This window comes from Blennius ocellaris (assembly GCF_963422515.1).
Source record: "Blennius ocellaris genome assembly, chromosome: 8".
Taxonomy (NCBI): Eukaryota; Metazoa; Chordata; class Actinopteri; order Blenniiformes; family Blenniidae; genus Blennius; species Blennius ocellaris.
The window spans coordinates 1,023,439-1,095,527 of NC_137657.1; the positions used below are offsets into that span (position 1 = coordinate 1,023,439).

General features: G+C 46.8%; 1 protein-coding gene across 1 annotated transcript; it reads right to left on the bottom strand.

The window, feature by feature from the left end:
• Positions 1-7,433: 7,433 nt before the first annotated feature.
• Positions 7,434-59,457, bottom strand: slc6a20 (solute carrier family 6 member 20; the record flags this gene model as incomplete). Its single annotated transcript, XM_080501268.1, has 11 exons — positions 7,434-7,604; positions 11,264-11,429; positions 11,523-11,682; positions 15,538-15,739; positions 31,823-31,985; positions 33,713-33,954; positions 34,052-34,162; positions 36,265-36,492; positions 36,577-36,668; positions 46,047-46,187; positions 59,334-59,457. 11 exons carry the CDS (start codon positions 59,455-59,457, stop codon positions 7,434-7,436), a joined length of 1,800 nt encoding a protein of 599 aa, XP_080357394.1.
• Between the last annotated feature and the right edge of the window lie 12,632 nt (positions 59,458-72,089).

Consider the following 72,089-nt stretch of genomic DNA (forward strand, 5'->3'; position numbering starts at 1 on the left):
AAGCTCCTTACCATGCATGGTGGGTTCCATCCCAAATCCAGCACCTTGAGACTGTATGCTAGCCGTAAGGAAGGAGGCCGAGGACTAGTGAGCGTGAGAGCCACTATCCAGGATGAAACATCCAAGCTCCATACGTACATCAAGGACAGGGCTCCAACGGATGACATACTCAACGAAAGTCTCAGACAATGGCGAGATGAAGAGGTGCTGGAAGAGGGACCATCATGGGAGGACAAGCCCCTACATGGGATGTACCACCGGAACTTAACTGAAGTGGCTGATCTCAAGAAGTCCTACCAATGGCTAGAGAGGGCTGGCCTACAGGACAGCACAGAGGCCCTCATCCTGGCTGCACAGGAGCAGGCTCTGAGCACCAGAGCCATAGAAGCCCAGATCTACCACACCAGACAAGACCCAAGGTGTAGACTGTGCAAAGAGGCACCTGAGACAATCCAGCACAGAACTGCAGGGTGCAAGATGCTGGCTGGGAAAGCATACGTGGAACTCCATAACCAAGTGGCTGGCATAGTGTACCGACACATCTGTGTGGAGTATGGCCTGGTAACCCCAAGGTCACAGTGGGAGACCCCCCCAAAGGTGGTGGAGAATGACCGATGAAGATCCTGTGGGACTTCCAGATACAGACAGACAGGATGGTAATGGAGAACCAAGCAGACATTGTGGTGGTTGATAAAGGGCAGAGGAACGCCGTGGTGGTGGATGTAGCAATACCAAGTGATGGAACATCAGAAAGAAGGAGTACCAGGGGCTCAGAGAGGAGCTGGAGAGGCTTGGAAGGTGAAGGTGACAGTAGTGCCCTCGGGGCAGGAACCCCCAAACTGGAGGAGTGGCTACAGCAGATCCCTGGAACAACCTCGGACATCTCAGTCCAGAAAAGTGCAGTACTTGGAACAGCAAAGATACTGCGCAGGACCCTCAAGCTCCCAGGCCTCTGGTAGAGGACCAGGACCCTCAAGCTCCCAGGCCTCTGGTAGAGGACCAGGACCCTCAAGCTCCCAGGCCTCTGGTAGAGGACCAGGACCCTCAAGCTCCCAGGCCTCTGGTAGAGGACCAGGACCCTCAAGCTCCAAGGCCTCTGGTAGAGGACCCGAGCTTGGAATAGAAAAACAGGTGACCGCCCGTGGAGGGCGAGAGGGGAATTTTTTTTTTATATATATATATAGATAGATAGATAGATAGATAGATAGATAGATAGATAGATAGATAGATAGATAGATAGATAGATAGATAGATAGATAGATAGATAGATAGATAGATAGATAGATAGATAGATAGATAGATATACTGATGGGTCAATTCTGTGAAGAAATTTCTCTCAGGGGATTTCTTCCTCAATGTATTAAAATATGAATAAGATGATGGTTTCGGTTTAGTCAGTTATTGTGAACTTGTGTATTTGTTCCACAGGCTTAACATTTATACAATCTTGCCATAATCCCTCCTCAGCCAAGCAGCAGTCACAAGTGAAGCCATGAATAACCTTCTGATCAAAGTAGCAGCTGTCAGTCCTTATTGAAGTAAAGGTTTGCTTAAAACATCTGCTGAAGGTGGTTTATTTTACATATCATCTTTAATTAAAATCGCTTTCTGTGTCCATACCTATCACTTTTCTTAATTATATTAAATTGTCTGACACTGGCCAATACGCCGTGACACACCTGGTAGCATGTCCCTTTTTTTAACGGGAGCACCTGCCCCGGCAAAGGTCTCTGCACGTCACTGCTTACCTCTGCCATGTGGAAACAACACATCATAGCGGGTCAGATCATAGACACACACTCGGCTCTTTGTTTAGGAGACAGGAAGTACAAAACCATGACATCCTGCTGCAGCTCCTGCAGAAACTGCTCAAACACAACAGAATGAAACTCAAAGCGGCCCGCAATGGAACTTTTCTTATCACACGACCTTACAATTGAGAGGAAAAAGTAGAAGAGCTGTGCGGGTTTGAACTACAGCTATATCTTTATGACCGTGACAGATGTTTTTGATAATTTTACATACAATATAAAGATACCAAAACTCATAAACGTATTAGATCTGTTGAGGAAGCCGTGCAAGACAAGACAGACAGAGGAGTCAAGTGGACTTTTTTATTGCTTCCTACAGAAGTTCACCTTTGAACATTTCACCCCTTCACCTCCTCATTCATTCTCCTATGGAAAAAAATGTACATCAATTGTAGAAATACATCTTTGTGTTTTATATATATTGTGCTTATAAGTCTCATGGTGTGATCTACTCTTGACAGTGGCCACTTTGGCATTCTTTTCATACAACACAGTTAAAAGATTTAAGTATGAAACAAGTAAGAACAGAGTATGTGGTTCAAGGAAAGTGCTGGCATGTTACATTTTCATACATGTTTCATATCAGCTTTGTTGTTTTGAACTATATGTCTATTTTAAAGACATATCCTTTTCATACATGAATATAAGACCATCATATATAGGTTTTCCACGTTGAAAGGGTAAATTAATTAACCTTTACTTAACCAGGAAAAAAGGAGCCATTGAGGTCTATTTTACTCAATGACCTGGCCAAGAGATCAGCAGCACACATCAACTTGCAGGGACATTATATTTTTTTTATCATCCATCCATCCTTTACTGGGCAGGATTCACATGGACAGGCTGGTAGTCTTTTACAGACTGATAGCACACACAGGGAGAACATGCAAACTCCACACACAAATCCCCCGGGGTAATATTTGAACCCACAACCTTCTCAATGTCAGGTGAGAGCACCACCCACTGCGCCATCATACTCTTAAGATGTGATGTCACTGAAGTATACCATGACATACAGATTTTATGTATGCCTATGCACTATATGAATGAATGTGTATGAATGTTTATCAATGCAACTTAATAGAAACATAGCAAGACACAGATAAGCTAATTAGCACCCACAACAACTAATTTATACTTTTATAGTGCCATTCTTGTTAGATAAATGAGTCTTTCACTATCAGTAATACTGGAGACAACATGGCAGTTAGACAGACATTGTATTCAACAGACTTTATAAATACATAGTTAAAGAGTGTTTATATTCAGTAAATCAAATCCCGTTATATCCTGAACTAAACCACCAAGTTTGGGAGTTCCAAACATGTCTTGAGAACATTCATATGTGCAAAACTATGGAGATCTCCCACTTGTTATGATTTCTCCCTATTGGATCAAGGAACTCACATCCAGCTGGATAATGTTGATGGTGTTGCATCAGCACGCCGGTATTTTCTGTGTTTTCATCACTCAATGTGTCACCCAAAGTGAGATGGCAAACCAGATCCCACAAAAGATCCTAGACCCCTGTGTGTCTGGTTCTGCAGATGAAATCTATGAAACGAAATAGTTTGGTTACTTATCAACAGAAAAACACAACACAACTTCAGCATTATCAGCTACTTAATCACTGTTATAACTAATATGTAGTGTTGAACAATGAATTGCAATGAGATGTCCCCTCAGTTATCACTGACCTCCTCTATAACCTCACTGGCCTCCTTTATAACCTCACTGACCTCTACAACCTCACTGACCTCCTCTATCCACTTTAAATGTCGGTCTGCTGTATTTCTGACTCTTTTAAAGTTTTTTTTAATGTGTGTTAACTGTATTTTCTACTGTGACCTCTGGTATCCTGGCAGATCCATGGAAGCTGTCGATAAACATAATGCATTGCTATGATGAGCATGTGTGCTTAATGTATGGAAGTTAAAGATACAAATATACAAACAAGAGGTCTATCTGCTCCACCCTCCTGAAATGAATGAAACACGTTGATTCTCACACTGTGGTAAGAGTTCCACTAATGGGATCAGTTCCTGTGGTAACGGTTCCAGTAGTACAAGGGCAGTAAAGTGGGACGTGGATGTGGCTGCATTTCCCAGTTCTTCATGTTCATGAGATGGACAAGCGCTGCAGCTCCTCTGAACTGTTCATGTTCCTACACCAGACTGGACCTTCAGGCTTCCCTTCAATATGGTCAACATACAGCATGGGTGCTCTTCAACATGAGAACATCAGGTGATTGGAGGGCATTGTTCAATGTCTTGATGGAGAACATCAGGTGAGTGGAGGGCATTGTTCAATGTCTTGATGGAGAACATCAGGTGAGTGGAGCGCATTGTTCAACATCTTGATGGAGAACATCAGAGGAGTGGAGGGCATTGTTCAATGTCTTGATGGAGAACATCAGGTGAGTGGAGGGCATTGTTCAACGTCTTGATGGAGAACATCAGAGGAGTGGAGGGCATTGTTCAATGTCTTGATGGAGAACATCAGAGGAGTGGAGAGCATTGTTCAACGTCTTGATGGAGAACATCAGAGGAGTGGAGGGCATTGTTCAATATCTTGATGGAGAACATCAGAGGAGTGGAGAGCATTGTTCAATGTCTTGATGGAGAACATCAGAGGAGTGGAGAGCATTGTTCAACGTCTTGATGGAGAACATCAGAGGAGTGGAGGGCATTGTTCAATATCTTGATGGAGAACATCAGAGGAGTGGAGAGCATTGTTCAACGTCTTGATGGAGAACATCAGGTGAGTGGAGAGCATTGTTCAACGTCTTGATGGAGAACATCAGGTGAGTGGAGAGCATTGTTCAACATCTTGATGGAGAACATCAGAGGAGTGGAGGGCATTGTTCAACGTCTTGATGGAGAACATCAGAGGAGTGGAACATGTTGTTCGACGTCATGATGGAGAACATCAGAGGAGTGGAGGGCATTGTTCAATGTCTTGATGGAGAACATCAGGTGAGTGGAGAGCATTGTTCAATGTCTTGATGGAGAACATCAGGTGAGTGGAGGGCATTGTTCAATGTCTTGATGGAGAACATCAGAGGAGTGGAGGGCATTGTTCAATGTCTTGATGGAGAACATCAGAGGAGTGGAACATGTTGTTCGACGTCATGATGGAAATCAAATACTCAGATAAACAACCATGAAGGTTCAAATTCTCTTCAATCACTGTTCTTGATCCTCCTCATCCTCAGTTTTACCTTCATCACGTCTCCATGTTCTTCATCCTCCTCATCTTCAGTTTGACCGTCATTGTGTTCTTCATTCTCATCCTTAGTTTGACCTTCCTCACGTCGCCATGTTCTTCATCCTCCGCATCCTCAGATTGACCTACATCATGTCTCCATCAGAAGCAGGGACAGGGATGAGCAATGATCATGTCATTGTGTGGGTCAGGATTAATGTTGGCTTTCTTAACGTCATCATGTCAGTTTGGTCAAAGATAATGAAGAAGCATGCAGGTTTTATTAATAGAAACATCAGACAATGTTTTTGATCAAATAATAAAGTGAGCCCATACAGATGAAAGTGGTTAGAAGTTACTGAAAAACATCATCAAACAACAGTTTTAGTTTTATAGAGAAACACCAACTAGAGATTGTTCACATCAGGAAGCAGACGCCGCCACTTCCTACTTCACAATTAAACAAAAGATACAAAACTTCTTATCAAAAATACATTTCTTGTAGGAAAAACAGAATTTATACACCTTCTTACAAAGATCACACAGAAATCTCCTCCTAGATAACAGCTGGGACACACACACGCACGCACATGCACACACACACACACACACACACACACACACACACACACACACACACACACACACACACACACACACACACACACACACACACACACACACACACACACACACACACACACACACACACACATATGTCTAACACTGTCTGACCACAGGAAGGGTCTCTAAACATTCCAATAACTAGTCACTGGTACCAACCAGGAGAAAGCAGCCGCGCGCGCATGTGTGTGTGTGTGTGCGCGTGTGTGTGTGTGTGTGTGTGTGCGCGTGTGCATGTGCGTGCGTGTGTGTGTGTCTGTGTGTGTGTGTGTGTTTGGGGGGGCTGGCATCCTGTAATCCTCGTGCTGGACGGTAATCCGACTGTGGGACTTTGGTTTCCACACAGGAAATTCAAACTTTGCTCAGAGAAGGAATGTTTGTGTCTATCAACAGGAGTCCAACAGGTTTGTAGTTTCTACAACACAAAAATCCTGACAGAAAACACCTGTGACTATGATTAATATCTACACAGATCAATCACTTCATCAAACCACCATTAAGTCGACTCAAGTGTTACTGTTGATAAATCAAACCCTGTGTCACAATATCACACATAACTGTCTGAGCATGTCTTAAGCTGTGATCTGATCCATGTATTTTGCAGATTGAAAGAAATAACAGATTTTAATGTTTAGTTTATAATGATATGGTTCAGTTGAGATTGACGCGAAAAACTATTAAAGTTGTTTTCATGAAAGGCTGCAACACAACTGAACATCAAGAAGAAAAGACGGCTGATGACAGGAAACAATCTGCACCTTGAATTTCGGTTCCCTCGTCTAAGAGTAAAACACTGAAATGCTCCGTCACTGGTCGCCATGATGAAACACATCAAGTGGTTCAACCAAGGCTACATTCACAGTGCAAGTGTTGATGCTCAATTCCAATTTTTTGCTGAGATACAATTTTTTTTGTGTTATCATTCACATTCAATTTTAAATGTGACCTCTTTCAGACTGCTGTATGAACATGATTGGACCCAGAGCGCAGAAGATGCTGTTGACAGAAGTAAATATATATGGCACACCGATCAGCACCAGGGTAGCCAGATGTGACTCCTTGTTTCCAGCCCAAACAACATAAAACCCACACACCTCAATTAAAACCAGCCCAAATCTAAGCCTGTGTAGGAATCATGTTAAAATCGTAAAACTATTTCATGTGCAATAATGAACATGCCATAAACACACAAATGCAGGAAATAAACAAAGTTAAAAGGTAAGAAAATTTGGGTCCCCAGTTGGGGGATACCCACTATATCTTGCAACGAAGGTCAGTGCATAGATCCATTTGTGGCTGTTAAACACGAGTCAACAAAATCTAAACAAAATGAGGGAAAGAAGGAGAATGAGGAAAAAAAGAGCACAGCTTTTAACAGATTTTTACCTTCCTGAGGAGCCACTTCCTCTGGCGCTGGTCTGTGACGTCAGTCACACATTAATGACAAAGCAGTCGCATGTACAAAAATATACAAAATGGATACCATACATGATTGAGGCCTGGGTCCGGTGTGAAAAATACTAATAACAAGCTTTCTCACAGCCACAAACAGGTTGGATATGGTTCACTTGTGAGCAAAAAAAAATGAATTGAGTCATATTTCCCTGCAGTGTGAACGAGGCCTTAAACAATGGTTGCCATGATGAATGACATCAGGTAATTCTAACATCATTCATGTAAAAGTGATGACAATTGATGAGGAATTGAAGAAAGGCTGATGTATGTGAAGTGTGTAGAGGTGAAGGGGTGAAGAGATGAAGGGGTGAGGGAGCGCGGCTGAGTCTTTCCAACAGTCTATGTAGACACTGTGCTAACAGTACGCTGGCGCTCCACAAGGTTTCCAGCCTTTCTGTTCTTGCAGTAGACATAGAGAGCCACCAGGGGAATGCAGGATATCGAGGATGCCAGCAGCAGACCGATGGCGACTTGACCAAAGAGAGGATAAGGGGTCACCTCGGCCTTCCCCTAATGAAAGAAAAGGGACACTTAGCTCAATGTCCACACTGCTCATTTCAACAAAACACCAAACGTTACATCAGGAGCTGACAGTTTCTCTTTTAACACAAACTACTGCAGAGTTTACTGAGATGATAACCAAAGAAACTGCAACCTGAACAAATACGAGAACTGATATTAACCAGCATTCATCGTTGGTGGGCTTTAACACTCACGTCACCATGGTGACATCTAACGTTTGAGTCTTTCTGAGTAGATTGTCTCAGGGTAGTCAACAGTGGCAATGATGGCTGAATGACTGGGTGACTGTGATGATCTGACTAACATCTCCTCTGTCCTGTGAATAACTGGGTGACTCTGTGATGCACTGCAGGCCTTCCTGACAACCTGAGTAATGCCTCCCCTTGGCCCACAGTCAGCTGGATTGTCCAGAAGTAGGACGGGTCTTTCCTGCAACGGGAGTAGAGACTGCACAGTGTCCATGTCTCGGTTTATAGCTCGGTTCATGTTATGACCGACGTTAAGTCTAACAGCTTCAGTATTTAGTTTCTGCTTTCTGATTTGGTCTATCAATGGACTTATTTTCTGCTCCTGTCTTCCTCTCTTTGTCCAGTTTCATTTAGTTCACTGATCATATTTCTGGAAAATTCACCTGTGACTCTTTTCCCTTTACCTGGATTACCCCTGATTGTTTCAGCTGTGTCTGATGGTAAATGGATTTCACTCATTTAGTGCTTATATAGTTCTGCCTGAGTAGTCCCAAAGCACTTTACATTGTTAGTCATGTTCACCCATTTGTACGCTCATTCACACACCAATGGAGGCGGCCACCATGCAGAGCTCAGTCCGTCCACTGGGAGCAGCTTGTTTGTCCAGACTAACTTCTTCTCAGCCTTAATTCGTCACTTCCGCCATTGATCTGATTAGATTTTGGCTTTGTTTCTCTACCTTTTCTCTACCTATATTTATAAGTATTTCTTGGTGCTTCAGGTTTGAACAGAACAGTCGCTTTTGTCTTGATTTCTGTTGGGATTTCTTCCCTCATAGTGATCACTCTGTACCATGTATGTTGTGCGGTCCACCCACGGTGTACCATCTTTGTTGCATTTGGCAGTTTGGCTATCAAATTCAGCAAATATTAATCTGATCTGTATCAGAACCTCGGAGCTCCACTGTCTAAACAGGAAATGATAGCCAGTTCAGTTCTATCAGTCTCATAAGATATACTAAACAGTTAATCAGGAATTTGAATTACTAGTTAAATTAATTACAATTATCAGAATTAACAGTGAAGCTTGAAGGATTTTAGAGTTCTTGACACAGAAGAGTTGACATTTCATTCACCTTTGTGCTCATTAATAAAACAGCAAGCATGATTCCAAAAATTATATTTATTTACAATGAAAACAAATAAAACACCGATTCTAACTACCTATATACAGCTTGGTGTGTGTAGGTGTATGTGTGTGTGTGTGTGTGTGTGGAGAGAGAGAAAGAGAGAGAGAGAGAGCGAGAGCGAGAGAGAGAGTGAGAGAGAGAGAGAGAGAGAGAGAGGTGGAGGGAGTGTGTGTGAGACGTGTAATGGAACTACAAAACAAGATGGCGGATCACAAGAAACTACATTCAAATGGAGGTTATCAGAGAGCAGGAAGTCTGTCCTGGGTCTCCACCATGTGCTGGAGAACAATGGAACATGGAAGCTAGTCTTTAGCATCTGCTTCCTGTGTGTCTCTGCTAAAGGACCATTTCTAGAATGACTTGATGTGAATGAGACTTGTTTTGTAAAACGTCAGGAGTCGTCAGATGGTGTTCAGTTACTGTGTGATGTTGTCTTTGATGTGATATGTGTAGGATTGTGAGTTAACTAGTTAGTAAAGCAAAGATTAGCATGCAGACCCTGTGTCTGTGGCAGAGCTAACGTTGGTTTACAGGTTGATAACTGCTCCTAATATCATTATCTATAGAACTCAATCACTGTAACAGAATCAACACATCTTCATAAAGTTAAACAGTTCTATCATAGCATCAGGTTTAACTAATCTCAGGTAAAGCCCAGTTGTTGTTCCCACTTCCTTGAAGGAGTTCAGTTGTTGTCCTGCTGGAGGGAAGCTGGTGTCTTCTCCTGTAGTTAGCACCTCCTGCTAACTGTGGTTGCTGGTTCTGCAGGCTGAGGAGAAGAAGATGAAGTTGATGTTTCAGGAGTCCTTCTTTGCAGCTCCTGGTTGTTCCTTTTGTCCAGACTGAGGAGCTGGTCGCTCAGGTCTGTGATGGTTTTCCTGCTGGTTCAGGAAAACACAAAGAAGTTCTGTGAGGCGTCGTTTCCCTGGTCCGTCCTGGAGGAACTGGTTGGTTTTCCTGGTTGATGGGAGATCAGACTCTGGGTGCTGGTCTCTGGATCAGGGGAAGGTCTGACCCTCGTGGTGGGTCAGCAGAGGAGTTGAGGCTTTTTGTGTGTTTGAGAGAATCTCTCCAAATCTTTTGATGAAAGTTGGGGGATTCGAAGGTGTGAAATCTTGAGAGCCCGACCCAATCGGTGACTGGATGAATGCATGGGGGAAGTGTCTTTTGAAAGTGTGTGAGGATTTGCATACGTCTGCAATGACAACAGGTCCCCCCTGCTGTAAGTGATGCTCATTCACATTACTGGGTCAGAATTCACATCATGATTGTGTATCATGACAAATGAAAATTGTCTTTCGTTGGAAATCAACAATTCTTGTGATATCCGAACACTTCCATCTCGATTTGGATCCTCCTCAGTCAACCTTCAAGCAGCTGAAGCAAGGAGCACAACACACCCTAATCCTGGTGCTAGTCTTGGCTGACAAGATTTCACCTGGAGACAGTCAGTGGATTTTCCCAAGTCAGCACTGGTCCTGGCGTTCAGTCTGAATGTTCATCTCGTGGCTCCACTGAGAGCAGGCTGCTTCTGTGTCTGGACTTTTGAATGATAATGACCTGTGTCTGGCCACACCCATTCCAGGTCTGTTTCCTGGTCGTGAAGAGAAAACATGCCTGCTCATAATCTTGGAGGCAGAGTTAATCTCTCTGTGGGGGAGTCATAAAATCCCCACCAGTGGGTGGGTGGGGGGGGGGGGGGGGGATCTTTCCTCTCATCTACCTGTTGTGAGGTCAAAGTGAGTATCACTGCTAGATGTTTTATTTTCCTTCTCATGATGTCATGAAGGGAAAATCTCTGAATCGTCTGTATGAGCACACATTCATCAAGTGATGGATGACAGACTTCATTCTGGAGCTTCATACTGGCTGTGGGGACTTTGATTACTGTTAGAAAACAGTTGACTGTAAGAAAACCATTAGAATGTGAATTTTGGATGACATGGAACCTATATCCCTATGGGATAGCAGATAAACCTGTGACGGTTGGCTGTCCTGAATGTGTGCGAGGAGAAGCGCCATGATGTTGGATTAGAGCTGCATGAGATCAGGTGAACATCATGTTGAGGATTTTGATAATGACTGGTGATAAATACAAAAAGTTACAGAGATGATGGTAAGGCCTTTATTATAAGGAAGATCAGTGGCCTTTTGAAAGCCCATGAGTAACTCCATTTGGTTCATTCACAGCAGCTCTGATTGGGCATTGCTCTGTTTCATTCACACTTTGCGTCCTCACACACACATCCGGAGGTGAAAACCAAACTTACCAATTCCTTGTTCCAGGCCTGGTAGGTAGGCACCCCTCCCATGATGTAGTTGATGATGTAGAAGATGAAGAGGGCAACCAGGAGCACAGGACTAACAAAGGTCCACATGATCTTCCAGTACCAGTTGGGACGATGGCCAATCATATCTTCTATGTCTTTTTCAAACCTGTCAGGAGGAGAGAACAGACTCTGTTCAAGTATCGCTCTATTTCATTTATTTCATGATCCTGATGAAATAACATCACAGCAGAACACAAACCTCTTGATTCCATAAATGTAACTGACAGTTATGACTTCGATGAGTACGATGCAGAGCAGAGAGAAAGTTGCTCCATAGTCGTTGAATATAGTGACCCAGTAATTTCCAGGGGGGGTTGTTAAGGCCAGACCCAGCAGTCCACAGAACAGACACACCAGACCTGCAGGGATAAGCAAAGCTTCAGGACAAGGTTAAAAGAAAGCTCCTCCACACCAAACCGTCACCATATTCACATACCACCCCACCAAACCTGCAGGGAAAAGCAACCCCTGACAAAATGTCACATTGTTCACAGACAGGTGGTCCAGTGCTTCTGCCCATCCACAGTCACTCAGGACTCTGAGCACTGCAGACTTGAGAACCATCCACACGTCTACACCCCTCCCCCCCTGCTCCCTCCTTGAGCGTTGCATTTTTCACCCTCTAATTGGGAATGTGAGCTGGGATTAGACTGTCATGAGAGGTTAATTTTACCCCGATGATGTGTTGTTTCAATAATAATTCTGTGAGACATGGTGGAGGCAGCATCATGCTGTGGGGATGTGTTTCAGCAGGAAGGACTGGATAAATGGTCCGAGTCCAAGGAAAGATATTTGGTGCTGAATAAAGTTTTTTTTTTTTTTTTTTTTTGTTAGAAAATCCTGTACCAGTCTGTAAGTGACTGATATTAGTTTCAACTTCCAGGACAATGACCTGAAGCATCCTGCTAAAACAAAACAAAACAGGGGTTTGAGGGGAAACAAAAACATGTGTTGGAATGGCCGAGACCAGGGGTCGGCAACCCGCGGCTCCGGAGCCGGATGCGGCTCTTTCGCCCCTCCACTGCGGCTCCTTGAGCCTCTGTGCCACTGCAGTTCATCCTGGAGCGGGATGTAAGGAGGCAAAGCCACCCAGAGAGGGACGTAAGGAGGCAAAGCCACCCAGAGAGGGACGTAAGGAGGCAAAGCCACCCAGAGAGGGACGTAAGGAGGCAAAGCCACCCAGAGAGGGACGTAAGGAGGCAAAGCCACCCAGAGAGGGATGTAAGGAGGCAAAGCCACCCAGAGAGGGACGTAAGGAGGCAAAGCCACCCAGAGAGGGACGTAAGGAGGCAAAGCCACCCAGAGAGGGACGTAAGGAGGCAAAGCCACCCAGAGAGGGATGTAAGGAGGCAAAGCCACCCAGAGAGGGACGTAAGGAGGCAAAGCCACCCAGAGCGCAGTCCCACTACAAAGAGTGGAGTAAAATGTAGGGTCGTGAACGACGCAGAGATGTAACGTCATTACGCAACAATAATGGCATGAAGAACGTAGAATTGCGGCTGCAGGTCATGACAGCGGCTCAACTGGTGTCTGAAGCTGGGAGCTTCCTGCACCTTTCACAGTAAAACTGCTGTGCTGCGGAGCGCCGACAGTTCCAAGAGGATCATTACAGACTTGTTGAGAGTGACGGAACATTGTAGTGAATTACGCAACAACTAAAGGACATTGAAAGCCACACCTCTCACACTCATGGTTCGAACAATCCCAGATCTTCCACATTTATCTTCCATTTTAATAATGTGTAGCAATAAAGGAGCTGAGAGCTGCAATGCATTATGGGAGCTTCTGTTTGTCGTGTTTTAAATGTGATTATTGGGGATTATATTAGGTTTCTAAGTGTAATAATTGTGTTGTGTTGTGTTTTTGTTGCTTAGTTCATGTAGTTAAGTTTATTAGTTGTAAGTCGTCAACCAGCAGTGAAGAAGGTTTTGTGTGTAGTGTCGTCCTGGCATGGTCTGCCGGTGGGACTGTCAAAATAAAGTGAGTGTTGTGTTCAGTGGGAAACGGGACCAAATGGCTCTTTGAGCATTAAAGGTTACCGACCCCTGGCCTAGTCAAAGCCCAGACCTCAATCCAAGGGACATCATGACATCATGATCTGTGGTCAGAGTTCCAGATTGGTGTTCATGTGAACTGGAGTGGTGACACAGCCATCAGGGAAACCTGGATGGAGGCCTCACTGCACTCTGGCTGGACCTCACTAATGCAGCTGGCTCCATACGTCACAAAGCTTGTTGAGCTCACCCTTCAACGACATGTCAAAGTCATAGGCCTTTTATGGATTACGACAATAATTTCAGGCTAAGAGTCACTGGTGTGTCGAGCACATTGGACGGACACCCACTGATAGGGAACATGAGCTGGGATTAGACCGATTTACTTTACTGATGATGTGTTGCTGATCTCCCTCTCCCATTGAAAGGGGGTTCAGCAGCTACATGCAAGGATGGCTTGACCTACCTGAGCAGTGCTGCCCGCTATGGCACGAGCAACATCCTGCAGCTTCTGTTCAACAGCATTGTCAAGGAGTTGTTGATGTCCAGAAAACCATAGGGGTTCCAGTACAAGGGGTCAAAGGATCCAAAGGTGGCATCAGCTGGTATCCAGGTGCAAATGGGCCATAAATGGAGGGCAGACAAAGCCCTAGAGGTGGCTGAGACATGACTGAGGCAGAAGACACTGGTGAGATCTACAGCAACCAGAGTGGACAAGGCCAATGACAAAGAGAGCTGACATCTTGTGCAGGAGGAAGTGCGGGCAGGTGTAGAAGAATCAAGAGCTAGCAGGATGGCAGGAATGGGACAACAAGGAGCATGGATAAACTAGGACAATGTTCTGCAATGCAAGATCATATCTCGAAAGCACACTTCCAAACATATCAGGTTTTCAGCCAAGTTCTACCAAGTCCAGTGAACCTTAATATCTGGGGCAATACAGAAACACCTATCTGTCCCCAATGCTCAACCCAGGATCCCTAGAACTCCTCAACAGAGCCCAAACGCTCTTGGAGATGGGCACTACCATTGGCAATACAACCAGCCACTCAGGGTAGTTTCTGACAGCATATCCATTGCTGTTAAACTACGAAGGGCTCAAACAAGCCAAAGAAGATAATGTTCCACAGAAACACAGCATCCACCCTCGGACAAAGTCGAGCTTCCTCATCTTCGTCACCGACTGGCAACTCTAGGTGCACCCTGGGAAGAAGCTAAAGGGCCATGACAAGAGAACACAGTTTTAACCAGATGTGGTCATTGTGTCAGAGGCTGGAAAACTGCTGTGAACCTCTGGAGGTGGAATGGAAAGGGTATGCAAGGTGGTCACTCTACAAAGTGCTCAGGCTGCTGAACCTCAAAGAAAGGCAAAAAGGAAGGCCATCACATGAGCATCAAAAGCCGCAGAGCAGAAGAAGCGACAAGGTAGCTGTGGACCAAGAGGGCAGAGTCATTGACAAACACTGCGAGGACTCAGGCTGGGGTATGATCTTGAGTCTGAACAACCTTGTTCGGGTCATCTGGGGTTTTATCAATCTTGGTCAGCTTGTCTGAGGTCTGATCAAACTTGGGTCATGTTGTATGAAGTCTGATCAGCCTTGGTCGGGTCATCTGGGGTTTTATCAAGCTTGGTCCGCTTGTCTGGGGTCTGATCAAACTTGGTCAGGTCATATGGAGCCTGATCAACCTTGGTCAGGTTGCATGGAGTCTGATCAACCTTGGTCAGGTTGTCTGGGCAAAGGTGTCTGATGTTGAACGATCCGAAACACCCAACAACACCAGGATATATTACATTTGACTATTGTGACTTCATGAGGTACGCCTGACTCTGATTCAAAGAGAGCATGTTTTCTCAGTCAGAACAGGTCTCATTCTTGGTGTTGTAGATTGATTAGGTTCTGGGATACTTCCTCAGAGATTTTGGCCCACATGGACATGATAACATCACACAGCTGCTGTAGACTTGTGGGCTGACCATCCCTTATTTGATGGTAACCTAAATCACCTTTAATCATTATTCGCAAGCTCAGCTCAACCTTCATTAGCTCATTTTCCCCATGTCTGCAGAACCACAATCTCCTCATGTCAGACTGGAGGAGCAGGCAGTAGTTTTGGACAGGTACTTAATGAAGCGGCTGGTGGTTGTGCACCAGAATACTGAGAGTGTCCTGCCGACAAACAGAATGGTACAGCACCTGTCCTCGAAAGGCAGGATCTTACCATTGAGCAGCTCGGTGCTCATGAAGGAGAAGATCTTGAAGTCTCTCAGCGGTGTGACGATGGCCATGATGTTTCCCAACATGCTGCCCATCCCCAGCAGTAGCAGCATGAAGAAGTAGAGCACGGACCACAGTTGAGACACGGGCATGTTCTTAATGGCCTCGCTGTACACGATAAAGGCCAGACCCGTCCCCTCCACCGCCTGCAGCAGAATGACAGGAACAGAGCCGTTATGGTCCCTGCAGGCTCAGGACACTCCACTCTGCTCAGGAATCACACAGTCCTTCAAACTGACATTGTTACCATACTGAAGCCATTCTGTACTCCTGCAGTCCCTCTGAACACTCCTCCATCTTTCTGAACATCCCTGAACACTCCTACATGTCTATGAACTCTCCTATATGTTTATGAACACTTCTATATGTCACTCTGAACACTTGTCACTTCTAGAGGACAGTACAACAGGGAGGGAGGGGGATGGGGAGGGGAGGGGAGGGGAGGGGAGGGAGGAGTGAGGCTTTCCTTTCATTCACAGCTACAATCTTCACAACTATCCAATAATGCTTGATTTCACAATAAAGTCAACATAGCTTCTAAACCTGGTTGGGTATATTTGTCAGAACTGTTGGGTTTCACAATTCAGGACACAAAGATGAAGCTGAAATAGGAACTGCTGACAATTCAGTATTATGTATGATTTCGTTTTTAATCAGCCAAAAATCATTTTCTGAAACACTTCTAGCTCCAACTTTGATTTTTGAAATGGAAACAGTTGTTACTGTCTATTTATTCGATTTTATACCCATCCTTGGTCACTTTACTGTCTATGTAATTATATGTTGTAAATATTTTTGTAATTGTTATTTTTAATATATTGTTACATGCCTTTGCACTGTGGGTCCGAGAGGACTGAAATTTCATCTGTGCTGTATGTCATGCATATTAGCACACTTGACAATAAAGCTGACTTTGACTTTGACTTTGAGTTGTCAGATTATATTTTCTTGGGTAAAAATGACTAAACTCTATCATGTAAAAGTTAGAAGCCTTTTTATCTGTATGATGACTGTCAACTTGTTTACTTGGAGGAGATGTTGGTCTGCTCTGACCTCTGAGATGTTTTATTGGTCTGTTCTGACCTCTCAGCTTCATTTGGATTACTACTTACGAGGGGTGTCAAAATATTTGTCATATGCGATGTTCCTTTTTGATCCTTCACTGTCGGCTCTTCCTATCATTATGAAGCAGAATTCACCAAGTGTTGGATGAAGAAGAAGAAGAAGAAGAAGAAGAAGAAGAAGAAGAAGAAGAAGAAGAAGAAGAAGAAGAAGAAGAAGAAGAAGAAGAGGAAGAAGAAGAAGAAGAAGAAGAAGAAAAGTGATGGTGAACGCGAAGGGAGAGCTGACGGCTTCATTTTACTCATGCATGTGGGAACTTTGGCTTCCCAGTGAAACATAACAGTGTTGGCACCCGTGTTTCAAGGAGGTGTGGTGGTATGTCGCTGGAAAAACATAAAACATGCTAAGACGGCTTCACCCTGATAGCCTGTTGACATGAACAAAGACAAAATCTACATATACATCTCCTACAAGGTGCTGTGTTCTTTTCCTCTATATGGCAAGGCAAGGTAAATGTATTTATAGAGTGTCATTCAAACACAGGGCAATTCCCAGAGCTACATGAATGAATGAATGAATGAATGAATGAATGAATGAATGAATGATATGAGAACCCTCCTAATGTACAGTAGAATCTCTGAGGAGCAGACCTGGTAAGAGTGGACACCCTGTACTGGGAGACACATCACTGTGCACAGACACATATTTAACTGTTAACACATCGTAATGAGGGCACAACCTACCAAACATGAACAACGCACAGGTTTTCCTGGCAAATTTCAAGCTGAGCAACACTAAAATGGCCAAAATGCTTTGGCTGAACCAGATTATTAGAATATTCAGGCCGCGACTGCTACACGATTGCATCTATACTACACTCTGGGTTCACTTCCATGTGCGTTCCATAATGTAACGTAACAATCCTGAAGATATCTTCACTTCTGCTGCCCAGCATTCTCCACTTTTCCTTAAGTAGTTTATGTTTCACTTCAGGACTTCTCAGGAGTCTGGTTCTTTATTTGCTTTTAAATTGTGATTGTTCAGACGGGGAGACAGAGGATCTCCTCACACAAGCATCCAGTAGCTCTGTCGCATGCACAGATGGTGCGTACAGATCACGCACAGGGTGGATGACGATTTTGACGTCATGTGTACTCTGTGCACACGAAAGTTTCACTTTTCCTTAACAGCAGAGAACATAAGGCCCATGGGCCAAAACCGACTCGCAAGAGGCTCCAATCTGGTCCCACCAAGCAAGCAGGTTATAGAGGATTTATACTAGTATTTTTTTGACATTTCATTGTATTTTCTATCAGAATGTTTCAATAAAATTGACTTTATGTTGAGATTGTAATCATTTTCAGTACTAACTGTTTAATCTAGCAAAAATCGATATATTCCATTCCATAATATTTCATTCCATACACTGTGACCACAACAAAGAAAAAGTTTGAAGTGTAAATTGATACATTATTATAGCAATATTTTACCAGTCTGGTGCACTCAGGATGAAACTGGTCTGTATGTGGTCCCTGAAGTAAATTAATGTTCATAATTATTTTGTATACATCTTATATATACATATGTATATGTTGGGCCTGGAATCCATGCTCTCCTTCTAGCAGTTCCCCCTCAAGAGGACAGGCTGCAAGAACAATGGGAAGGTAATAAAACAGCATGGGAGAAGGACAACTCCCCCTTGAACTGCAACCTTATCGTGGTGGGGGAGTTTGAGCACCCGAATGACCCTCGGAACTATGTTGTCGGGGGGCTTGCCCCCCCAGTAGGGTCTCCCAAGGCAAACAGGTCCGAGGCGACGGGTCAGACTAAAAGCAGTTCACAAAACCCCCATGGATACACGCAAGAGGAGCAAGGTGACGTCGCCCGGTTTGGCGCAGCCGGGGCCACACCCTGGAGCCAGGCCCGGGGTGGAGGCTCGCACGCGAGCGCCTGGTGGCCGCGTTCTTGCCCGCGGGACTCGGCCGGGCTCAGCCCGAAGGGACGACGCGGGCCCCTCTTCCTCATCCTCCTGTGGACCCACCACCCACAGAGGGTGCCGTAGGGGTCGGGTGCAGTGTGGATTGGGTGGCAGTCGACGGCAGGGGCCTCGACGACCCGATCCCCGGACACGGACTCTGGCTTTTGGGACATGGAACGTGACCTCGCTGGGGGGGAAGGAGCCCGAGCTTGTGAGGGAGGTTGAGAGATACCGGCTAGATATAGTCGGGCTCACCTCCACTCACAGCTTGGACTCTGGAACCCAGCTCCTCGACAGGGGCTGGATACTCCACTTCTCTGGAGTTGCCAAGGTGTAAGGCGGCGGGCTGGAGTGGGCTTGCTTATTGCCCCACAGCTCAGCCGCCATGTGTTGGAGTTCACCCCGGTGAACGAGAGGGTTGCGTCCCTACGCCTACAAGTAGGGGACAGGTCTCTGACTGTTGTCTCGGCCTATGCACCGAACAGCAGCTCAGAGTACCCAACCTTCTTGGAGTCCCTGGGAGGGGTGCTGGATAGTGCCCCAACTGGGGACTCCATTGTTCTCCTGGGGGACTTCAACGCCCACGTGGGTAATGACAGCGAGACTTGGAAGGGGGTGATTGGGAGGAACGGCCTCCCCGATCTGAACCCGAGTGGTGTTCTGTTATTGGACTTCTGTGCCAGTCACAGTTTGTTCATAACGAACACCATGTTCGAGCACAGGGGTGTCCAAAAGTGCACATGGCACCAGGACACCCTAGGCCGGAGGTCAATGATAGACTTTGTGGTCGTGTCATCTGATCTCTGGCCGCGTGTCTTGGACACTCGGGTAAAGAGAGGGGCAGAGCTGTCAACTGATCACCACCTGGTGGTGAGTTGGATGCGCTGGACTGGGAGGAGGCCGGATAGACTCGGCAGGCCCAAACGTGTTATGAGGGTCTGTTGGGAACATCTGGCCGAGCCCTCCGTCCGCGCAGCCTTCAACTCCCACCTCCGGGAGAGCTTCTCACAGATCCCGAGGGAGGTTGGAGACATTGAGTCCGAGTGGACCATGTTCTCCACTTTCATTGTCGAAGCTGCTGCTCGGAGCTGTGGCCGCAGGGTCTCTGGCGCCTGTCGTGGCGGCAATCCCCGAACCCGGTGGTGGACACCGGAAGTAAGGGATGCCGTCAAGCTGAAGAAGGAGTCCTACCGGGCACTGTTAGCTCATAGGACTCCCGAGGCAATCGACAGTTACCGGCAGGCCAAGCGAGCCGCAGCCCGGGCTGTGGTGGAGGCAAAAACTCGGGTCTGGGAGGAGTTCGGAGAGGCCATGGAGGAGGACTTTCGGTCGGCCTCGAGGAAATTCTGGCAAACCGTCCGGCGCCTCAGGCGGGGGAAGCAGTTCTCCACCAACACTGTTTACAGTGGAAGTGGGGAGCTGTTGACCTCAACTGGGGACATTGTTGGGCGGTGGAAGGAATACTTCGAGGACCTCCTCAATCCCACCACCACGTCTTCCATTGAGGAAGCAGAGGCTGGGTTCTCAGAGGTGGACTCGTCCATCTCCCAAGCTGAAGTCACCGAGGTTGTTGTGAAGCTCCTCGGTGGCAAGGCACCGGGAGTGGATGAGATTCGCCCAGAGTTCCTTAAGTCTCTGGATGTGCAGGGACTGTCGTGGCTGACTCGTCTCTGCAACATCGCGTGGCGGGCGGGGACAGTACCTCTGGACTGGCAGACCGGGGTGGTGGTCCCTCTCTTCAAGAAGGGGGATCGGAGGGTGTGTTCCAACTACAGAGGGATCACACTCCTCAGCCTCCCCGGGAAAGTCTATTCCAGGGTACTGGAGAGGAGGGTCCGGCCGTTAGTCGAACCTCGGATCCAAGAGGAACAATGCGGTTTTCGTCCTGGTCGTGGAACACTGGACCAGCTCTATACCCTCCGCCAGGTGCTTGAGGGTTCGTGGGAGTTCGCCCAACCAGTCCACATGTGTTTTGTGGATCTGGAGAAGGCGTTCGACCACGTCCCCCGAGATGTCCTGTGGGGGGTGCTCCGGGAGTACGGAGTCCGAGGTCCCTTTTTGAGGGCTGTTCGGTCCTTGTATTCCCGGAGCAGGAGTCTGGTTCGCATTGCCGGCAGTAAGTCGGACCTGTTCCCGGTGCACGTTGGCCTCCGGCAGGGGTGTCCTTTGTCACCGGTTCTGTTCATCATATATATGGACAGAATTTCTAGGCACAGCCGGGGGCCGGAGGGGGTCCGGCTTGGGGACCACAGAATCTCATCTCTGCTATTTGCGGATGATGTGGTTCTGTTGGCCCCATCAAGCCTGGATCTCCAGCGTGCACTGACACGGTTCGCAGCCGAGTGTGAAGCAGCTGGGATGAGGATCAGCACCTCTAAATCCGAGGCCATGGTTCTCCACCAGAAAAAGGTGTCTTGCCCCCTCCAGGTCGGTGGAGTGCCCTTGTCCCAAGTGGAGGAGTTTAAGTATCTTGGGGTCTTGTTCACGAGTGGGGGAAAGATGGAGCGTGAGATCGACAGGCGGATCGGTGCAGCGTCTGCAGTTATGCGGACGTTGTATCGGTCCGTCGTGGTGAAGAAGGAGCTGAGCCAAAAAGCGAAGCTCTCGATTTACCGGTCGATCTTCGTTCCTACCCTCACCTATGGTCATGAACTATGGGTCATGACCGAAAGAACCAGATCCCGGATACAAGCGGCTGAAATGAGCTTCCTCCGTAGGGTGGCTGGGCGTACCCTTAGAGATAGGGTGAGGAGCTCAGTCACCCTTAGAGATAGGGTGAGGAGCTCAGTCACCAGGGAGGAGCTCGGAGTAGAGCCGCTGCTCCTCCACATCGAGAGGAGCCAGCTGAGGTGGCTCGGGCATCTATTTCGGATGCCCCCCGGACGCCTCCCGAGGGAGGTGTTCCGGGCATGTCCCTCCGGTAGGAGGCCTCGGGGCAGACCCAGGACACGCTGGAGGGACTATGTCTCTCGGCTGGCCTGGGAACGCCTTGGGGTGCCACCGGAGGAGCTGGAGGAAGTGTCTGGGGCGAGGGAAGTCTGGGCAACTCTGCTCAGACTGCTGCCTCCGCGACCCGGCCCCGGATAAAGCGGTAGCCAATGGATGGATGGATGGATGGGAGAAGGACAGCAACCCGAGGGCCGCAAGCCCCAGGTTGGGAACCAATGGTGGTGAAGTGAATGCAGGGCTCCTCGCTTCCAACCACTCATTGGGCGAACCTGACCCAGACACTGCAGGTGTCCAAAATTCAAACAGCCTTCCAACTGACTGCCCTTCACTTCTAATTCTGGCTTTGTCTCTGCCTCACCGGGAAGACCAAGAGAGCACAAAGTGGACCACAGAACCAAACCACGGTTCAGCCCGCTGGCGAGCAGAACACACCGTTTGGACTATGGTAAATGGTCTAGATTTCTAACCACACTGAAGTAGTCCCAAAGCGCTTTACATATCAGCTCATTCACCCATTCACGCACCAATGGGACAGAGCTGCCATGCAAGGCGCTAGTTGACCACTGGGAGCAATTTAGGGTTCAGTGTCTTGCCCAAGGACACTTCGACACATAGACCGGGATCGAACCTCCGACCTCTCACTCCGAAGACGACCACTCCACCACCTGAGCCACGGTCGCCTCTATCCTTTATATCTTTTCCCTTTCCTTTTTTTGGATCCTGGGAACCAGACACGAAGCCGCATTGTGTTTCATGTGCTGCTGATAAGCATCTTTTGTGTACGCGCGTGAACAAAGGATGTAAGTTTTGGATTCTGGTTTTCCACCTCAGAACAGGAGTTCCTGTTGAGCTTCCGGCCCACTGGATCTCTATGTGGAGAACCGAGTCTCAGAGCTCAGCCGAGCCAGAACTTTCCTCCTCTCTCTTTCTCTCTCTCTCTCTCTCTCCTTCATCAATCCCTCGTGCATGTGCACGCCCCATGCGTATCCCGCTGCCGCTTTTGTTAACTGATCGAGATAAGCTCTTCACATAGTTACAGTTAGCAACCAAACTGCTAACTTGTGCCGCTGTGATACATCCGTATCGTCACCAGAGTTTGACTGCATGTCTCAACATCCAGTTAAACTCCGGCGTCACAGTAATAATTCTGCCCTGGCGAGACCACTTGCTCCAAGCGTCCTGCGTGCCTGAGTGTGACAGATGTTTATCTGGTCGCCGAGCAACCGCCACACTCCCAGAAAGAGCGAGTAAAACGCCTATAATTAAATTTTTTCATAAATTAATTCCAGGGATTTATTACTTTCAGTAATATATTACTTACAGTAATTTTTATGCTAATAACCAACCACAAATGCCAACATATACATATATTTATATTGTATACATCTTGTATTTGTTCAGTTATTTGCTTTTAAATAACCATAATATATTTGATGTTTGGTTCGTTCAATGTCAACTGGTCCTACAATTTGTCCTTGTGACCCATCCCTCCGAAGAGGGGGACACTTGCCCTTGGACTTTCGGGCATCTCATCATCAGAGGTTTCACTGTATTTGTTTTATGTTTCATTCCATACATTTTTTCCATTTTTTATAACAGGAGATTGTTTTTAGCAATGCAGTCTGTTCAAACGAAATGGAAAAAAGATTGTCTCATAAATGTCTGACTTTTTGTTGGTTTTTCCCATTGAACCGAAGCTGTAACAAACCCTAACCCCAGCACTGAGGTAGGTACCAAACCTTGACCTCCACACCGAGGTACATATTGAAACCCACACTGAAATCCATACCAAACCCTAACTCCCACACCATGTTGGAGCACAGGGGTGTCCATAAAGTGCACGTCGCACCAGGACACCCTAGGCCGGAAGTCAATGATAGACTTTGTGGTTGTGTCATCTGATCTCTGGCCACGTGTCTTGGACACTCGGGTAAAGAGAGGGGCAGAGCTGTCAACTGATCACCACCTGGTGGTGAGTTGGATGCACCGGACCGGGAGGAGGCCGGATAGACTTGGCAGGTCCAAACGTGTCATGAGAATCTGTAGGATACACCTGGCCTAGTCCTCTGTCCGCACAGTCTTCAACTCCCACCTCCAGAAAAGCTTCTCACGGACCCCGGGAAAGGATGGAGACAGGGTCACAGGGTCTCTGGCGCCTGTCGTGGCGGCAACCCCCGAACCCGGTGGTGGAAACCAGGAGTAAGGGATGCCGTCAAGCTGAAGAAGGAGTCCCCACATGGAAAGAACCTATATAAACATATATGTTTTAATATAGGTTTTGATATAGCTTTGGCATATATGTGACATATATAAAATTGGCCGTTTTCCTATATGTTATGTACATATATGTACATATATGTGTGCATACATGTGCGCATATATGTACATATATGTATATAACATATAGGAAAACGGCCAATTTTATGTCACATATATGCCAAACCTATATGCGCATGTATGCACACATATATGTACATATATGTACATAACATATAGGAAAACGGCCAATTTTATATGTCACATATATTCCAAACCTATATGCGCATATACGCACACCTATATGTTCCAATATATGCAAACCTATATGCGCATATATGCACACCTATATGCGCATAAAATATAGGAAAACGGACCATTTTATATATGCCACATATATCCTAACCTTTATATAGGTTATTTCCATGTGGGCCCACACTGGATGCTGTTATTTGCTCAGTGCCCCTAGCGAGAATTGAACCAGGGTCTCCCGTGCACCAGTCCGTTGCCTTGCCACCTGAGCTATCAAGCCACTATGTATATGTATATATATATATATATATATATATATATATATATATATATATATATATATATATATATATATATATATATATATATATATATATATATATATATATATATATATATATATATATATATATATATATATATATATATATATTATATATTATATATATATAAAAATATGTACCTATCTGTGCATATAGGTCCATATATGTGCATAAAATATAGGAAAATGGCCAATTTTATATATGTCACATATATTCAAAACCTATATCAAAACCTATATTAAAACATATATGTTTATATAGGTTCTGTCCATGTGGGACTTTCCATATATGCAGCATATATATTGTCATATATGTGCATTTATGCTGCATATATGCACATATATGACAATATATAATTGTTGCACCATATATATGCTGCATATATGCACATATATGCAGCATATATACTGTCATATATGTGGATATATGCAGCATATATGTGCATATATGCAGCATATATTGTCATATATGTGCATATATGCAGCATATATATGGTCATATATGTGCATATATGCAGCATATATATGGTCATATATGTGCATATATGCAGCATTTATGTGCATATATGCAGCATATATATTGTCATATATGTGCATATATGCTGCATATAGGTTTCATATATGTGCATATATCCTCATATAGGTTCTTTCCATGTGGGTCCTATTGGGCGTTGTTAGCTCAGAGGACTCCCGAGGCAGCTGACCGGTACTGGCAGGCCAAGCGTACTGCAGCCGGGGTCTGGGAGGAGTTCGGGGAGGCAAATATGGCAGCCCAGAGAAAATTGTGACAAACCGTCTGGCACCTCAGGAGGGGGAAGCAGTTTTTCACCAATACCATTTACGGTGGAGGTGGGGAGATGTTGACCTCAACTGGAGATGTGATTAGGCAGTGGAAGGAATACTTCGAGGACCTCCTCCATCCCACCATCACATCTTCCATTGAGGAAGCAGAGGCTGGGTTCTCAGAGGTGGACTCGTCCATTACCCACGCTGAAGTCACCAAGGTTGTTGTGAAGCTCCTCGGTGGCAAGGCACCGGGAGTGGATGAGATTCTCCCAGAGTTCCTTAAGTCTCTGGATGTGCAGGGACTGTCGTGGCTGACTCGTCTCTGCAACATTGCGTGGCGGGCGGGGACAGTACCTCTGGACTGGCAGACCGGGGTGGTGATCCCTCTCTTCAAGAAGGGGGATCGGGGGGTGTGTTCCAACTACAGAGGGATCACACTCCTCAGCCTCCCCGGGAAAGTCTATTCCAGGGTACTGGAGAGGAGGGTCCGGCCGTTAGTCGAACCTCGGATCCAAGAGGAACAATGCGGTTTTCGTCCTGGTCGCGGAACACTGGACCAGCTCTATACCCTCCACCAGGTTCTCCTGATGGTGGAACACTGGACCAGCTCTATACCCTCCACCAGGTTCTCCTGATGGTGGAACACTGGACCAGCTCTATACCCTCCACCAGGTTCTCCTGATGGTGGAACACTGGACCAGCTCTATACCCTCCACCAGGTTCTCCTGGTGGTGGAACACTGGACCAGCTCTAGACCCTCCACCAGGTTCTCCTGATGGTGGAACACTGGACCAGCTCTAGACCCTCCACCAGGTGCTTGAGGGTTCATGGGAGTTCACCCAACCAGTCCACATGTGTTTTGTGGATCTGGAGAAAGCATTCGACCACGTCCCTCCAGATGTCCTGTGGGGGGTGCTCCGGGAGTACGGAGTCCGGGGTCCCTTGTTGAGGGCTGTTCAGTCTTTGTATTCCCGGAGCAGGAGTTTGGTTCACATTGCCGGCAGTAAGTCGGACCTGTTCCCTGTGCACGTTGGCCTCCGGCAGGGGTGTCCTTTATCACCGGTTCTGTTCATCATATATATGGACAGAATTTCTAGGCACAGCCGGGGGCCGGAGGGGGTCCAGTTTGGGGACCACAGGATCTCATCTCTGCTATTTGCGGATGATGTGGTTCTGTTGGCCCCATCAAGCCTGGATCTTCAGCGTGCACTGACGTGGTTCACAGCCGAGTGTGAAGCAGCTGGGATGAAGAGCAGCACCTCTAAATCCGAGGCCATGGTTCTCGACCGGAAAAAGGTGTCTTGCCCCCTCCAGGTCCGTGGAGTGGCCTTGTCCCAGGTGGAGGAGTTCAAGTATCTTGGGGTCTTGTTCACGAGTGGGGAAAGATGGAGCGTGAGATCGACAGGCGGATCGGTGCAGCATCTGCAGTTATACAGACGTTGTATCGGTCCGTCGTGGTGAAGAAGGAGCTGAACTGGAAGACGAAGCTCTCGATTTACCAGTCGATCTATATGGACTTTCTGTGCAATACTTTATAATGTGCAATATAATTTTTACTTCCACCCACAATGTGAACACATCTGTATATAGTGTCATATTTATTTCCTGTAAATTACACACAACATATTGTATTGCTCTCAGGACTGTGTCAGGAGGTAGGCTGAGATCTGGGCGGTCCCGTTCCACACCTGTGGCCAATTGCAGTCATTACCCTGCCAGTAATATATGTCCCGTCTGTGTGTGTGTCAGTGTTGGTCTGTTAGTCATCCATGTCTCGCCCGTTCTGTCCAGTGATTTGGAGTCAAGTCTGCTGCGCTCCTCAGGTCGAGGAGCAACCTGCAACTCGTCGGTTTGTGTTGTCCTTGTGAATAAAAGACTTGATTAAACTCAGCCTGCCTCCAGAGTCCTGCACTTGGGTCCTGTCTGCTATCCGTGACAGAACAGACCAACCCCATTATGGACCCAGCGGACTCTAATCACCAGCTGCTAGGAGCAGTTGGGAGGCAGGAGAGCCGGCTCATGCAACATGATGAGCAGTTGGCTGGATTAACGGCGGGTCTCCACGACCTTTCACATCGACACACGTCAGTGGAGATTCATCTGAACCAACTCACCGGTCAGCTCCAGCAGCTCATCACTCGCCTCTCGGTCCCAGAGGTTGGGGTTGCTCCTCCCGCCGCGGTGCCACCTGCAACTGCTACCGCCGCGGTGCCGCCAGCTACTGCTGCCGCCGCAGTGCCGCCAGCTGCTGCCCCCGTCGTGATGCCGCCGTCACCGCTCTCAAGCCCAGCGCACTTCTTGGGGGACTCCGGAGACTCGCCACCCTTCCTGGTCCAGTGTGGTCTCCACTTCGAGATGCAGCCGGGGGCGTTTCCAACAGAGAGGTCGAAGGTCGTGTACATCATCTCCCACCTGTCCGGCAGAGCGGAGGCTTGGGCCACCGCTGAATGGAACCGCCAATCCCGGCTGTGTGACTCGGTGGACGAGTTTGCGGAGGCGCTGTCAAAGATCTTCGATCGGCGTCCCGGTGGACAGGAGGCGGCTCGAGCACTGGCAGCGCTGCGTCAGGGCAGAGGATCGGTGATCGATTACGCAATTGAGTTCCGCACACTCTCCGCAGACTGCGCCTGGAACGATGCGTCACTGCGGGACACTTTCCTCTACGGGCTGGCCAGCCCGGTTCGCGACCAGCTCTTCCTGAGGGATCTCCCCGACGACTTGGACTCCCTCATTGCCCTGGCGGTCAAGATGGAGAATCGTCTGACGGTCCGTGATCTCCTGAGGCAGACTGACCAGCAGGGAGGAGAATCCAGGAACGCACGGGAGGAGCACGCCCCTCTCCGCCCCGCCTCCCAGCAGGAGCAAGTCCCGAGTGCTGTACAGCTTCCGGAGGAGCCGATGCGACTTGGCCGCACCAGCATGTCCACGCAGGAGCGGCATCGGCGCCTGACCAGCGGCCTGTGTCTGTACTGTGGTCAGCACGGGCACAGAGCTGCAGCGTGTCCTTTTAAAGGGACAGGCTCACCTGGGTTAAGGAGGGCCCCGGTGAGTCTTAAGAACTCCTCTACTGCACCTTTAAGAAGACTCACGCCGGCTCAACTGAGGTATGCCGACACCACGTTGGACATTGAGGTTTTCATTGACTCTGGTGCAGATGAGAACTTTATGGACCTTAAGTGGGCTGAGAGACACAATATTCCCACTGAACTGTTATCATTGCCCTTAAAGGCTTTTGCTTTGGATGGACGTAAGATATTCTCTATTGATAAGAAGACTCTTTCTGTTCAGTTATTGTTTGGTCCCTCAGCTGAGCAGGCATTTTCTGAGCTCAGGGCCAGATTCACCTCTTCTCCCGTGCTTTGTATTGCGGATCCAGGACGGCAGTTTGTGGTGGAGCTGGATGCTTCAGATGTCGGTGTCGGGGCAGTGCTCTCTCAGCGCAGCAGTGAGGATGGGAAGCTGCACCCTTGTGCCTTTTTCTCCAGGCGGCTGACCCCGGCCGAGCAGAACTATGACATCGGCAATCGAGAGCTCCTGGCCATCAAGTCTGCGTTGGAGGAGTGGAGGCATTATCTGGAGGGCGCAGAGCACCCGTTTGTGGTGTGGACCGACCATCGGAACCTAGAGTACATCAAGTCAGCCAAGAGACTAAATTCTCGGTAGGCCTGGCGCGCGCTGTTCTTTACGAGGTTTGACTTTGTGGTGTCGTATCGCCCTGGGTCTAAGAACATTCAAGGTTCAAGGTTCAAGGTTCAAGGTGTTTTATTTGTCATTTCAACAGCAATAGCCAGGTTTCACAGTGTAATGAAATTATTACTTTGCCGTCTACCCTGGTGCCGACATACATAAATAAATAAGTATATACACAAGAAAATAGAATAAAATAAATAAAATAAAATAACAGAGCCGTGCAAAACAGTGCAAAATATTAGTTAGAATTCAGAAGCTGTTCAAAAGTCTGATGACAAAGGGGAAGAAAGAGTTTTTCAGTCCATTCGCTTCTGAACCTCCGGCCTGAGGGCAGAAGGTGAACAGTCTGTGTTGTGGATGGGGGGGGGGGGGGGGGGGGGGGCAGCTCTACTGTGGACCCTGTGCTGGTAGAGGCTCTGCAGAGAGGCAGTGGTGTTCTGCTGATCCTCTCTGCAGGCCACTGCGCTCTGCCACAGTAGTGTTGCCGTACCAGGTGAGATGCAGCTGGTTAAGGTGTCTCAACCACACTGTACAAGTTCCTGAGTATCCTGGGAGACATGCCCAATGTCTTCAGCCTTCTCAGGAACGTGAAGCCTGATGCCTTTTCCCGGGTCTTTGAACCAAATCCTGCTCCTCGTTCCCCAACGGCAATCTTACCCCCTGACCTGTGTGGTGGGGGCGGTGACGTGGGAGATTGAGGAGCAGGTTCGGCGGGCTCTGGAGGGGGTGACTGTGCAGCCAGGTTGTCCTCCTAATCGCCTGTTTGTGTGTTCCCCTGTACGGTCTAGTGTTATTCAATGGGCCCACACTAACCTTCTGTCTTGTCACCCAGGAACTCAGCGCACCATGTTTGTGGTGAAACAGCGTCTCTGGTGGCCAGGAATGAACAGGGAGCTTTGTGAGTATGTCCGGGAGACCTGTCCATTGACTTTGTCACTGGCCTCCCAGACGCAGAAGGGTCTACCACCATCCTCACCGTAGTGGACCGGTTCTCTAAAATGGCCCACTTCGTGCCCCTAGCGAAACTCCCATCAGCCAAGGAGCTGGCGGAGGTCATGCTCACGCAGGTGTTCCGTCTTCACGGGTTCCCGCGGGACATTGTCTCTGACAGGGGGCCTCAGTTTGTGTCTCGGTTTTGGAGGGAGTTTTGCAGGCTGTTGGGTACTACGGTGAGCCTTTCGTCCGGGTACCACCCAGAGTCTAACGGCCAGACGGAGAGGGTGAACCAGGAGCTGGAGTCCATCCTTCGTTGTCTGGTCTCTGACAGCCCAGCTGCTTGGTACAGGCAGTTAGTCTGGGTGGAATACGCGCACAATTCCCTTCCCTGTTCGTCCACTGGGCTGTCTCCCTTTGAGTGTGTGTATGGGTACCAACCTCCTCTGTTCCCTGCCCTGGAGTCGGAGGTTAGTGTCCCGTCAGCTCTGGCGTTGGTGCGGCGATGCAAGCGCGCTTGGCTCAAGGCCAGAGAGAAGCTCTTGCAGTGTTGTGCAGAACGCAAGAGGCTTGCAGACCGGCACCGGGTTCCTGCACCAACTTACGCTGTTGGTCAGCGGGTGTGGCTCTCCACCCGGGACCTGCCTATCCACTCAGACACGAAGAAGCTGGCGTCGAGGTTTATTGGATCTTATCCAATAGTCAAATTTGTTGGCCCCTCTGCCGTCCGCCTTTGACTGCCCCGCTCGCTTCGTGTCCACCCCACCTTTCACGTCTCAAAGGTTAAGCCCCCTGGTTCCCTCCTCAAGAACCCCTCTCCATCCCCATATTGTAGAGGGTCCTGTTCCACACCTGTGGCCAATTCCAGTCATTACCCTGCCAGCAATATATGTCCTGTCTGTGTGTTTGTTCAGTGTTGGTCTGTTAGTCATCCATGTCTCGTCCGTTCTGTCCAGAGTTCAAGGCTGCTGTGCACCTCAGGTCGAGGAGCAACCTGCAACTCGTCGGTCTGAACTGTCATTGTGAATAAAACACTTGATTAAACTCAGCCTGCCTCCAGATTCCTGCACTTGGGTCCTGTCCGTTATCCGTGACAGACTGGACTGTGCACCTTACCTCCTTTACACCCCCACCCTGCTTCTTGCACTATTTTCCTTACTATGCTTTTTACATATTCTGCACTTTTTTTTCTTAATATGTTTCTTACATATTCTGTACACTGTTGCACTGTTGCTGGAGTTGTTTTTAATCTCATTGTACCTGGTATAGTGACAATAAAAGGCATTCTATTCTATTCTATTCTATACAATAAAAGGCATTCTATTCTATTCTGATCTTGGTCTCTACCCTCACCTATGGTCATGAACTATGGGTCATGACCGAAAAAACGAGATCCCAGGATACAAGCGGCTGAAATGAGATTCCGCCATAGGGTGGCTGGGTGCACCCTTAGAGGTAGGGTGAGGAGCTCAGTCACTCTTAGAGATAGGGTGAGGAGCTCAGTCACCCTTAGAGATAGGGTGACTGAGCTCCTCACCCTTAGAGATAGGGGGAGGAGCTCAGTCACCCTTAGAGATAGGGTGAGGAGCTCAGTCACCCTTAGAGATAGGGTGAGGAGCTCAGTCACCCTTAGAGATAGGGTGAGGAGCTCAGTCACCCTTAGAGATAGGGTGAGGAGCTCAGTCACGAGGGAGGAGCTCGGAGTAGAGCCGCTGCTCCTCCACACCGAGAGGAGCCAGCTGACAAAATGAACGCAATTCAACTAAGTAACAAACCCGTACTAAACCATGACCCCCACACTGAGGTACGTACCAAGCCATGACTTGTGTGTACTGTTACATTATTTTAATTGGGGTTAGTCATCTGTTTTTTAAAGAACTAATGAATATCTGTTTTGGTCTTGATCCCTGGTCTAGGTTTGGATCACTGCAACCTGAGATGGATCAGACCTGAGTTGAGATGACTGAGTGGACAGAGCAGATGAAGCCATCGGGTACATACCGTGTCCAGTTCCTTCTCCAAGCTGCAGTTCTCCAGTTTTCCACTGATCCCAGCAAACTCCAGTGGGTACAGGGAGTTCAGCTCCTGAATCCAGTCTGACACATTGTTGATGGAAATGCTGTCCTCTGCCAGGTTGAAAGTGTTCATCAGCAGGATGCGAGACCTGGAAGAACAACAGGAAGCATTACAGAGGAACCATGAAGTTCATCCTTTCATACTAACACTTAGGGCTTTTCCACCAAAAATAACCGGGAGCTAGTTCAGGGTTGGTGCCAGGGCCAGTTTGTACACGACATCACCAAAGAACCAGTTGGTTTTCCATTGTCAATGGAGCCAAGTGAAAGATACGTCATTGCGTCACTCCAAAACGTGGTACATCACTGATTTCACCAATTTCGCTGTTACGACCCAGTCTAGGGGAATAGATGCAAGACAAAATTGTAAAGGAAGTGAGGGATACAAAACTTTGTCCCAAAAACAAATGCGGAAAAATACAAATTAGATGCAAATTCAAATATGGCTTTATTAACAGAAAGAGGCCTGCTTTCCAGGTAAAAAGGGTCTTAAGCCAAAACAAAACAAAGATAGTGCTGGATATATAAAATGTAACAATTATCACCACAATAACACCAGAGGAACGCCACCAGTTCAGGGACAAAACACCCCGCTTCCTAAATATCAGGCATTCTCGTTTAATGGCTGGTACTTCAGAAGGTCAAATGAGATAGGACATCAGCCAACCCATTTTCTGTACCTTTTTTGTATCAAATTTCCATATTAAAATCCTGGAGTAACATGGACCATTTCATGAGTCTCAGGTTGGCATTTCTCATCTGGGTCAGAAACATACAGGAACGAGGAAAAAGACTGTATTCATCGGTTTGGTCCGGGTCGCTTATCTAGTTTGGCCTTAACCTCGGATGCAGATCAAAGAGCCAGAAAATAATATTCTCAATATTTAGAGTCTCCTCATATCTCTATTGGTGTTTTTCACATCCTTGTTTTAGTCCGGAGCCCCAGAGTGGCTGGAGAGAGAAAAAAATTATTACGTGAATGAGTTTGTGGCTTATTTTTCTACATTTGTATATAACATTGTAAATTTCTGATCCTTTAACTTTCTTTCTGGACGTGTCTGAATCAAATGCTTCAACATCAGGAGGAATGGAGGTGTAGAATGATAGAACACAGCTCTACAGCCGTTTATAATGGAAACCTATGTAAACACGCTGATTTCATTTACAGTAGTATGCAGTTTGTTTTTAAGTTGCTGATGAACCAAAAGTCAGGCTTTATTGTCAAGAATTTCTGTGGGGCAGAAAATAGTTGTGTCTCAGAGCAGAGCAATGCAGCCTCATGCAGACCTCAGCCCGCAGTCATAACGCCAAACAAGACCTTGAAGAGAAGCTAGTAACAATGCAACAATGATGTTACAATGACAACGTGAAAAAAACAATGGAAAACTGCTTCTAAATTATATATCCAATGCAGCTGACAAGATAGCGCAGTTCGAGCTGGAGGACTCTATCATCCCCACTCGCTATTTTTTTCTCTGTAACCACTCTGGAGCTCAGTGTTCACTGTAGATTTGAAAGTGTCGATTCAGCGTCTGTTCCACCTCATAGGTAGCGATAACTCCAGCAATAACTCCACCCCCAGCTGATGACGTGTCAGGCCCCGCTCTGATCCAGTAACAAAACTATCTTTTTGATGGAAAAGCCCCCAATTTCCTCCCATCTTCATCTTCACACACACACACACACACACACACACACACACACACACACACACACACACACACACGCACACACACACACACATGCACACACACACACACACACACACACACACACACACACACACACACACGCACACACACACACACACACACACCTCTCCAGGCAGTTCTCGAAGTTGACTGTTGCCTTGAAGCCATAAATGGAGAACGTGACGAGGCAGGCAAAGACGGAGGTTCCACTGTTGATCATCGACACTATGATGGCCTGGCGCTCAAAGTTGTTGTTGTATTGGTTGTAGCTGGCGAACGCTATGAGAGAACCGAAGCCCAAACCCAGAGAGAAGAAGATCTGCGTGGCTGCATTGATCCACGTAGTGGGGTTGGTCAGCTCCTCCATCTAAACACACACATGCAAACACTCGTGTAAAGCACACACACACACACACGCACACACACCCGCACGCACGCAAACACGCACGCACGCACATACACACCTTGGGTGTGACCATGTACTTGACTCCGTTGATGGCGCCATGCAGAGTGAAGCCGCGGATCAGGTAGATGAAGAGAACGATGTATGGAAATATGGCTGTGAAATATACCACCTGCAGGGGAGAGAGAGAAGTTCAAAGTTATATGGCTGTTGCAAAATCAAAGATAATCTGCAACACATATCTCAAAACTGTCAGTTTTGTTTCGATAAACATTTTTCAAACTCAAGATTTGTGAAATTTAAACATGAAAAATGTGTGTTCAATTTAAATACTTAAAAGCATGAACTAATCAGAGAGTCAAAAGCACAACATTCAAGGAAAATTAAAGCTGCAAGCAGCCTGGGTAGGGACCTCATACTCTGGCCTGTTGAGGTCTGCCCAATCATGACTTATGGGCCGTTTACATATTGATTAAATACACATTATGAAAGCCTTGATAAACAAATACTTTTATTTTGAAGGAGTTGTGGGAATTTATTTTGAAAGCCAGCTAAGCCCTAGCTTGAAGGTTTTGGGTGCTATTTCTGATAAACATGGACTTTTATCATGAAGGAATTAGGGTTTTTTATTTTGAAAGATAGCCAAGCTCTGATCTAGTTGAACCCCTCATTTCAAACAAGGACTTATACTTTGAAAGAGTATGGGGCTTTTACTTTGAAAGCCAGGACATGCAGGTGAACCACTCACAGTTTCATTGATGTCGTGCTGCACAATACTGGATGTGAATTGCGCAACACTGTTTTACCAAGCTGTAGTTAATGACATCATTGAGAGGGAGAGAGAAGAGGATTGTAAGTTAACTTTTTGCAACACAAGTCCTTACAGACCCTGCAACGTTGGCCCAATCATTTCTTGAGAGGAAAATTTGTTGTCTTGGGTTTGAAAGCAGTCAGACTTATACTTTAGACAGTAGGGCCCTCAGTTTGGTGCAGACCAATGATTCTCCCCCCATTAAAAGTTCATTATAAAAAAAAAAAAAAACAAAGAAAATCTTGGGAAGAAAACATATGACAACATTTTTGTCTCTTGTCAAAAAGGCCATGTGTTATAGATTTAGCCCCACATGAGTTATATCGTCTTGTTTTGCAGGTTCTTTCTCGTTTCGGATCTGCTCACAAGGTTTAACCACAATCACCACTTTTTTCACAAATTACAAGTTTTTCCTGAGATTTTTTTCTTTTTCCCATGAATTTGAATGAGAGGAGGCAGGCTGTAGGAGTCAGGGTTTGGAGTTTTGACAGCTAATAAAATCCAAACTGCTTGAATACTTACAAAGTTGTACAGAAGTTTTCATCAAAAGTGTCTCCTCTGTCACTTGATAGTGTGTTGAAGCAATATTTGCCCTCTGAGGAGATAACTTTTATGCAAGGGTCAAATTGGGGCAGATATCTTATATTGAAGGAAAAAATGTGGATTTCCTGTTGGATTTAGGTCAGGGCTTTCAGCATGGGATTTTTAGGTCTTGATTAAGTGAGCTTTGACTTAATCGCTCTCCGATATTCCTACAGGCCTTGGTGGCTGTTTTACCTCGCGCCAACGAGGTAGCACATTTTGGTTTAACCCTAACCCGAACCCTAACCTCTGGGAGTGAAACTGTTTTTCTCCATTTTGTAAACATTTTCACCATTTGATGAGTATGCCACATTTGGTGAGTTTTTGAGCTTATTTTCAGGATCAAATTTTAGTTGATTTACGCATCAGAAGAAGATGTAAGAAACACTCCAAATACAATAGGGTCCTTGCCTCTAACGGGGTTTGTTGGGAGCATTGCCTTTCGGAATGTGTCCTTAAATATACAAAAACAAAGTTGTGAAATGTTGAATGCGAAGGAAATAAGGTAACCCTGACCCTGGTGGAGATTACTGCTGAGAGAAACAACACTGTTATGAAGAATGAAGGCATCACCTGCTTTTTTAATGAACTCCAGATTGTATTGATTGCATCCAGACTTCCTGATTTCAACATGCTGTGATTGGCTGAGAGGAAGTCCAGCTGACCAGTCCTCCGTCCCCGTGTGGATTCAGAGCCGCGCAGCAAACTAAAGCGTGAGCTTTGCCGACGTTGGCAAGTTGTACCTACCAGTTAACTAAACCATGGTATTCATCAGTGGCAGCAAGTCGTACCTTCCAGCGAACTAAACCGTGATCTTTGCCAGCGAGTCGTACCTTCCAATAAACGAAAGTGCAACTTTCACTGTTGGCAATGAGTCGTACCTTCCCGGTGGATTTCACTCCTCGGACAATGAACAGGTAGGTGAGCGCCCAGGCCAGCAGGAAGCACAGCACCTGGCCCGTGTGAATGCTGCCGCTGGCCTCAATGGACGGAGAGATGTTCAGAGTCTCACGGTAGAAGAAATACTGGGTGGATGTTGCCGTCTCGCACTCCTCCACGTAGCCCGTCCCATTGGAGTTGATTGGGCAGACGGCCCAGGGCAGCGTGGCCTAGGGGGTTCACACAGTATGGGTTGATCTCAGTTCATGCAGCAGGAGAAGGTGCTCAGTAAACAGATGTTAGTTGGAGCTCACTTGAAATGAATTAAACAGGTACCAGAAACTCCAGGCATTGATGACATTGTAATACAGACAGAGATAGAGCGACGCCACCACGCTGGCCAGACCTGCAAGAAGAACATCACATGAGAATGCAACTCTTCAGAATCGCACTGTTAATGTTCAGCAGCACTATCTTACTCTGTCTCACTCTGTTGCACACCGTCACACTCCATCACACACCAGTGATGTTCACCAACACTGTAACATTATAAAGCCAGCACACACTACAGGATACTCGGGCCAAATCTTGCCCCGATCTCCACTCCGAGCATCAGGAGCACAGGCTGATTGTTGGATGTTTGCAAACAATGTTGTGTCTGATTTTCCTGTGGAGTGGAGGTTGCCACGAGTGATTTTGTCCGACCTGCTCAGAATGTCTCGGAAAGAGAGAGATCATTGATAATTAACATGTTCAATATTTGTGAAGAGAAATTCTGTAGCGTGTGCTCTGCTCCCAGAGGAGCTGAGCAGCAGGGTGTGTGAAGTCATATGCACCGGTGTAAAAACCAACCAGGCTAAAGGCAACACTGCAGCAGCAGCCAAAGCCAGAAAGTTTCCGACTTGTTAATTCCTGACTTCATGACATTATATGATATTCATTCTTTGGACAATATAAACAGACCTGCACGGCACTGTGATCATTGAGTTTTACTTTATTTCTTATTCCTCACTGCTGTTCTTTTACTTTATATTTTCCATCAAGTTGTTTTGAGGCTGTTTCCCACATTTTGTGTAGGAATATAGAGTAGATAGCTACCCCTCCTGAAATGTAATACGTATTTTTGTATGTAAGCAGGGACAAAACCTGGAGGCATGCGCAGTGAGTGATTCAAGTGTGACGTCATTGAATGCAACCCAACATGGCAACACCCAGGCTGTAAAGCAAACTTACAGCCTGGGTCACAATAGAAGATCTTTACGCCGCGTCCCAATTCTCCCCCTAAGCCCTTCATCTTACCTCTACCCCTTTGGAATGCGTGTTCACAAGAGTCTGAGGGGTGAGGGGTGTTTCACTACTGTGCAGAGGCGGAGGGGTGAGGGGAAGGGCTAGTCACCCCTCTAAATGGAGCTTTTACAGATGCACACTTTAAACAGAGGGGTATGAGGACATGGCGCCGAAGGACTCGCATTTCACATATATATGCTTCTAAAGTTATATAAGCCTGTTGTGTTTTATACTAGTAAGAAGAGCAGTAGCACTGCCGTCTGCCATATGTAGCTTCCGTGTGTATTTGTTTCGTAGAGACGGTGTTTATAACATTATTATTACACTGTATAGTTCCAAAGTCTTCTAATATGGTGTTTTGAAAACAGGGACCAGAGCAAACCAGGAAGCTCCCCCGCTTTCGCATGGTGGATGAGGAAATATTTCTGAAGTCCAAATACAAAAACTGAAGTTATCCATGTCTCCGTCTATTTCTTTGCCTTGATGTGGAGAGGCAGGAAACGGAACAAAGCACTCAAGCTACTGCAACACGTTGAATTTGGGACGGCATGACGATGCTCCAGCTGGAAAATCAACAAACATCCGTGGTTCAGCTCTGCTGATATAACGGCACCGTAATATGACGTCAAAACTATGAGACGGAGCGAGAGGGGCGGGGATTAGCAGAGGGAGGGGGGGGGGTCCCAAATCTAAGGGCGAAAACTGCCTTTGCCCTCGTTTTGGAGGCGGAGAGCTAAGGGGTAGGCGGAGGGCTAAGGGGTAAGTGTAGGGGTAAGAATAGAATTGGGATTGGCCCTTAATCTGACTTGGACGAGTGCCACGACCGTCTCGTCATATCCAAGACTACACAGACTTCATCTTCAAAGAGGAGCCATGCTGAAAGCTCTCCAACAGCAGCTCCTTCTCCAACCAAATACTTCGAGGACATCCTGGACAGCATCAACACCAAACTGTCTAGCTTCGATGCTCAACCAGCCCTGGTGAAGGTACTCCACCATAAGTTTCAAGCTCTGGAATTCAGCCAACAGCAGATGGCCAAACTGACAGCAGAGAGCCAGGGGCTGAGAGACGAGGTGAAGTTGCTTTGCCAGGGACTGAACGGACTGACTAAGGAGAACAAGAAGATGAAGGAGTCCATCCTGGATCTTCAAAGCAGGAGCAAGAGAGACAACCTCGTCTTCGCGGGACTTCCAGAACGCGAGGAGGAAAACGTGGAAACATCGCTGGGAGGATTCATGCAGGAGCTCCTGAAGCTTCCTGTGGACACCGTGAATAACATCACCTTCACCCCCGTCCTCCGTCTGGGAGGGAGACGACAGGACAACCAGCGCCCCCGTCCACCACCTGGGAGGGAGACGACAGGACAACCAGCGCCCCCGTCCACCGCCTGGGAGGGACACGGCAGGACAATCAGCCCCCCGTCCACCACCTGGGAGGGAGACGACAGGACAACCAGCGCCCCGTCCACCGCCTGGGAGGGAGACGACAGGACAACCAGCGCCCCGTCCACCGCCTGGGAGGGACACGACAGGACAACCAGCGCCCCCGTCCACCACCTGGGAGGGAGACGACAGGACAACCAGTGCCCCCGTCCACCACCTGGGAGGGAGACGACAGGACAACCAGTGCCCCCGTCCACCACCTGGGAGGGACACGACAGGACAACCAGTGCCCCCGTCCACCACCTGGGAGGGAGACGACAGGACAACCAGCCCCCCGTCCTCCACCTGGGAGGGACACGACAGGACAACCAGCCCCCCGTCCACCACCTGGGAGGGAGACGACAGGACAACCAGCGTCCCCGTCCACCACCTGGGAGGGACACGACAGGACAACCAGCGTCCCGTCCACCACCTGGGAGGGACACGACAGGACAACCAGCCCCCCGTCCACCACCTGGGAGGGACACGACAGGACAACCAGCCCCCCGTCCACCACCTGGGAGGGACACGACAGGACAACCAGCCCCCCGTCCACCACCTGGGAGGGACACGACAGGACAACCAGCGCCCCCGTCCACCACCTGGGAGGGACACGACAGGACAACCAGCGCCCCCGTCCACCACCTGGGAGGGACACGACAGGACAACCAGCGCCCACGGCCCATCATCACTAAGTTTGAACACTTCAAGCGGAAAGAAGTGGTGAAAAGCAAGGAACTGCGAGAGACACGCTTCAGCATTAACAACCAATTTCCGAAGGAGATTTTAGACCGCTGTTGCTTGTTGTTTCCCTTGAGGAAGAAGTTCATTGCTGAAGGATCCCGAGCCCTCATCACTGTGGACAGACTCTATTTTAACAGCCAGTTGTACCGGGACCCCACCGTGACCCCCTGGCTCTACGGATGGTCCTCACCACTGTTCTCAGTTAAATATATATATATATATATACATACTGTCTAGATAGAGCTGCTCAGGTTGGTTTAATCTCATAACAGTTGGAAAATATTTGGATCAGTGTGATAACTGTAAATAATATATGTAGCACAAACAAGTGTATTGTATGTTGTCCCCCAGCCACTCCCCTACCCCTAAGTCCCAAGCTCATTCACACATTTCTCTCTCTCTCTCTCTCTCTCTCGCTCTCCCCCCTCTCTCTTTGAACCACCCTCCCGGTCGTGTACGGCAGCCATACCAACTTCTAAAACAGGCAGCAACATGGGGAGACTCTTAGTCTCTTCCTGTTGCAAGAGCAAAAACTGTTCTGACATTAGAAGACTCTCAATCACATCCTATTGTCTGCCCAAGCTGCTGAATAGGACAAGGGCAACAAAAAAAAAAGACATGATCACTAACCTCATTATTTCAGATCAACCCTACCAATGCGCTTGGATAAAATAAATGCTCTTCGTCGGACTTTGACTGCCCAGCAAGCAGCTTTCACAAAACCACAGCGTGACAGAGAAAACACTGCACGAGCAAGTTATGCGGTGAGTGAATTAATAGCTAAAAAGCTGAAGCGCCATGCCGAGGGAGAGTTGGTGAAGGAGTGCCTCGTAGTCGCCGCAGAGCTGCTTGCACCAGACAAGGTGAAATTAGTTCAAAGCGTAAGCTTGTCACGAAGAACCATTTCAGACAGGATAACCTACATGGCAAAAGATATTGAAAAAACGCTTAAGGACAATGCAAGAAACTTTGAATATTTTTCTCTGGCCTGCGATGAAACAACAGACGTCACAATCACAACGCAACTAGCAGTTTTCGTGCGTGGGATTACAGCTGACTTCCATACGGAGGAGGAGTTGCTGTCTTTGCAAGCCATGCACGATACAACCAAAGGTGAGGGTTTGTTCAAGGAAGTTGTTGCGGCCATAAACACATTTGAACTGACTTTTGAGAAGTTGAGCGGCGTCTCTACTGACGGAGCACCCGCCATGGTCGGTGCACAGAAGGGACTGACTGCGTTAATCAAAAAAGAAATGAGCCGCCTGAATCTGGATCCAAATGACTTAATTGTATGTCACTGTATCATACATCAGGAGAGTCTGTGTCACGTTCCCTGAAGCTAAACAATGTGATGAAAACTGTTGTGTCCATCAGAAATGTCATTAAAAGCAGAGGGCTGAACCAGCGCCAGTTCAAAGAGCTGCTCAGCGAACTCGAGGCAGGGTACGGTGATCTGCTTTATTACTGTGAGGTGCGATGGCTTAGTCGCGCAAATATGCTCTCACGGTTCTACGCACTCCGCGAGGAAGTCAAGCACTTCATGGAGATGAAGGGAAAACCTGTCACGGAGCTCAGTGATCTGTCCTTCCTGGTGGACATTACCAAGCACCTGTCAGAGCGAAACATCAAGCTGCAAGGTCCCGACCAGCTCATCAGCTCTCTACTTTCAAATGTGAAATCATTTGAAGTGAAGTCAAGGCGATGGCAGGCACAACTGGGAAGGAGAAACACTGAGCACGTTCCCACTCTGCAAGAACAACAGCCTGATGTCACAACTGGATATGCTGGAGAGTGTGCAAAACTCAGTCAGGCATTTGATGAGAGGTTTTCTGATGTGAAAAATGTACAAAATGAACTGGACATTTTTGCTGTGCCATTCAATGTGCAACCAGCTGATGTGCCAGAAAACTTACAAATGGAAATAATTGAGTAATAATTCAAAGCAACAATGAGCTGACAGCTAAGTACAACAACCTCCCTCTGCTTGAATTTTACAAGCTGTACGTCGATGCTGAGAAATTTCCCATTCTGAGAAGACGTGCCCTGAAATATGCATCTGTTTGGGACAACATGCCGCTGTGAACAGTTTTTTTCAAAACTGACTCTTGCAAAGACCCGCCTCCGCTCAAGACTGACTGATCCAATCTTGGAAAACCAACTTCGAGTAGCATCATCATCACTGCCATCTGACACCGGACGCCTCGTCAAAGATAAACAGTTCCAGGCATCGCATTAGGTGAGTCTGACATGCATAGACATTATGATCCTCCATCTGTCCTACCGCTGTATTGTATGAACACTAGAATGTATGCTACTAAATTGTAAGGCCCTTGGAGAACTTTGTAAAAGTTGATTTGGCCCTTGAGGTGAAAAAGGTTCCCCACCCCTGTCCTACAGTGTACCTTGCAATGTCCAATTATGCAAATTAGGTGACGATGTCATTTAGACTTCTCTCGACTTTGAGGACAGCCAATAGCTACTTTCCTTACTGAGGAGTTGGCAACACTGAGCTGCTCTCATCACTATGTTTTAAAGTGGGAGGAGTCTGTTAACCTCTGTACAATGCTAATAATGCCTCCCAGCCATGAATGTACTGTGAACATCCAGGAACTCGACGTCTCACCTGAAGAAACATCTGGTAGGATAAAATCTGCTCACTTTACTGAAACACACCTGGACTCTGTCAACTAGTGTTGGAATTCGTACCCGTGTTCCCCTGAATTCCTGCTTGTTCGTTTGATCCGGGAGAGGCAGAAAGAGTTAATTTCTTCAATAGTGAATTTAATAATCACACAAACAAGAGATTACAAAAATGCATATCAGATTATACAATGCTACAAAATTCCATATATCAGAGTTTACATTATACGAGCTCGGACCGTTCTTCCTTGCAGACCCAAGTATATAGGCTGGGTCTACAGTGAAGAAGGGCCCCGTTGCAACGCGGGGTTCATATTTATACATCTGCATATGACACCTCAACCTCACATTGGTCAGTTCCTCGTGATGTATGCGTTGCTATGGTGACGTTGCTATTCCTTTGTCTCTAATACTGCTTTAACCTGGTTCTTCTCAGAGCTTGATGTTCTGTGGGACAAAGTGACCTCTGACCTCTTATCTGTTCCAATCTTACCTTGACCATGTTTTTGAAAAGTAGAGCACTGAGGAGACATCGCCAACCAACTTGGAAAGTCCCTGAACATGAATTTATAGCTTTGTTATTCCCAACTTGGGCAGTGGGAGAAACTCCAGCTGTGTAGAAAGATAGCTGAATACAATATGTTCAGTTGTCAAACCAAAAAACAAATGTTTAACTTCTATATTCCTTCACTCGTTTTATTAGCTCATAACCTGCCAGTAACCTGCCAATACCAGTACTGGTGCTGATGGTAGGAAGATATTCTCAATAGAGGATCTCGTGTTTTTGGTATTAATTAGGGTGACATGTGCCATCACTTTTTTTTTTAAAGTCTGCTCGTTGACTGAGTAGCAGGTTGTTAGTTATTATCAACCAGTGATCCATGCTGCCAGATACAGCCTCTCATTAAACATTCATATTTAGTCTGGAAAAAACAACATTAAAACCAATGAGGAAACGGGACGAGAGAGAGAGAGAGAGAGAGAGAGAGAGAGAGAGAGAGAGAGAGAGAGAGAGAGAGAGAGAGAGAGAGAGAGAGAGAGAGAGAGAGAGAGAGACAGAGAGAGAGAGAGAGAGAGAGAGAGAGCGAGACAGAGAGAGAGAGAGAGATAGAGAGAGAGAGAGAGAGCGAGACAGAGCGAGACAGAGAGAGAGAGAGACAGAGAGAGAGAGAGAGAGAGAGAGAGAGAGAGAGAGAGAGAGTTTTGGAAAAGATGGGCACATTTTCTTGAATAGAAATTGAAAGCTTTATTTGAATTGTGGTTTTGATTCTATAAAAAAATAAATCAGTCTTAGACATCTCACTGGTTACTGAGATTTGATAGTTCAAAACTTGTTAAGTGTAATTTGTGTACAAGACGTGTCAACACACTGAGCAGACAACACATTTTATTCTTTCTTGTCTTTATTTTGTATGTTCGCTGGTGAAGTAATCCAACAGTAAGTAAAAGTACTCTGGTACGTTACTTTTTTATTTTAGTATTTCGAGTAAGTTGCTGATTACATTTTTTGACAAGTAACTTGTAATTGTTTGATTACAGTTTTCAAGTGACCTTCCCAACCCTGACTGTAACACACTGTCTCACACCATCTCACACTGTGTCACACCGCCTCACACATCTCACACCATCTCCATTCATCTCCATTCTGACTTTAGAGTCTCACCATCTCACTATCAAACTGACTAACACTGTCTCCCATCATCTCATTGTCTCACACCATCTCACACTGTCACACCATCTCAAACCATCTCACACTGCGGATGTTCACGAACACTGTGCCACACTATCTTACTGTCACACTGACTCACACCATGTCACACCATCTCACATTGTCTCACACCAACTCACACTGTGTCACAATCATCTCATGTTTGGCACAATTCCACAGCACTTTCGTTGCAGAGCGTTGCGGGGCAGGACGGGTTTTCGTGCGGTCCAACTTCAAAGTTGTGGATGGTATGAAAAGAACCCGCGACCGTCGGGTACAATTTTTTTCCGCAATATTTAATTATTTAATCGGCCGCAAACTTTTGTTGTTGTTTACATGCTCTGCTTGGCTCACTGGTTGATTTGTTAACTGGTGTATTAAAACATCAGCGCGACACAACATCACCTTGGTCTTTTATCAAGGTTGTTAAAAGACCACAGTGTTGTGTCGCTCCTCTCAGGAACAGGAGGAGGAGATTCAACAGAAGCTGGACGCTGCTGTTCACAATGAGAAAGTTTAACCTGAGTCACACGAGAACGCCTTGACGGCCCAGCGGCAGCTTCCACGTCTCCGAGTCGTTCACAACCCCACTTTTTTACCATACTTTTTGTTGTGGGACCAGAGACACAATTGGTCCCGGGTGTGCTTTGCTGTACCGTAACATCTCGCTCTGCTCTGCTCCACCACGTATTGGGTGGTGGAGCAGCGGCTACTGTGTCACACCATCTCACACTGTGTTACGCCATTTCATACTGTCAAACTGACTCACACCATTTCACACTGTTACACCGTCTCACACGTCTCACACCATCTCCATTCTGAAGTAACTTTGTTCTCATTTCCTGAATAAAATGTGTGACAAACACGTTCCTGTTGCATTCAGCTCATCTGAGCAAAGTTCACCAGGCAGTCAATCTGCTTCAAATCGAAGAATTGCACAATGGAAGACATTTTTAATGACATGTAAACACAAACCTGAGACTCTATACTGAGGAAACCAAAGCTTGATAAGTCCACAATAAAACAATGAAAATGCTAATGAAATAAAGCAAACAGACATCAATAATTCTTAGATTCTGACCTGATTCAGATCAGAACTAATCAATCAGCTCTGTGCAACATATCTAAAGTGTTCAGCACTTCACCAGATGACATGTCTAAAGTTTTTACTAATTAAAAAGTGATTCTGAAATCTGTGTCTGGAATCAATTAGTGACTTTAGCAATGTTATCCAGAATATATATTTTGTGGAGCTCAAATCTCTTATGTCCTCTAAACCCATCACAGCTCCTTTTCATTCTGCTGGGGGCCAGCAGTAATTGTATTGCTACCCTCTGATCAAAGCTGGGTCCTGCTATTTGGTTAAAGTGTTGAGTGACAGTATCATCAGCCAATCAGAGTTTGATGTGTTATTGACGGACCGCCTCAGGACCAGCAGAGTTTCTAGCGCGGGTCTGGATGTGGTCATTGAAATGAGCTTTATTGACTAGCCCATGGGCAGGTGGTGTTAAGGCACTGTTATTATCTGCTACTCTGGAGTGATGGCAGCTAATTTAACAGCAAGATGGGATAATACGATAGCGGACCTGCTTTGGGGAACTTTTTCAAGGCGCCTGTTTGCAGAAGAAAAGTAAATTGTGAGTAGAAGAAGCCCGACGCCAGAAATGATGAGCTAACTTAGACCAACAAAGGTTTTTTGCAGCATTTTGCAGCAGGATGATTTAATCTACAAGTGATGGTGAGTGTTTTTTTTTTACTTTCTCTGGATTAGATTGGCGCTGCTGTTGCATTTGGTTCCCCCCCCCCCCCCAGACCCAGCTCCGTGCAAACCTGTTGGAAACACTGGAAGGTGATCTGATGGCGAAGCTGCACAGTGGTGTCTTGATGTGTTGTGGTCGTTAAACATGTCTAAAATGTTCAGCACTTCACCAGATGACATGTCTAAAGTGAAGGCAGGTTTCTATGTGAAGGCAGAGGCTCTTACCTAACCCGCCGAGATAGGGGCTGATTGACGTCCATGCTCCGACGCTTCCTAAACGCATCTTCTGCCCGATGGCGAGCTCCAAGTAGAATAACGGCACACCCTCCACGACCAGCATAAGGAGATACGGAATCAGGAATCCACCTGAAAGATGATAAAGAATCAACCGACTCAGAAAAACTTTCATGAATCTCCTTCAGGCAGAAGACTTTAAGAACAATATCATAGTGTGGTCCAGTGATTCAGAACGTTATGATGTGGTCCAGTGGTGTCATAGTGAAGCCCATCCATCCATCCATTGGCTACCGCTTTATCCGGGGCCGGGTCGCGCTGTGAAGCGACTTGTGATAAATAAAAACTTCAGTGTATTGTTGACATCTTTGTGCTTAAAGTCTTCCTCACACTGTGTGATTTTAAAATCTTTATTAGCCACAGCCTTTCACACAGCATGGGGTGAATGTAAATAATGAAGTCTGCAGACTGTACGAACACACACTAATGTGTTGCATATTGCGTAATACCGTCGGCTGGTTTCATATCCGCCAAAATGTACACATGACTGGAGCCTCAGCATTGTGAATAGACAGAGAGGACAACCTGGAGTGTATTGTTGCAACTGCAGCTTGAGCTAAGTACTTAGCATCAATTAGCATCTACTAGCATTTACATTAGCATTTCCTGTTGTGGTCTTTCATTATCCAACAAAACACAACCCATGTAAATGAATCAAACAGGCTGCAGGTTGCAGCAGCAGCTACGATTGCTCCAAATATCTGACTGCTTCATATAGATCACCGGCTCATGAGCACCAACTGGGCCGTCGGGTGAACCCTGCACACGGCCACCAATTAGAGCCCTGACCACAGATTAATGATCAATATTTCATCTCTGATGGCCAAGAATCGCACAGTTGAGCCTTTAAAAAAATTTGATTATTGTCTCTTTGTGCTCCACCCTCGGTGTGTTAGTGAGGTGTAACGTGCTCCACCCTCTGTGTGTTGGTGAGGTGTAACGTGCTCCACCCTCTGGATGAGCCCCAGCTGTCTGACAGATGTTTCACTGAGACTAAACTCTCAATTACAATAATTCAACCTGCTGATTTGATTATTGTCAAGATGAGTGCTGACCTTAAACCTCTTTTCTACATGGAGTCAGGGTGAGACAAGACATAGTGAGATGAGTTAGAGTAAGATGAGTTAGAGTGAGATGAGTTAGAGTAAGACCTGTCAGAGTGAGATGAGTTAGAGTGAGATGAGTTAGAGTAAGACCAGTCAGAGTGAGATGAGTTAGAGTGAGATGAGTTAGAGTAAGACCAGTCAGTGAAACCAGTCAGTGAAACCAGGCAGAGTGAGACCAGTCAGAGTGAGACCAGTCAGAGTGAGACCAGTCAGAGTGAGACGAGTTAGAGTGAGACGAGTTAGAGTGAGACCAGTCAGAGTGAGATGAGTCAGGGTGAGATGAGTTGTAGTAAGATGAGCAGAGCCAAAGTGAGAATGGCTGGTGAGACAAGTTCGAGTGAGATTGGAAAGCATGAGACAGGACAGAGTGAGACAAATCAGATAATCTCAACTGGTAATCAACACACACATTCAACATGTTTGAAGCTCATTTCTGTTATGTTTTACTCAGAAAGAGTTGGTGACCAGTTCACCCCCAGGTGACCTCCGTAGGGCAGGGGGGGTTGAAGATAGTGGGTTTTGTGAAAACTACAAGCATGTTCACCCTGAATTGATGGAAACTCAGAGTTTTCCGTTCCAGAAAGAGAGTTGAATTAAGCTCAGGGTCAGTCACCATGGTAACAGACTCTGAACTGAACCTGTTTGCTGGCAGGTTTTGGAGAGGAAACCATGAGGTTCTACTGTCTCCTCTCACCTGAAGCAGGTTTAGTAGAGGAAACCCTGAGTTTCTATTGTCTCCTCTCACCTGAAGCAGGTTTAGTAGAGGACACCCTGAGTTTCTATTGTCTCCTCCCATCTGAAGCACGTTTAGTAGAGGAAAACCTGAGTATCTATTGTCTCCTCCATTCTGAAGCACGTTTAGTAGAGGAAAACTCCTCCCATCTGAAGCAGGTTTAGTAGAGGAAACCCCAAGTTTCTACTGGATCCTCTCACTAGAAGAAGATTTAGTGGAGGAAACCCCAAGTTTCTACTGGATCTTCTCACTAGAAGAAGATTTAGTGGAGGAAACCCCAAGTTTCTACTGGATCCTCTCACCAGAAGCAGGTTTAGTAGAGGAAACCCCAAGTTTCTACTGGATCCTCTCACCAGAAGCAGGTTTAGTAGAGGAAACCCTGAGTTTCTATTGTCTCCTCCCATCTGAAGCATGTTTAGTAGAGGAAACCCTGAGTTTCTATTGTCTCCTCCATTCTAAAGCAGGTTTAGTAGAGGAAACCCCAAGTTTCTACTGGATCCTCTCACCAGAAGCAGGTTTAGTCGAGGAAACCCTGAGTTTCTACTGGCTCCTCCCACCTGAAGCAGGTATAGTAGAGGAAACCCTGAGTTTCTACTGGATCCTCCCACCTGAAGCAGGTATAGTAGAGGAAACCCTGAGTTTCTACTGGCTCCTCCCACTGAAGCAGGTGTAGTAGAGGAAACCTTGAGTTTCTGCTGGATCCTCTCACCAGAAGCAGGTTTAGTAGAGGAAACCCTGAGTTTCTACTGGCTCATCCCACCTGAAGCATGTATAGGAGAGGAAACCTTGAGTTTGTACTGGATCCTCTCACCAGAAGCAGGTTTAGTAGAGGAAACCCTGAGTTTCTACTGGCTCATCCCACCTGAAGCAGGTATAGGAGAGGAAACCTTGAGTTTGTACTTTCTCCTCCCACCTGAAGCAGGTATAGTAGAGGAAACCCTGAGTTTCTACTGGCTCCTCCCACCTGAAACAGGTTTAGTAGAAGAAACCCGAGTTTCTACTGGCTCCTCCCACATGAAGCAGGTTTAGTAGAGGAAACCCCAAGTTTCTACTGGATCCTCTCACGAGAAGCAGATTTAGTAGAGGAAACCCCAAGTTTCTACTGGATCCTCTCACTAGAAGAAGATTTAGTGGAGGAAACCCCAAGTTTCTACTGGATCCTCTCACCAGAAGCAGGTTTAGTAGAGGAAACCCCAAGTTTCTACTGGATCCTCTCACCAGTAGCAGGTTTAGTAGAGTAAACCTTGAGTTTCTACTGTCTCCTCCCACCTGAAGCAGGTTTTGTAGCAGAAACCCTGAGTTTCTACTGGCTCCTCCCACCTGAAACAGGTTTAGTAGAGGAAATCCTGAGTTTCTATTGTGTCATTCCATCTGAAGCACGTTTAGTAGAGGAAACCCTGAGTTTTTACTGTCTCCTCCCACCTGAAGCAGTTTTAGTAGAAGAAACCCTGAGTTTCTACTGGCTCCTACCCCCTTAAGCAGATTTTGTAGAAGAAACCCTGAGTTTCTACTGGATCCTCCTGCCTGAAGCAGCTGCTTGAAATAGGTTCTCTGTTATTTACAAACCCCATCGACATCGAGACGGAAATCATTTGAGATAACGTATGTTGTGAGAGTCTTCCAGTCTTACACACACAGACACACTCACACACACACACACACACACACACACACACACACACACACACACACACACACACACACACACACACACGCACTTACACACACACACACGCATTTACACACACACACACGCACATACACACACACACACGCACGCACGCACACACACACACACTCACACACACACACACACACACACACACACACACACACACACACACACACACACACACACACACACACGCGCACACTGATCTGCATGATGAGCAATAGCCATTACTTACCTTACTATGAACCAAACAGGAAAATAAACCATAAATAAATAAATGGTTGTAAGGTGTACGCAGGCTGCAAGGTGGTCATCAGTTGATTTGTACTTCAACTTGATGATTTTTGTGTGTGAGAAAGCAGACTTGCAGAAATAAGTTGATCAAACACACTTGTCAGGTTCAAGGCACATCGTCTGAGATTGGGATACTACGGTAGTTTCCAGATCTCTCCAGGTTGAGCGAGTGTTGATCTGGCTTTGATCTCAGATTTCATCCTCAAGAACAGAGCTTTACAAGTCAAAAGTGATTTGACTTTAGCTGCAGTGTCACCAACATCAATACTTGCACTAAATGGAGTGCAACACATATACACACATAGCTGGCAACAGGCTCAATTGGGGCAAAGTCAGTAAAACGTCTCTCAAAGTCTGATGAGATGCTCTGAACATGTTCCTCATAACGTGCACTGGAGGATTTGGGATTGGACTGGGAGCCAGTGGAGCTGTTGGAGGACTGGAGTGATGTGGTGGGTGGAGGAGCTGTTGGAGGACTGGAGTGATGTGGTGGGTGGAGGAGCTGTTGGAGGACTGGAGTGATGTGGTGGGTGGAGGAGCTGTTGGAGGACGGGGGTGGTGTGGTGGGTGGAGGAGATGTTGGAGGACTGGAGTGACGTGGTGGGTGGAGGAGCTGTTGGAGGACTGGATTGACGTGGTGGGTGGAGGAGCTGTTGGAGGACTGGAGTGACGTGGTGGGTGGAGGAGCTGTTGGAGGACGGGGGTGGTGTGGTGGTGGAGGTGCTGTTGGAGGACAGGGGTGACGTGGTGGGTGGAGGAGCTGTTGGAGGACTGGAGTGACGTGGTGGGTGGAGGAGCTGTTGGAGGACTGGAGTGACGTGGTGGGTGGAGGAGCTGTTGGAGGACTGGAGTGACGTGGTGGGTGGAGGAGCTGTTGGAGGACTGGAGTGACGTGGTGGGTGGAGGAGCTGTTGGAGGACTGGAGTGACGTGGTGGGTGGAGGAGCTGTTGGAGGACGGGGGTGGTGTGGTGGGTGGAGGAGATGTTGGAGGACTGGAGTGACGTGGTGGGTGGAGGAGCTGTTGGAGGACTGGACTGGGGGGGGTTGTCAATGTTGATGGAGAAGCTGTGGGTTTTGGATAAAGTGGATTTAGTGCCAATGAGAAGGATCTCAATTTTATTGCTGTTTTGTTTAAGACAATTTTTAATTCAGAGATACAATCAGTGAGGGAGGATTGTGGGAGGGTGGACGAGGGTTTAGTGGTGAGGTAGAGCTGGGTGTCATCCGCATAGCAATGGAATTGTATGTTAAATTTGCGGAAGATATTGCCGAGGGGAAGGAGGTAGATAATGAAGAGGTGATGGGGAAAGGGATTGATTTACAGGATTTAAGTTGAGTGAACTGATTATTATTATTATTATATTTAAAATATTTCCACACAATGCTTGCTGGTGAATTATACAATGAGAATTCAGGATATCTGGGAAAGATTCACTTTGTTTCTACCGTGCAATGAACCCACTGGTGCGGCCTCTCATAGCAGGCGCCCCATCAGTTGTGATAGAGATCAGCTTGAAGAGCGGCATTTCTGTCTCGCTAACAAATCCCATGAAAAATTAAAATATACTCACCTATGGCATGTCCTCTTACTGGCAAAATTGTGCTCATATCTTCAAAAACCACCCGAATGAAGACACACAATTTTGCCACATCCACCATATCAGTCGACTCGTCAAATTGGAGGGAAAATCACTCACACGCGCTGATATCCTTCCTCAGTTGCTCCTCCACATTCACGCCCATTCCCTCACATCGCCTTGTAGTAGTGTTGTGAGAGAGTTGCACTTCTTTGATGGCCTTCACGATCTCTGTTTTATTTTTGAAGTAGTGAAATAGGCTATCCACTGGCTCGAGAAAAGCATAGTTTACAATATCGCCGTCTTTGAATGGCTTCTTGTGTTTAGCAAGGATGTGACTGACGCGGTAGGAAGCAATAGTTGTGGCATTATCCTGGGTCTTCGGCTTGGTGAACATTGACTGCCATGCTACAAGCTGTGTTTTCCAACCCCGCACTTTTGTAGCACGTAAAAGAGTTTTTGAAGGGTAATCCCTCTTGTAGCTCACGTGTACTGTTTCAAAATGCCGCTCCAGATTCCCTTTCTTTGGCAACGTCACGGTTCCATTGCAGATCAAACAAACAGGCTTTGAATGAAAAGAACCAAAAATAATCTTCCTCCCATTCAGAGCGAAAAAGGTAAGTCTTGGCTCATTTCCCTTCAGCAATCTTAAGTTTGGTAGTGCTCTGATGGCTAGCTGCTAGCTACCGTTGAAAGCAGTCAACTTTCGGACATATGTGTGACGCTATACCGTTACGTTTAATGTGACCTTTTTTTTGGGTGCATGTGTTTAAGAGACTGATGGGCTGTGCAGACAAGGACTGACGATAGGGTATAGTGTATATATGACACTGTGGCGGTTGCTAGGAGCCAGGCCTCTCACCCAAAGGACTCTGGATAGAGGGGCGGGGTTTGGGCTCTCCCGCGCTGGGGCTTTTGTGGGCTGTTCCAGTCCAGTTCTGTTTTTCGCTACAATAAAGACGTGTTCCAAGATTCAGCTCTGCCTCATTCTTGGTCCTGCCACATTGGTGACCCCTTTATGGACATGTTCGAGGAAGTACAAGACTGCGAGGTTGATTCATCCTCGTCTCCTCAGCCGCGCCGGACGGAGGTTTTCACCGCGGCTCTGAGGCTTCCCGACTTCTGGCAAAATGACCCGGCTTGGTGGGTTTGAGCATGTTGAGGCGCTCTTTCGACTGCGAGGAATCACAGAGGATGAGCAGAGGTACTACTTGATCATCACAGCCTTGGACCAGCAGTCCCCCAGGTGGGTAATCCAGCTACTGGCGCTCCCCCGCGGCTCGGGAAATTCACCGCGCTGAAGCAGCTCCTGCTGTGGAGGTTCTGCCTTTCTGCCCCCGAGAGGGCGGATAAACTCCTCTCCTGCCTGGGTTAGGGGACGGCTCGGCCGTGGACTTAATGGACGACATGCTGTCGCTGTTGGGCGAGGACGAGGGGGGATTCCTTTTCCCTCACTTGTTCCTGCGCCAACTCCCGCCGCCAGCTTTGGCTAACTCCCGCTGCTTGGCCGAAGGCGACTTCCGTGGTTTAGCTGAGGAGGCGGAGTTCTGCTGGCGACAAGGAGATTTGCGGTGCAAGGTGTGAAAGCGGAGCCCCCCCAGCTGGTGACGGAGGACACAGACCCTGTGGTGGTGGCTGGAGTCGCCACCTGGAGACGACACAGGACTAGCATGTGTTTTTTCCATGCCAAGGCGCGACGCTGCGTCCCTCCTTACTTGTTGGAGGCGCCAGGAAACGCCAGTACCAGAACTCAGTAGCAGCTGTGGGTGCTGGTGGACGATGTGAGCTGCTTTTCGTCAAAGACTCGGTGTCAGGGAAGCGTTTTCTGGTGGACATTGTGATCGCCTCCACTACTGTTCCCATTATCGGTGCTGATTTTCTCTTTGCTCATGATTTACTGGTTGATGTCGCGAACCGCCGATTGATCAATGCAGCGTCATTTGCTACCTTTCCGTGTGAGACCGGGGGACCTGGGCCGTTAACCCGCGCTACTTTGGTAGCATCAGAGAATGTGTTTCAGCATTTGTTGGGGGAGTATCCGTCTTTGACCAAGCCTGTATTTTCCACCACGGTGACGGAGCACGGCGTCAAGCATTTCATTGCTACCACGGGCCCGCCGGTTTTTGCGCCCACACGTCACTTAGATGCGGAGAAGCTAGCTATAGCTAAAGAGGAGTTTGCCAATATGGAGCGTTTGGGCATCGTGAGGCGTTCTAACAGCCCGTGGGCCTCGCCGCTTCACACGGTGCCGAAGGCAGACGGGTCATGGCGGCCATGTGGAGATTTTCACCGCCTTAACAATGTCACTGTGCACGATCGCTATCCCGTTCACCATATTCAAGACTTTTCTGTGCGTTTGGCACGTCTGTGTTTTCTAAAGTGGACCTGGTGGCGGTTATCACCTGGTTCCTGTGTGCAGATGATGTGCCTAAGACTGCAGTGATTACCCCGTTCGGGCTTTTTGAGTTCCTGCGCATGCCTTTTGGCCTTAAAGGGGCAGCACAGACTTTTCAGAGGTTGATGAACTCGGTGCTGCTCGACCTCGCTTTCGTGTTTGTTTACCTGGACGACATCTTGGTGGCTAGTTCTTCAGTTGAGGAGCATTTGTCACACCTAAAACAAGTTTTTCAGCGCCTTATCGTCAACCCTGCCAAGTGCCAGTTTGGTCTGCCTGTGATTGACTTTTTGGGTCATGGTATTTCAGCTCAGGGTGCCATTCCGTTGCCTTCTAAGGTGCAGGCGGTGACAGATTTCCCTCGTCCAGCCTCGGTTAAGGCCCTGCAGGAGTTTTTGGGCATGATTAATTTCTACAACCGTTTTCTTCCGCGTGCCGCCACCTTCTGCAGCCACTTTATGGGGCTTTGCGTGTGAAGAAAGGCTCCGATCCAGTTGACTGGACACCAGATCGTGTCAAGGCCTTTGAGAATACCAAGACTGCTCTTGCTGATGCAGGTCTTTTAGCCCATCCAGCACCTTCAGCACCCATCTCTCTAACGACTGACGTGTCTGATATAGCGGTGGGGGCTGTGGTGGAACAGCAGGTGGCTGGAGTTTGGCAGCCTCTTGCATTTTTCAGCCGCAAGTTACGAGACAGCGAACGCAAGTATAGTGTTTTCGACCGTGAGTTGTTGGTGTTATATCTGGCAACTCGTCATTTCCGTTTCCTTTTGGAGGGTCATTCATTCACAGCTTATGTGGATCACAAACCGTTGACCTTTGCGATGTCTAAGGTGATGGAGCCGTGGTCTGATCGCCAGCAGCGCCATTTGTTATCCATCTCCGAGTTTACGACCGATATTCAACATGTGGCTGGTAAGGCGGATTGTGTTGCTGTTTGTCCGTCTCGAGTGCTTGTGCTCCGGTGCATCTGGGGGAATTTTTGTCTGTGAGTTCTGCGCCGCGACCCCGGTCAGACGTCGGTCCATTTTCCTCCAGTGGTTTTTCGGCTCCGGGCCCCGTTCACCACGGTTTTCCACGGTCGTTTGTTCAGGCGGAGCTCAATTCGGCCCGCCTTGCGTCGTGCGACATGACGCTCACCGCTCGCCCTTACAACCCCAATATGATGGCTGATGAGGTCATGTGTCCGGCCCAGGTTCCCCGTCGTGGTCGCCCTCCTTCAAGACCCCCAGTGTTTTCTCCTCCTCTTGGACGCCCTGATCGCAGAGTTTCATCTGAGGTTTCACATGAGTGACAACACAGCCGTTATGGCCGACCGTTAAAGCCTCCTGTGAGGTACTGACTGGTTTCCCAGATGTGCCTTCTGGGTGTTCGGGGGGGGGGGGGGTGGGGGGGGGGGGGGTGGCTGTGTGGCGGTTGCTTGGAGCCAGGCCTCTCACCCAAAGGACTCTGGGTAGAGGGGCGGGGTTTGGGCTCTCCCACGCTGGGGCTTTTGTGGGCTGTGCAAGTCCTGTTCTGTTGTTCGCTACAATAAAGACAAGATTCAGCTCTGCCTCATCCTTCGTCCTGCCACAACACAAAATATAAGAAACACACACACTAATTGTATTTCTCGAAGTGTGTTTGTCTGGTCGCGGAGCTGAGGCAACTTTGGCTGTGTGTCTAGTGGGCGCTCTGATTGATCGAGCGAGTGACATCATTGTGTCGCCTGCTTCACCGGGGCATTTGCAAAGATGGCCTTGGAGATACTTTTTCTTCCTTTGCAGAATTGAACTATAATCAGCGCCCGGAGGGTTGTCAATTCCCCCCCACCCTGTCTCGGAACATGGCTGCTCACTCAACCATACCCCCTGGGGCTACGCCTGTCTGAGGGCCGCTTTGCAATCAACTGTCCGGGTCCGGCCTCCCTCCGACCCTCTCACCAGGGGTCTCTGCCGGGACCGGGTTGCCCAGACATGGCTGGGGCCGTTGCAGGTGACCTCTCCGGGGCATGCCTTTGTCCCCCCAAGTGTAGACCACAGGGAGTGCCCAAGTCTCCCAAGCCCAGTCTCCCCCGGGTTCCGCCAGCCGCCCTGTTCCGCCAGCCGCCCTGTTCCGCCCTTCGACTGGCCACTCCAGCCACTGGGGGGGGGGGTCCATTACGAGCGGGTCCGCATGGGTTTGACTGCCGGTGGACTGAGAGGTCTCCGTGCTCGTATTACGCATGCGGCACCTTGGCTCGCCTCGGGGTAGGGTTGATGTGGGGGCAGCCGGGGCCCTGCCGGGTTGCTAGTAACTCACCAATTGGTTGCGGTTGGCATGGACAGGCGACCCACTCTCTTCCACCTACAACCTGAGATCAGAGGAGACGACCCGCTGAAGTTACGCATATTACTAAGCAGAGAAAAAGAAACTTTAAACTATATTATGGGTCACCTCGACATTAATAAATGTGTATTGACAGCCGGAAAAAAAACAGTCAATGACGTCACCGCGCTCAACCGATCGGAGTGTTTGCCAGACGGGTGGCCGGGGGTCACTTCAGTTCCGTGACCAGACAAAATACACTCCCTTTTTTTTTCTCCACACCAATTTTTTTTTTTCCACACCACTCGCGGTCGACTTGGAATCAGTCCACGGTCTACCAGTAGACTGCAATTGACCGGTTGGGCACTTCAGCAGTAGATCGTTCAATGCTTTTGCATTGATTCATGCAGCATTTTTCTACCAGCCTGAGACTTTTAAAGCAAAATAACTCTGTTTTTGGTCTGTTATCATGATATCGGGATTTCATTGATGATGGCTTTTATTCTGGTTGTGCATGCCCTTAACTCAAGGTTCACACAATGAGAGTTGATTGAACTAATTTGGATCAGCTCTTCTAGAAGGGGAAACTCTGAATTTTGCATCTCAGAATCAGTCGACTCAGACTTCGGGGACAGACTCCCAGATTGTTGAACCTCCTTTCTGGAAAAACCCCCAGAAGTGGACTCTGTGTGTTGTTGTCTTTAATCATTATAGACGAGCTGCTGACCGATGATTTCTTCAAAGAAAACTTCCTTTGATGCCACAACCAAATACAACGACGAGAAAGACACACACACACACACACACACACACACACACACACACACACACACACACACACACACACACACACACACACACACACACACACACACACAGTCATGAAGGAAATGTTTATTAGTCCCCAGGTTAACTATTAGCGACATTATTAGTATCTTCACATTGAGGATAAAGGTCAACATTGGGATCAACAGACAGAGAGCACGAGAGAGAGAGCAAGAGTAAGAAAGAGAGAGCGAGAAAGAGAGAATCAGAACCCTGTTATTTTAAGGTCACACAGGTTCTCATGACCTTCTCAGTAGTTTCTCATCAGCTTTTGGGGTGACCATGGCTCAGTGGTAGAATGGGTCATCCAATAACCAAAGGGTTGGCAGTTTAAATCCTGCTATATCAAAGTCATTGCCATATGACAATTGCCTCGTATGAATGTTGGTGGTGGTCGGAGGGGCCTTAGGCATGAAATGGCAGCCATGCCTCTGTCAGCAGCCCCAGAGCAGCTTACCACCACCTTGAAAAAAAGTGCTATATAAATCCAAGCCATTATTAATATTCTAATCAGCTTCTCATGACCTTTTCATGCCCTTCTCACAAGCTTCTCACTAGTTTCTCACCAGCTTCTCATGTGCTTTACTATGTCAATAGAGATAAAGAAAGATTTGAGCCTGGCAGCAGCACCAGTTCAGATCAGCTTTCAGAAAATAGCAGTAGAACTCCTCCATCCACCGACTGAAGAGTGAGAACCTTCAGTCTGAGGAGGGATACGTTATACTGAACACGTTATGCTGAATATTTTATTGCGAACACAGTCAGATGGCTTGTTACAGCTGTTAGAGTTTGACTTTCTTAAAAGCAGAAGATAGATATTACTTTTTTTTCCTCCGATAGGATTTGACAATAAAGCTGCTTTGTTATTGTATTTTAATTGTCTACAAATGTAGACAATATTTCTATTATTATTTAGTTTTGTCCCATTGGTTGTGTGAAACAGATTTGAGATGTAATTCCACCAAAGTGCACAACAGTCTCAGGAGATCTTTCCTTCCTGTGGCAATAAGACTCTAGAACTCCTCCTGTAAGTGCTATGTGTTGTTCTTGGCTGTTAAGCTCACTCTGTTACACCATCACCACTACACCATCACTGTTATACTGTTACACCAGTATACTGTTATACTGCGACAGTGTCACTGTGACATCATCACCACGACACCGTCACCACTATACTGTTACACATCACTGCTACACCATCACCACTATACCATCACTGTTACACCATCACCACTACACTCTCACTGTTACACCATCACCACAACACCATCGCTGTTATACTGTTTCACCATCACTGCGACAGTGTCACCGTAACATCATCACTGCTACACCGTCACCACTATACCGTCACTGTTACACATCACTGCTACACCGTCACCACTATACCATCACTGTTACACATCACTGCTACACCGTCACCACTATACCATCACTGTTACACATCACTGCTACACCATCACCACTATACCATCACTGTTACACATCACTGTCACTGTGACATCATCACCACTGCACCATCACTATTACACAATCAGTTATACTGTCACCTCTACACCATCACAGTTACACCATCACCAATACACCATCACCTCTACACATCACTGTTACATCATCACTGCTCTACTGTCACTGTGACATCATCACCACTACACCATCACTATTACACTGTTATACTGTGACCTCTACACCATCACTAACACACCTTCACCTCTACACATCACTGTTACAGCATCACCAATACACCGTCACGTCTACACCATCACCATGACTCCATCACTGTTACACATCACTGTTACACCATCACTATTATGCTATTGCTGTTATCCTGTTACCACTACACTATCACTGTTACACTGTCACTGTTACATCGTCACCACGACACCGTCACCACTACACTATCACTGTTACACCATCACCACTGACTTTAACTCCATATATATGGACAGATGACCCAATATTGCATAAATTCAACTTTACTGAAGCTTTCTGTGTGGAGCTATGTCAAAGAATCCCCCCAGGGAATAAAAAAGTACTTCTGATTCCGATTCTGATTAGGTCTTTGGTTGTAAAGTTTTAATGGAGACTTTAGATGAAGATGCTGTCTCTGTTTATGTGAGCATAGTCTTCTCTTTAATGACAACAGATCGTATTTTCAGACTCTATACAGTTAAAGGTGCAGACAGGAGGAGAGTTCTGGACTCTGTTCACCTGCTCAGGTGTTCCAGGTTATTTGGAGCAGGTGTCTGTCATGCTTGAGGTGATTTTGAGGAGAATAAGCTGTGTTTTCTGTGTTAGAGTGAGCAGAAGAAGAACGGAGAGCCTCTTACCTCCACCGTGCATCTGACACAGGTACGGAAAGCGCCACACGTTCCCGAGTCCCACTGCGTAAGAGACGCACGCTAGGACGAACTGCACCGGGCTGTCCCAGTTCGGACGTGCATCCTTCTCCATCCTGATCCGAGTCTGTGCTCTGGTCCTGATCCGAGTCTGTGCTCTGGTCCTGATCCGAGTCTGTGCTCTGGTCCTGATCTGGGTCTGTGCTTTGGTCCTGATCCGGGTCTGTGCTCTGGTCCTGATCTGGGTCTGTGCTTTGGTCCTGATCCGGGTCTGTGCTTTGGTCCTGATCCGGGTCTGTGCTTTGGTCCTGATCTGGGTCTGTGCTTTGGTCCTGATCCGGGTCGGTGCTCTGGTCCTGATCTGGGTCTATGCTCTGGTCCTGATCCTGATCTGGGTCTGTGCTCTGGTCCTAGTCCTGTTCCGGGTCTGTGCTCTGGTCCTTAGCTGAGCTGCTGGTCTGTGTGTGGATCAGCATGCATGTGTGTGTGTGTGTGTGTGTTTGTTGGCGTCCAACCAGCGGACTTTCTCGGCTCTCCCTGTGAGGCGGGGGGGTTGACAGTTTTACTCCCGGGAGGCGGGTCTTCTTTGGAAAGACGAGATTTCCGTTAATGAGTTACACACACCACTTACTCACTCACTCACTTGATACCAAACTGTCCACACTTTGCGTTCAGGCCAGATCCTCAGATTTGTCCTGACAGTTTGTGTCTACCATCTATCTGTCAAGTGAAGTTGATAGATTAAATATAAATGGACCTGAGATCATCAGATCATCAGATCTCAGGTCATCAGATCATCATGTCAGATCGACAGAACAGAATCATTAAAAGATGTATTGCCAGATTTAGTTTGCACAATATGAGGAATTTGTTTTGCTGAGATTGGTGCAACATGGAACTCTGAACGGCTTTACTTGCGCTTGCTGAAATCATACAAATGTACTTTACTTATTTCTCGCTCTTCTGTTCAGTTAACTCTGAGTATGAATTGTGAGTATGAAGTCATTTTTACTTAAAGAGGTTTAAAACTATGTTCATCTATGTAAACTGGAAGAGTAATTTTTGAGTGAACAGAGGCCTGCTGGACATGTGCAGTAGAGCAGCACAGGAGATAATTCAAAGTCTGATTTCAATTGGGAATATAATTCAATTCAAACCCACTCTGAGGGCACAGATATACGTCAATATGTCTGTGACATGACTACGCCGTGGTGCCTTTTACTTTTTTGTATTTTATAGTTTGCCTATATTGTATAATTTTACTTAATAAATACTTTATTTAAATCAATGATAATAACAACAGTATTAATATAATGGTCAAAAACAAATAACTATCAACTAATTTATCATAATAAAAGACGCATTCCTGGCTGGGGAAAAAATGTCAGTCCCAAGATTTTATTTTGATTTAATCCTAATAATGTAATATTTACATAGCTTAAGAACATTTAAGTTTTCAGTTTTGTGTGTCCTTTTCTAGTAATTTATGTTAAAGCGATTAGCACCACATGTTTATGCATTGTACCCAGGGCCGCCCCTGGCCAAGTGGGGGCCCTAAGCAGGATTTTATTTTGGGGGCCCCCTTCCAATAACATTATAATAATATTATTACTACTATTATTATTGTATTGACGTTTGGAAGCCATCTCTCTCTCTCTCTCTCTCTCTCTCTCTCTCTCTCTCTCTCTCTCTCTCTCTCTCTCTCTCTCTCTCTCTCTACTCTCTACCTGTAAACAACTGCCTGCCGGCCCATCTGACCGCTGATTGGTCAGATGGTGATGCTTCGCGCTTTCGTCTCTTTTCTCTCTCTCTCTCTCTCTCTCTCTCTCTCTCTCTCTCTCTCTCTCTCTCTCTCTCTCTCTCCGGCCTCGGGCTGACTTGGTGACGGTGTTCTACGCGCCTCTCGGCAAAATGCAGCGCATCGTTTGCACATTTGCAGAGAATGATGATACTTTATTGATCCCGAGGGAAATTCAATTCACTTGCGCAAAATGGGGCCCCCATGGATCGCGGGGCCCTACGCACAGTGCGTGTTCTGCGTGTAGGGAGGGGCGGGCCTGACTGTACCAGGTGTTTTTTACTTGTTCTATAACTTTATAGCCTGTGCTAAAATTCTCAGCAACTGGAGCATGTGTCCTGGTTAATGTTTGTAATCTTATTTGAGATGGTGGTCTTATTTATGTTTTAGCCTGCAAATCTGATTGCTGTAGGTATGTATAGATACAATCAGGAAATAATTCATGCAATACAAGTAACCTTGTTTTGCCCTGCCTCCTTCAGATTTCCAGACACTCAGACTGTACCTGTAGTACAGAAGATGGACAGTGAAAAAGAAAAACAGACAAAACAGACAATGATTCCAAACAGTTTCACTGTTACATTAATGTTCTAACCACATGGAAAAAAACTTCAATGTATTGTGTAGGTTTTGATGCCCATGTACTAGATACTACATTAAAGTGGGCGACACAGTTAAGCTGTAATGATTTTCTTTTGACTGGAGCTATTTTGTAGATTGTAAGTGATTTGTTAAACTATACAGAAAATAAACCAGAACTTGTGTGCACTTTTGTCTAATAGGCCTGAGACATTGTTTTAATTGTAATAATATTAATATACAAGAGTAATATGGTTTGTTCTGAGTAGACGATTGAACACGTAGTTATAGATCTGCTCACAGTGCCTTATTTATAGTACAACAACACTGTCAGAATAATTAAAAAGACCAGTGGCAACTGGTCATTAGGGGCAGGTGAGCCCCACCTGCTGTCATCATCAAGGACTGCATGCACGTATGTTATTAATTATTTAAGATTATCTACAATATTTTCTTGTCTGTGAATAAAACTTCCTTTTACATACGAAATAATTACTGTGTGAGGACTGTACTCCCTGGTTCTTGGTCTCCTCTTGCTGCTTCAGGCTGTTTTCTCCTGATTCACACCGATTAGTGTCGATTAGTAGCATTAGTAGGGCTCGCCCCTCTCTCACCATGCAGTGTGTATTGCATGCTGTGGCTCCATTCATTCAGATCACGTGATTTTAAAACCCAGTGGGGCTTGAAGCCTGAAGCCCCACGAACAGTCATTTAGAAGATCAGTGCTGATTGGTTGGCTCTGACTTTGGCACTGCTTCACAGAACTGGAGCGTATTGTGACCAGCGAGAGCATTCATTCATTCATTCATTCATTTATTTATTTTTCTATGTATTTATTTATCCATCAATCCATTAATTAATTAATTAATCAATTAATTAATTAAGTGATTAAATAATTAATTAATTCGTTAATTATAGTTGTGGCTAACTTTGGCATTCAGTGGTGTTACTCAACCTGAAATAAAATCTTGCCCCACCAAGTATTTACATCTGGAAACACCACTGGAAAAGACTAAACTGAGGCTAAAAATTACACTAAAACTGATTTCCATGGACTAAATTTTACATCAAATGAAATAAAACTACAAGACTAAAATGCGACTTTAACTAAATCCAATCTTTGCTGAGTGACTAAGACTCAAAATTCCAAATTCTTGTCAAAATGTCCACTGTCTACAGAGCATTATTGTCTGGCGGAGTGCCTTCTGACAGCGGTCCGAGCAGATCAGGCTCCCGGCCCAACTTATCCTCACAACAAGCTCCAGGTTAACATTGTGGCTCCTCAGTACATTGGCCCCTCTGTGGGCGCCAACAATAAACCTTCCATCTGGTGCACAGTGGAGCTGGATGACATGTGCTTGCAACTGCAACTGAGCTGCCTCCTGGGCCCTGTACCACCAACCGTGATAAACATACCCAGGATCTCTCTGTTGGGTTGTCTTACCTGGGTTGTCTTACCCAGACATCCTGATAACTGTCACTGTGAAGCAGTTATCAACTCACTCATTCAACCCAGATCTACATGTATGCGTTCACACGAAAGGGGTGGCGTTTGCAGCGCCTGACCAATCATACACATGGGGGAATCCCGCAGTGCACTTTATGTATTAAAATTACTAAAAGAGCAATTATTCTCTGAAAAATATGAAGAATTAAAACACATTCAGCAGCTAAAAACTACACTGCTGCCATGTCCAAAGCCACAACATTCCTGACTTGCTAATGTGTGACTTCGTGAGATTATTAATCAGACAATATAAACGGATGGCAGTGTGCATCAATTAATTCCACTTCATTAGAGCAGAAACATGCATGGCTGAACTTCCTCACTACTCTTCTTTTACCATATTTTCCACACTATATAGCCCCGTCTCCACCACACACAAGTGCCGGGGCGGAGCGGAGCGGTACGGAGCAGTTCGGAAGCACAACCCCGACCGAAATTTTGGGTCGTGTCTCCACTGCAGAGACGAGCATGAAAAGTGGGCGGGGCTTATGAGCTCCGCAGAAATGTGACATTATAACAGAAAAGAACGTCGTCAGATGTAGATCTTATGAATCCTCTGTTGTTGTTTAAATTCTCCACTTTGCACTGTTATTTTTTGCAGCGGAAAAAAAAAAAGTAATTTTTTGCAGCAGTCATTTTTTGCAGTGGAGAGCTGCAGCGCAACTTCCGTGTTTGTTTTGAGAGAGCGAGTCGCTCGGCCGCTTGCCAGCGACTTGCCCCGCACTCGAGCGCTCGGGTGTGGGGCAAGTGGCCGGAGCGTTCCCCCCGGTTGGCTGAGGCACAGACACGGGAGTCTGAGCTTTCTGCTCAAAACCCAGGAGGTTTTCCACTCCGAGCTCCGAGCTCCTTTTCATTGCTTCCGCGGTCCGTCCCCACGATAAAGCGCCACTGACCGCGGCTGAACAGAACGCTGACCGCCTCTGGGAAGCAGAGCTGCCGGAGCGCGGTCAGCACCGGAGACGAAAGCTCCAGACTCCGGTGTCACGGACGCGCATCAGCGCCACGGCCAGCGCTATGCTGCAAACAGAAAACTCCAACGCGATGCAAAGTCCCTCCCCCCGGTCTCCCCCTGCCTCAAGTCGCTCTTTCACAACAAACACTAAAGTGGAGCAGCAAAGAAAAGAAAATGAAAATAAAAACAACCAGAGCACAGCTGACCACACTGACAGCAGAGGCTTCATCCAGCCGACACATTAACATATTGAGGGCGTGTAGTAAATCACTGACCAATCAGCAGACAGCAGCTCAACCTCAGACCCGTTCCGTGGTCCTGGTACCCCAACGGATGGGTAGCGGAAAAGCGGTCGCCTTTGGAGCGGTCTGGAGCGGTTTAGACTGCATTACATGTCGTGAGACACGAGCCGGAGCGGTTTAAACCCGTCTAGGCTGGTACTTTCTGTGCAGTGGAGACGGGGCTTAAGGCACACCGGATAATAAGGTGCACATACATCAATTGTCATACTTTACAACTTTGTTCATATATAAGGCACACCACATTATAAGGCACATGGAACAGACCAGTGGTTGGCAAACTTTATAGCTCAAAGCCATTAGGTTACATTTTCCACTGATTCTAACACCCAGAGAGGTGCACACACTTTATTTTGATAGTCCTACCTGCAGCCTATGCCAGGACGACACTACACACTAAACCTTCTTCACTGCTGGTTGACAACTTACAACTACCGGTAACAAACTAAACTACATGAACTAAGCAACAAAAACACAACACAACACAATTATTACCGACACCACAAACCAAATATAACCCCCAATAATTGCATTTAAAACACCACAAACAGCTGCAATGAATTATGGGAGTTTCTATCGGCTGCACTGAGGAGCTCAGGATGAATTTGTCGCTGCAAGGCATGATGTCCCATCATGCCTTGCAGCGACAAATTCATGTTTTGTGTTGTTGGAGGTTATTGTGGGTTGTTGTTGGGCTTGGTGTTGTGTTGATTGTGTTTATGTGTTTTTGTTCCCCAGTTTAGGGAGTAATTATTTCATCTAGTTTATTTTGGTTTGTTAGAATGTTGGTGTGCAACCATGAGTGATGAATGTGTTGTGTGGAGTGTCGTCCGCTCTGAAAAGCCGGTTGTGAAGTTAGAGTTGTCAAAATAAAAGCTTCTGGTTGTTCAGCTGTCAAATAGCAGTCTGGAGTAGAGCAATTCTTCCATATATAAGGCGCACCGGGCTATAAGGTGGACTGGCAGCTTTTGAGAAAATTTGAGGTATTTAGGTGCCTTATAGGGTGGAAAATACAGTAGTTTATATTTACCATCCAGCTGTTTTGAGGATTAGTTTCTCTTGTGTGAGTGGTTTGTGTTGGAATATTAATTCATCACCGTGACAGCATGAGTAGTTCTGCATTCCATAAATTCATGTTTCTGCAGTTCTGTCATGTGACCATTATAATTGATCTCATTATTGCAGATCAATCCTTGTGGAGCTAAACAGACTTATAACAAGTCAAGAACAAGAACAAAAACATTCTTCAAAGTCTCAGTGACCAGGATTTATTTTATTATGTCAAAAATATTGCTCTAAGAACTCCATCTCCATCACAGTTGGAATTTATCCCAGTAAAACATATGTTGTACTTAGTGCTACATAAATAAAGTTTTGAAACAGTGCACCAATCACAATCTTTTAAGAATGACAGGTCATTTTCCAAGAGATCTGATTGGTCAAGAGGCGGAGCTGTTACACTTGCTGTGAACTTATTGAGAATGTATCCTGCTTGGGAGCAGGTTAGCCATTCAGGCAAGTTACCAGTGTTATGGAAAAATTATTATGTACTATTGAATAATTATGTTCTTCTGTGTATCCAGCTAAAAAAAAAAAAAAAAATTCTGTGTGACTCCGGCCTTATAATCTTATCTCAGCAGACATGTTTTCCCTTTGCTTCAGTGCAGCTGCATCAGGACGGTCTCAGCCACAGCCGTGGGAACTGCAAGTGGCTTCTCACCCCTGTGTTTTCAACCGGTCCGTCCTGGTGAAACCAGGATCTCACCCCCGCCTCCCCACTTCCCTTCAAATGTTAGCTCCAAGGTTGAACGGGGCACATGCTCAGAACAGATTGATCAATTGACTTGTGATGTCTGCATTGTGTGTTTGTTGAAGCTTCAATAAATATCCTTGACTGAAGAACTCTGTTTACTGACTTTATTCCAAGAAGAAATCCACAACACCGGGGTGATTTTAAGAATTGAACAAGCGTCGTTGTATAGAAAACCAACCATGGAAAACCAACCATGTCAACCAAGGGTTCATCCTTGAAGTTATCTCGATAAGAGATAATCCAGTAGTACATAGTACAGGCCCTAGTCTCTTTTCAGTGAGTCACAGTCCAACCGGTCTTTCCCACACAGTCTATTAAAGCTGGTGCAGAGGAACTGCTGTGGACACGGCTATGGACACACTGAAATGAACATGACCGCCACTGCTGCCTTTTCTGTTCGTTCTGGCTTGAAAGCCCTCCCAGCCTTCACGTAAACGTGTCTCGCCATGGCGCCAACCTCCTGGACTAAATCTGTTCTGTGCCCTGGAATTCTCCATCACTGACAACCTACGTGTCACCATCCTTATCCTCATCCTTGCAGATAGGTGACCATAAATCAGATTTCATGAACATGACATGCGGGGTACCACAGGGATCAATATTAGGTCAGAAATTATTCATATTAAATATCAATAACTTGTGTAGAGTTTCGCAAGTACTGAAATGTGTTTTGTTTGCAGATGACACCAATACTTTTTTTTTCCGGTGAGAATTTGCAGCAGACTTCGGAAACTGAAATAAATATACTAAAACTATGGTTTGACAAAAATAATTATCTTTAAATCTAAGCAAAACAAAGATCATGCTGTTTGAGAGACACAAAATAGATTGTAATGTAGAATTGATAATCATTTCCTGTACTCGTTCTATTTTAGTATTCTCTGACATTTCTAGGTGTGATTTTGTATCGTAAAGTCTGTTGGAGACCACATGTAGGATATTAATGAGCTAAACTGACAAAATGCTTTGCAATTTTGTGTAAAACAAAACATAATCTCGACTACAAATCATTGCTCATTATTTTTGTCATATCTGACTTACTGTGTGGAAGTCTGGGGAAACACTTACAGAACCACTCTGCAGCCGATATGCACAATACCGAAAAGAGCAATAAGGACAATAACCAAGACAGGGTACAGAGCTCACACAAACCAGCTATTCATAAAATATCAATTGTGGATCTGGTCAAATTCAGAAGGGTACAATTAATGTACAAAGCATGAAAAAATATATTGCCAAAAAATATAGAGAGAATGTTTCGTGAAAGGGAGGGGGTACAGTATATTTTGAGGAGAGACCTAAACTTTAAAAAACACCAAAGGTTCGAACAAAGATGAAAAGCATGTGCATATCGAGCTGTGGGGTGACTTTGTGGAACAGTCTGGAGACAGAATTAAAACAAAGTGCAAACATAAATCTGTTTAAAAATATGAACAAAAAAAAAACATATTTTTGAACAAGTATAAAGAAGAAGAAGTATGTCTCTATAAATAGAATAGTCTCTAAATAGATTAGTGTTGATTGTGAGATTGTAACTAAGTATATGGTATATATGGTATATATTTATGGGGACAGTTTTTGTAATATATATGTGTGTTATGTATGTATGTGTGTGTGTGTGTGTGTGTGTGTGTGTGTGTGTGTGTGTGTGTGTGTGTGTGTGTGTGTGTGTGTGTGTGTGTGTGTATATACATATATATATATATATATATATATATATATATATATATATATATATATATATATATATATAAAATTCCCCTCTCGCCCTCTGCGGGCGGTCACCTGTTTTTCTATTCCAAGCTCGGGTCCTCTACCAGAGGCCTGGGAGCTTGAGGGTCCTGGTCCTCTACCAGAGGCCTGGGAGCTTGAGGGTCCTGGTCCTCTACCAGAGGCCTGGGAGCTTGAGGGTCCTGGTCCTCTACCAGAGGCCTGGGAGCTTGAGGGTCCTGGTCCTCTACCAGAGGCCTGGGAGCTTGAGGGTCCTGCGCAGTATCTTTGCTGTTCCAAGTACTGCACTTTTCTGGACTGAGATGTCCGAGGTTGTTCCAGGGATCTGCTGTAGCCACTCCTCCAGTTTGGGGGTTACTGCCCCGAGGGCTCTACTGTCACCTTCACCTTCCAAGTCCTCTCCAGCTCCTCTCTGAGCCCCTGGTACTCCTTCTTTCTGATGTTCCATCACTTGGTATTGCTACATCCACCACCACGGCTTTCCTCTGCCCTTTATCAACCATCACAATATCTGCTTGGTTCTCCATTACCATCCTGTCTGTCTGTATCTGGAAGTCCCACAGGATCTTGGCTCGGTCATTCTCCACCACCTTTGGGGGGTCTCCCACTGTGACCTTGGGGTTTCCAGACCATACTACGCACAGATGTGTCGGTACACTATGCCAGCCACTTGGTTATGGAGTTCCATGTATGCTTTCCCAGCCAGCATCTTGCACCCTGCAGTTCTGTGCTGGATTGTCTCAGGTGCCTCTTTGCACAGTCTACACCTTGGGTCTTGTCTGGTGTGGTAGATCTGGGCTTCTATGGCTCTGGTGCTCAGAGCCTGCTCCTGTGCAGCCAGGATGAGGGCCTCTGTGCTCTCCTGTAGGCCAGCCCTCTCTAGCCATTGGTAGGACTTCTTGAGATCAGCCACTTCAGTTAAGTTCCGGTGGTACATCCCATGTAGGGGCTTGTCCTCCCATGATGGTCCCTCTTCCAGCACCTCTTCATCTCGCCATTGTCTGAGACTTTCGTTGAGTATGTCATCCGTCGGAGCCCTGTCCTTGATGTACGTATGGAGCTTGGATGCTTCATCCTGGATAGTGGCTCTCACGCTCACTAGTCCTTGGCCTCCTTCCTTACGGCTAGCATACAGTCTCAAGGTGCTGGATTTGGGATGGAACCCACCATGCATGGTGAGGAGCTTTCGTGTTTTAACATCTGTGGTCTGTATCTCTTCCTTTGGCCACCTTATTATACCCACAGGGTACCTGATCACTGGCAGGGCGTAGCTGTTTATTGCCCTGGACTTGTTCTTGCCATTGACCTGGCTTCTTAGGACTTGCCTCACTCGCTGGAGGTATTTGGCCGTTGCCGCTTTCCTTGTTGCCTGTCAAGGTTGCCATTTGCCTGTGGTATTCCCAGGTACTTGTAACTGTCCTCAATCTCTGGTATTGTTCCTTCTGGGAGTGAGATCCCTTCAGTGTGGACTACCTTGCCTCGCTTTGTCACCATCCTACTACATTTCTCAAGCCCGAATGACATCCCAATGTCATTGCTGTAGATCCTGGTGGTGTGGATCAGGGAGTCTATGTCCCGTTCGCTCTTGGCGTACAGCTTGATGTCATCCATGTAGAGGAGGTGACTGATCGTGGCCCCGTTCCTGAGGCGGTATCCGTAGCCAGTCTTGTTGATTATTTGGCTTAGGGGGGTCAGACCTATGCAGAACAGCAGTGGGGACAGAGGATCACCTTGGTGTATGCCACATTTGATGGACACTGTGCAAGTGGCTTACCATTGGCCTTGAAGGTGGTTTTCCACAACCTCATCGAGTTTGCAATGAACGCTCTTAGAGTCCTGTTGATGTTGTACAGCTCCAAGCATTCAGTGATCCATGTGTGTGGCATTGAGTCGTAGGCTTTCTTGTAATCAATCCAGGCAGTGCACAGGTTGGTATTACAGGACCTGCAGTCTTGGGCGACTATTCTGTCAACTAGGAGCTGGTGTTTGGCTCATCTGGTATCCCTACCAATGCCCTTCTGTGCTTTGCTCATGTATTGATCCATGTGCCCGCTTATCTTAGCCGCGATGATGATCATGAGCTTCCATGTTGTGGAGAGGCAGGTTATTGCACCTTTGGTGGGATCCTTCAGGATCAGGATTGTTCGCCCTTCAGTTAGCCATTCTGGGTGAGTCCCATCTCTGAGCAGCGGGTTCATTTGTGCTGCCAGGCGCTCATGGAGAGCTGTGAGTTTCTTTAGCCAGTAGGCCTGGATCATGTCAGGGCCTGGTGCTGTCCAGATTTTCATACCTGAGACTCTTTCTTGGATGTCTGCCGCTGTGATGGTAACTGGATTCTGTTCAGGGATGTTGCTGTGCTCCTCCCTCAGAGACACCAGCCATTGAGCACCAATGTTATGTGCTGCCTCCTTCTCCCATATGCTCTTCCAGTACCTTTCAGTTTCCAGCCTTGGTGGGTCTACTCTAACTGACCGTACACTTTCGCAGGTTGCGTTGCGAACATCCTGTTTATTCGTCTGGCTTCAATGTCTTTCGTGTACTTCTTTAGGCGGCTGGCCAAGGCTTGGAGTCTTTGTTTGGCAGTTTTGAGTGCTTCAGGTATGGGCATCTGGGTGTACCTCTTGGGTAACGGTCTTTTCATTGCACCTCTCTGGGCCTCTGTCAGTTGACTCACTTCTTTCCGTGTTGCCTTGATCTTAGCCTCCAGCCGTCTTTTCCATGGTGGGTATTGTTTCTCATGGTTGCTCTTATAGCCAAGCATCTCTAGGATCACTGCTGCTGAAGTGTATATCAGCTCATTGGTTTCAGTGATTGTTGTGGTAGCGATCACTCTAACTGCTGCATTCACAGTTTCCAGGAGACTTTCTGAAGGTACTTCACTTAGCCGTTGCAATCGGTGTCGGGGTTGCCTTGTGTTCATTCTCGCCATGATTTTATCTTTCAGGTCAGCTGCTGCCTCGCTCAGCGCTGTTGGTTCCGCACTCATTGGGGTTCCGTTCCCAATCTCTGGTTGGGGAGTTGGTATATTCTCCCCTCTGACCTGGTGTCCGGGCAGTTGCCGTTTGTGAATGTTGGAACACTGAGTTACGAGTTGTTTCGTGGTCAACTGTGACTGTGGGTTTCGAAGTAACCATTCAGCCCACATCCTTTTCATGTACCCCCTATGACTAGGATTACTTGAGTAGTAGCATTTCAACAGAGCCTTGTTCTCGCATCTCACCCATCTGTGCTTTGTTCCAGTAGCCCATTTGTCATCAAGGTGCTCTGGTTCCCCAGCACCTGACGCAGACCTTGTTTGGCCGGGCGACGTCTGAGCCGGCATCTCATTGCATTCATTTTCACTCATGGTATGAGGTAGGCAGTAGCGTGAAGGGTCTTGCCCAAGGACCCACACTGGATGCTGTTAATTGCACAGTGCCCCAAGCGGGAATCGAACCAGGGTCTCCCGTGTACCAGTCCTTGCCACCTGAGCTATCCAGCCGCTTATATATATATATATTCAAATTTATTGAAGGAAAAACCTCTGGAGGTGTGTCACCTTGTTTTTCAAGGTGGATCCTTAATAGTATATATATATATTTTATATAGCTGTACTCTGTAATTATAAGGATATCTGTGCACAAACTAAAGAGTAGGTAATAAGGGGTGGGAAATTAAATGTTTTTTACTTCTTCCCACTCTTTTTTCAAACAATGTGTGGTGTTTAGTTATGTATTGGCTTTTTTGCTTTTTTTTTTGTATGTACAAATAGTTAAATATTTAACAGACTTCTTGAAGCTCGACCCTACACCACATGTATTGAAGTCTGGTCCTCCAGAGCCACTGTCCCACATGCTTTTGGGCTCTCCCAGTTCCAGCATATGTGATTGCAATAGTAAGCGCATCATTGAGCTTTTCTACAAGCTTGACGATAACATCAACATTAGATATAGGTATTTAGGGAGACATCAGAATTAGCAGGAGGCCGGCCCTCAAGGTCTGGAGTTTGACATCCCTGCTTCAGGCACTCGAGACCTGACACCCTCACAGAGGCAACCTCACTGCCTTTGTGACCCATATGGGGGACTT